Genomic DNA, 51951 nt, shown 5'->3' with positions numbered 1-51951 from the left:
GATAACTTCTTTATATAAATATAGCCTAGTAATACATAATGGAGGCTGGCCTACAAGCCGAACGGTATTGGGTGCCTAACATCTTCCCAAACCGTACCCAAACTCCAGACCCATAATTTGGTATGCAGACCTATGCATGTAAATGAGTAGCCCGAAAGGTCCAATATGATTCCTAGACCTAATCTAGGTGGCGTCTCCATCTTTCACCCTCTGCCATGGTCCACTCTCAGGTTAAGGCATACTCCTTTACACCTACATATAGCGCCCTTCAATGAAGGACTAATCTTACCAAAACATGTGTCTGGAGTTTAGGTATAGGGATGGAAAGGTGCTAGGAAACCAACCTACCTGGCCCATGGGTCGACTTCCACTCATTGTGTTTAACACACACTTTAGATTTATCCAAACACTCTAGATCTATAGGCTATTCCTCCCCCCCCCCCCCCCCCCCCCCCACACACACACACACTCTAGATCTATTTTAACATGCATCTAGCAGACAACCTAGCATTCATTTATCATGGCATCTCATATCATATATGTATCTCATCGTACACAAACATATTGGCATTAACACATGTCCTAACATATATCTAGGCATGTTTCATATCCTCATCCCACCATAACCTCACATCTCGTCAAAGTAGTAAACATGTCATCACGTGGTAGTAACACCAACAAGGCAGCAAGCATCTCATCATATTATCCAAAGTAGCAGGCATGCATCATTATATATAGAGTTAACCAAACATATTCATCATCAAGTTCAACAAGCATGTCATATTCCACAAAAAAACAAGCTTGCATATTCATGTTATTATGCATCACTTAACTCGCTACATCTCAGTATCCATGCATTTATGCATGTTCATGTTCTTCATCCAAGCTAATAATGTGATTTAACTAATAAAGTGAGTAAAACATATTATACTATTATCCTAGGACTTAATCCTAGGACTTAATCACGCATACTTTAACTCAAATAGAACCTAATCATGTATTTAAACTAAGCAAAACAAAAAGAAAATAGGAGAATAAAAAATTCTAGGTTTCTGGGTTAATTATGTGTGCATATGCATAAGCATGTGTACGCAGGGTCATGGAGATTTGTATGCATGCACGAGTGTGCGTACGTATCCCTACCTAGAAACACAACATGCAATACTTCAAAAAACTACACCTAAACTAACCTAGTATGCTTCTAAACCAAAGAGCAATAAACCTTGATATTGCACGGAATCAGTAGGTTGAACGCTCCGGCTTCGGTGGGCTACTGGTGACTGTGGAAGGCCTACAAAAGTGAACACGCAATCAAAAGGGAGACCGGAGTAGACCGGCCAAAAACCTTCCGATGGCAAAGTTAGTCTCTCACAAGAATAGAGTTCCAACTTTTTGGGAGTAAAGTCTCAGAATGTTCTTACCCTCGTTTGGTTCAGAACGGCCCCTTATATAGAGACCCTGGGGACGGTTACTTATCCAATAACTTCCCCAAGATTCGTGGAAGCCAATGAGTCCAGACATAACTTCCTCAACGGCTACAGAAGTTGTAACCGCTAATAGAAGTTAACTTATTCTAGGAATTCATGGCGATAATTATGGGTTTAGTAGCCGTTCCAAAGTGTTGAAAGCTTCCTCAGTGTTACGCGTTCGTCCATCCATTGTATGGACGATTTGGTTGTCCCTGGACATCTGATCATCGTCCACGAACGACCACCATGGACAACCTAGTTATCGTCCATGGGAGACTTCTTTGTTCATAAGCAATATTATCATCCATGAGCATCTTTTCTTGTTCCTGGGTGATTCCTGATCTTGCTTGCTCTATTGACCCTGGACGATCCTTATGGACGAACTGGAGATTGGACTGATTTTTCACTATCCCATCAGTTGCCCCTTTGTTCAAAGGGTCGTCCAGGATATTGTCGTGATTTAACGTGTGTTTATATGATTTTAACCAAGTTTTACTCTTTTGTGAGCCACTTGTCGCGAAGCTGTTGGTTGGCCAGTCGTGTCGATCTCGTTTCCCAAAAGAACCGCCACGTGTCAATTTTTGAATGGCGTGCGTCATTTCACTGTCCCTGTTTCTGGGGCCTATAAATAGTGCATTCTCTTTCATGCCCCTCATTTTCCTTTCTGCCATCTCGTCCAAGAGCCTCGTCTAGCTCTCCTCCTAGTTCTATCAGGTATTTCCTCTTTCTTTTTAGGCTTTCATCTTAATCTTTCTTCATTTCAACCATGTCTTCATGTAGTAGTTTAGAGAAGGAGATAGACGAGTACTAGGACGATTCTTCTAGGAGTGAGGGTAGTGATGAGAGTAGTGTAGGTAGCTCGTCCTATAGCGATTCTTCAGATGAGCATTATTCGTTTGGGGTTCCTAGCATTCCCTTGAGGAATTTCAAGAACTACAACGTAGGATGGCTTCTGGATCTAGGGCTATCTCATCCAGATAGCCACCTAGCCCTCCTTAAGATGAGGAAGAGGACGAGGAGGATGTCATTTATAGTTGTGCCCCAAAGGTAGCATCCACCTTAGACGCTGCCAAGTTAAAAACTCTTGTAGATAGATACCAGATTCCTAGGGAGCTTAATCCTTGTCTACCCAAGGCTGGAGAATGGTGTTGTTCTCCTTCCTCTGGTTTAGAGGCATACACTTCCTACCTTTTAGCTGGCCTTAGGTTTCCTCTAAATTCCTTCTGCAGAGACCTCTTCCATAGGTTGGGTATTGGACCTAACCAGCTCAACCCCAATGGTTGGAGGACGATAGCCGCCATGCAAATGCTATGGTGTAAGGCACTGGAAGGGAACTATCCAATTACGGTGGACGAGTTCCTTTACTGTTATAAGCCCTCGAAGATAAAGAAGTCTGCTAGTTTTTACCAGTTCTCATCTAGGGGCTCTTATTACAGTTTTATAAAGGGCCATAGCTCATCTGACAGACTCTGGAAAAAAGAATTTTTTATTATTTTTGGAAATTGGGCTAGGGACCCAGCTGATGTGGGTAATCCCCCCTTCCCACCTTTTACTAGCCCTCTAGGTCGTCTTAGTCCTGAGGGTATGTTTCCTTTCCATTTTATTTTGTTTCTATTCATATGTCTTCTATCTTTCAATCGTCTAACCCTTCCCTTTGGTGTTGCAATTGTTGTTCGTCCACACTTGGACAAATTTTACTTGGATCGGATTGACGAAGTTCGTACCTTCCCTGGGAGTACTTTTCACGATCTGGTTACTCTCAGTCGTCTAGGAGCTTGGGGGCTTGGCCCAGTACCTACTGCTAAAAATCTCAGTCATGAAGAGACTACCCGTCGAAGTAAGTATCGTTCACTCTATTTCATTTCTCTTCTTTTTCTTTTTTCTTTTTTTTTTTAATTTGATTTTCCTTGTCACAGGGATAACTACAATGAGGGAAAACAAAGAAAAAACCATAACTAGTGGGGACGAAGATGTTACTGCACCACCAGTTGTCCAAGTGACTTCCGTCTAATCAGGGAAAAGAAGGTCTAAGTCGATATCCAGTGCCATGGACCTGGACGACCTTCCAAGTCGTCGAGGTCCCAAGAAGCAAAAGCCTAGTAAGACTTCTCTTCCCAAGGTTCCCAAGTTTACACCCCCGACGGTGAACCTGAACAACCCTCCAGTTGATGTGGAGCCTGTCTAAACAGTCCATCTCGTCCAGACTGATCCTTCTCCCCCTCCAGTCAAAGCTTCTCGCAAGCCTAATTCATCAGAGCCATCTAATCGTCCTTCTAACCTGGTGCTGGACAAGAGCTACGCATGGATGACGTTCAAAGGAATGTCATTGAGCATGAAGTCAATGAATGCTACAAATGTCAGTGAAAGAATTTGAACGCTCTGTCATCCATGACCTCTTTAAGGTCAGTGTTTCACTCGTCCTTGTGTGTCTACATTCAAAATTTTTTTTTTTTTTTTTTTTTTTTTTTTTTTTGAATAGGATGTCTAACTCCCCTTCGTCCATACACAGGCTATGTAAAAATTTTATACAGCAACCTGCCAGGCTAAGGAACTCACTACAGAGGCTAAGACTGCTAAGGACAAAGCTAAGGAGCTGAACAATGAAATTCTGCTAATAAAGGGGAAGGTGCTTAGGTTGATTGAAGATTTTAATCGTCTGCAAGGAAGTGAGACGAAGTTGAAAAACGAGATGGAAGAGCTTAAACCTGATAATATAGAGAAAGATACTCGAATCGTCTATCTTGAAGGACAAGTCTCTGAGTTTGTCTCGTCCTTAAAGAAAGAGCGTAGGGAAGCCATAGCAACCTTCAAGAAGTCTGACAAGTACAAGAATCGTCTAGACAGCCACTATGCAGCTGGCTATGAAGACTTTCGTGCTGATGCTAAGGAAATATATCCTGACTTGGACTTTGATTCTTTCAAGCTTCCACTTGCTAATGAAAGCTCCTTGCTGCAGATGAGTTTTGAGGACGTCAACATAATGGACGATGCCAACAATGAAGTGACTCAAGATGACCGCAAGACTAGCTTACCCAAGTGATTATATTTTACTTTTATTTGGAAGTGCCCGTTGTTTTGGGCTTTGTTTTTGCTTCTTTTATTCAAGTTTATTTAAGTACAATTATCTCGTCTAAGGTTATGGACAAGCCTTATATACAATCAATTATATTTAAATAACTTTTACGGGTTTTTTGGACGTGGGTCATCCACCCTTCTTTAAATTCTATGAATGAATGAATGTTTTCCATTTTCACCTTTCATTGTGTTTGAATACATTCACAGCTTTATGTATGAACTTTATTTACATCGTCCATACTATTTCTATGGCTATATGGTTCGTCCACTTAGGAAATCATTTTATCGCGTCTTGAGTATATGGGTGAATTTCTTATTACATCACCAAAATAGAGCAAAATGAATCCTTTAACCATGGAGTGCAGCTTGTCTATGAATGACGTTCCTCTTTGCTAGCTTTATTCATTATTCAAATTTAGGGACGATCATATTTCCGTCCTTGGTAAAATTGTTCCTAGCAATTGCTCGTCCATGTATTGGATTGTTATGCTGGTTAGGTTCGTCTATGAGCTCGTGCTTTTACATGATCTTTATTCATCCATGGTTTGGACGATCATTCCTTAGGTTTCATCTCGTCTTATGCTTTAGACGGATGTACATTAGGTTTATTCTTTGTTTTATTTTTCCTTTAAGGAAAGCTTATGGACGATACATCCTTACGTCCAAGGATTTTATTCATCCTTGCTTGTTTCACCTCTCGTGGATCATTCTGAATGAATTTACAAAAACAAAGGATTCCCATACAATTATGTATATACTTAAAAATACATCATATATATATTTGGAAATCTGAACTTACGCAAACATTCGTCCATAGACATGGCACATGCTTGAGAGCTAGTGCCTATAGGGAATTAAAAATATTTACACACAAATTCGTCCATGAATAGTACAAAAGTGAAACACTAATGTACTTTCTAGGGGATTATTGAAATATTCAAAACACATAGTAGTAGTAAACAAACAAACATGAGAATATTAAATTCCACTCATCTAGGTATCTTGTCCGTGGCCACTTTCGTCCAGAGTCAGCATTCATTGATAGTATTTCCTTAGGTGCTCAACATTCTAAGGGTGTTCTAGCCTCTGTCCATCCAAAACTTCCAAATAGTAGGATCCTTGCCTCTTGCAGTTGATAACCCTATAAGGTCCTTCCCAATTTGGCCCCAATTTCCCGTAGGTCGGGTTTCTTGTTGCTAAGGTAACCCTCTTTAGGACAAGATCCCCAATATTGAAGCGCCTAGGCTTCACCATGGCATCATATTGTCTTGCCATAAGATTTTTGTACCTTGTTGTTCTCTGTTCTACATCCATCCTCACCTCGTCCATAAGGTCAAGGTTAAGACGGAGTTGTTCTTCGTTTTCTTCAGCTTGATACTTCTTCACCCTGTGGCTGGCCATATGTACTTCTGCAGGTATAATCGCCTCACTTCCATAGGCTAGCTTAAAAGGAGTTCTCATTGTTGTTCTGTAAGCCCATAAAACACCTGGTAACTCATCCGGCCATACTCCCTTTGCCCCTTCAAGCCGAGTCTTGATGATCTTCAACAAGGATCGGCTTGCTACTTCTGCCTGGCCATGGGCCTGTGGGTGGGAAGGTGAGGAGTAATGGTTCTTGATTCCAAGTTGTTCACAAAATTCCCTGAAAGGTGTATTGTCGAACTGTCATCCATTGTCAGACACTAGTACCCTAGGTACCCCGAATCTGCATAAAATGTTCTTCCAGACGAAGTTCTTGACATTTTGTTGTGTAATTTTTGCCAAGGGTTCGACTTCCACCCATTTATTGAAATAATCTATTCCTACCACCAAAAACTTCATTTGCCTAGTTCTAGTTGGAAAGGGCCCCAAAATATCCAATCCTCATTGTGCGAAAGGCCAAGGGGTCATCATTGGCGTAAGATACTCTGCTGGCTATCTAGGAATGTTACTGAAGCACTAACATTGATCTCACATACCTTAACATATTCCTTAGCATCAGCTTGGATGGTTGGCCAATAGTATCCGCTACGGATGACTTTATGGACGAGTGATCTGGCTCCTGAATGGTTACCACATGCTCCTTCATGAACCTCCCTCAACATGTAATTCACCTCGTCTAGAGCTAAACACCTTAGGAGAGGCTGGGAAAAACCTCTTTTGTATAACACTTCATCCATAAGGATGTACCTAGCTGATTTAACCCTGAGCTTCCTGGCTTCGTCCTTCTCCTCTAGAAGCCTTCCGTCCTTCAAGTATGACACTATTGGAGTCATCCAATTTTCATCACCCTCTATCTGCAACATTTCTGGGAGGTCTATACTTGGCATGTATTGTACTTCATCCAACTCGTCCATTGCTTCATTCGTGGAGGCTTCCTTTGCCAAAGTATCTGCTTCCACATTCTCTTCCCTTGGGATTTGAATGAAATCAGCTTCTTTGAATTTCTTCACAAGGCATACTACCTTCTTTAAATGTCTCTTCATTCTGTCTTCCTTGGCTTCACATGTCCCATTCACAAGTATGATTAACTGAGAGTCTCCCAAGACAAATATTGAGTCTGCTTCTACAGATTTAGCCAACTCCAACCCCTTTAAAAGGGCTTCATATTCCACTTCATTATTAGTGGTTTGGTATTGCAAACGAACCTTGTGCTTTAATTTGTCTCCTTTTGGTGACTGCAAAACAACTCCTATACCTCCAACATGCAATGTAGACGATCCATCTACATGGACGACCCATTTTTTATTGTCCTCTCTTCCGCCTAAATCCTCATAACTTAGAGTGAACTCTGCAATGAAATCTGCCAGGGCTTGGGCCTTTATTGCATTTCTCGGTTGGTACCGAATGTCAAATTCACTAAGTTTGACTGCCCATTGAATCAGTCGTCCTGCAGCTTGCAGCTTGTTCATTGCCTTCTTAAGCGGATGGTCCGTCATGACATTGATGACATGAACTTGGAAGTAATGTCTTAACTTTCTAGTAGCTGTTATTAGTGCAAAAGCCAACTTCTTTATCAGTGAGTACCTTCCTTCTGCTCCTCTGAGTGCTCGGCTAGTGTAATACACGGGTTTTTGCACCTTTCCTTCCTACCTGATTAGTGCTGAACTCACAGCATGTGGTGACACCACTAAGTACAGATACAATTCCTTTCCTTGCACGCACGGACTTAATCATGGAGTCGTAGTGAGATAATCCTTCAGATCTTGGAAGGCCTTTTGACATTCGTCCGTCCATTCAAACGCCTTCCTGAGGACTTTAAAGAAGGGTAAACATTTGTCTGTGGCTTTTGAAACAAATCTGTTCAAAGCAACAACTCGCCCAGTGAGGGATTGGACTTCCTTGATATTCTTTGGTGGTTCCATGTTCAATATGACTTGGATCTTGTCTGGATTCGCTTCAATTCCTCTTTGCGAAACCATGAACCCCAGAAACTTTCCCGACGATACTCCGAATGCACATTTACTTGGGTTCAGTTTCATCTTATATCGCCTAAGTGTTTCAAAGGTTTCCTATAGATCGTCCAAATGGCTTCCCTCGTCTAGGCTCTTCATGAGCATGTCATCGACATAGACCTCTACGTTCCATCCTATCTGTGGATGGAACATGTGATTAACCAACCTTTGATAAGTTGCCCCTGCGCTTTTTAGACCAAAGGGCATCACCTTATAGCAAAACAAACCTTGACTGGTAATAAAGGAGGTCTTTTCCTGGTCAACCTCATCCATCTTTATCTGATTATATCCTAAGAAAGCGTCCATGAAACTCAACAACTGATGGCCAGCTGTAGAATCCACCAATTGATCAATGCGTGGCAAAGGATAACTATCCTTAGGGCAAGCCTTGTTCAAATCAATGAAGTCTATGCACATTCTCCACTTACCATTTGCTTTCTTCACCATCACCACATTGGCTAACCAATCCGGGTAATAGACTTCCTTAATAAACTGTGTTGTGGTTAGTTTTTTAACCTCTTCCTTGATTGCCTTATCTCGCTCAGGAGCAAAAACCCTCTTCTTCTGACGAACAGGCTTAGAAAAGGGGTACACATTTAATCGATGAGTGATTACACTTGGATCGATTCTTGGCATGTCGTCATGACTCCATGCAAAAACATCGATACTCTTTCTCAAGAATTGGATGAAGTCTTTTCTTGCCTTCTCCTTTATACTTGTTCCAATTCTGGTGAATTTCTCGGGATCATCTTCTTGCAAAAGAACATCTTCCAGCATTTCAGTGGGCTCTACAACAACCCTTCTTTCCTCAATACTCATTGTCTGCACCTGCTCGTCCAAAGCCATCATGGTTAAATAACATTCTCTAGCTACCAACTGATTTCCTTGTGCTTGTCCTATTCCATACTTCGTAGGGAATTTGACTGATAGATGGTAGGTAGATGTTATCGCCTTCCAGCTGTTCAAAGTTGGTCTTCCAATAATAGTATTGTATGAGGATGAACAATTCACCACGAGGAAATTGACTTCCTTAGTTATCTGTTGCGGGTATGATCCCACCACTACAGGTAATGTAATGGTGCTTATGGGTTGTACCTTCATTCCTCCAAACCCTATCAATGGTGAGCACACTGGACGAAGTTGATCCCGCCCAAGCCTCATATGTTGGAAGGTAAGGTAGTACAATATATCTGCTGACCTTCCATTATCTATCAACACTCTCCTGGTTGTATAATCTGCAATGAGCAGAGTAATGACAATTGCATCGACATGCGGGTGATGGATCCTTTCAACCTCTTTGTTGGTGAATGAAATAGACGGCTTGTCCATTGATCTCGTCCTTGATGATCATCCAGAGAGTTGGACGTTTTGCACCACTTTGAGATATGTCTTCTTTGACTTGGAAGACTGCCCCGTCAAAGTCCCTCCTATGATAACCCTTATCTCTCCTAGTGGGGACCAGGATGATTCTTCCATATTTCCCTTCAACTTCTCATCTTTATGATCCCTTCTAACAAAGTACCTCAACTTTCCTTATTTAATGAGAATCTCGATTTGCTGCTTCAGGTCATAACACTCGTCCGTGTCATGCCCATGGTCCCTATGGAAGCGACAATATTTATTCTTATTGCGCTTATTGGGATCTCCTTTCATCTTCTCTGGCCACTTTAAAGAAGGGTCATCTTTGATTTGCATGAGCAACTGATCAAGTGGAGCGTTTAGGGGCGTGTAGTTCTGACTTCTTCCTGAGGGACCCGTCTTCCTATTATCTCATTCCTTCTTATCTTCCATTCATCCCTTCTTTGGATGAGGACCTTGTTCCAAGTGGCGTGCAGGGTGCGCTTCCATCCTTTCAGCTCTTTTCCTCTTCTTGGCTATGATCGCATCTTCTGCATTCATAAAGTTCTGGGTCAAATGGACGAGTTCAGCCATGGATTGAGGCTCCTTCTCATATAGCTTATGGATAAATAAATCAGAATTAACCCCATTGTGAAAGGCCGCCAAGAGTAGCTTGTCATCCACCTCGTCCACGGTTAAGGCTTCCCTATTAAAACGAGTGATGAAGGAACGCAGGATTTCATTCTCTCCTTGTTCTATGGTTAACAAACTAGACGAAGAGCGTTTGTGCCTCTGCCCTCCGATGAAATTATTGACAAACAACTTACTCAATTCTTCAAATGAACTCACTGTGTTCAGGGGTATTTTGCTAAACCACACTCGCGCCGGTCCTTTAAGAGTGGTAGGGAAGGCTCTGCACATAATCTTGTTCGGGACTCCTTGGAGGTGCATGGTAGTCTTGAAAGTTGCTATGTGATCAAATGGGTCACATGCTCCATCGTATGAATCCAATGAAGGCATCTTGAACTTTGGGAGTAAGGGGTGACCGTTGATGGAAGCCGTGAAAGGGGAATCTCTTCGGTGGACTAGATCCTCCACTGGATTTTCCCTTCTTATGTTCTCCCCCATCTCCGCCATAACCTTTCTCATCTGATCCATTTCCCTCTCCAGTTATGGCACCCTCCTAGATGTGGTACCCCTTGACTGGCTTCCTGGTTCAGCATTTTCCCTATCTTCCTAATTCTGTGTTTGTCCTCCTCCTTCACATTCTTCACATGTCTGCCTTTTCAGATTAATCTCCATTCTTAACTCTTGGTTTTGGCGAGTCAACTCCGCCATTGTGGCCTCCATAGATTGCACATGTTGGACAAATGATGTCTACATGACCGGTGCAGATTGGCAATCGCGATGAGGGTTGCTTGAAGCGTCTCTGCTTCCCTGATGGCCTGGGCTAGTAGCCCTCGATCTAGTCCGAACCATCAACCTTTTGTTATGGAAAAGAAAATTGCAAAACAATCTTCCTTCCCACAGACGGCGTCAACTGATATCACACGAAATCAGTAGGTTGAACGCTCCGGCTTCGGTGGGCTACTGGTGACTGTGGAAGGCCTAAAAAAGTGAACACGCAATCAAAAGGAAGACCAGAGTAGACCAGCCAAAAACCCTCCGATGGCAAAGTTAGTCTCTCACAGGAATAGAGTTCCAATTTTTTGGGAGTAAAGTCTCAGAATGTTCTTACCCTCGTTTGGTTTAGACCAGCCCCTTATATAAAGACCCTAGGGATGGTTACTTATCCAATAACTTCCCCAAGATTTGTGGAAGCCAATGAGTCCAGACATAACTTCCTCAACGGCTACAGAAGTTAACTTATTCTAGGAATTCATGGCGATAATTATGGGTTTAGTAACCGTTCCAAAGTGTTGAAAGCTTCCTAAGTGTTGTGCGTTCATCCGTCCATTGTATGGACGATTTGGTCATCCCTGGACATCTGATCATCATCCACAGACGACCACCATGGACAACCTAGTTATCGTCCATGGGAGACTTCTTTGTTCATGAGCGATATTATCATCCATGAGCATCTTTTCTTGTCCTTGGGTGATTCCTGATCTTGCTTGCTCTATTGACCCTGGACGATCCTTATGGACGAATTGGAGATTGGACTAATTTTTCACTATCCCATCAAACCTAAACTATACAAAAGACAATTAAAGCAGTAAAAATAGGAATAAAACACAAAAAGGAAAGAGATTAGGTTAGACCTTCACCTCAAACACAAGATCTCTTGGAGCTTGATTTTGACCATTCCCCGCGGTCAATCTACAAAAAAAAAAAAAAAAAAAAAAAAAAAAGCAGAGTTAGTAAGCTTAACTAGAGGGCTTGGACTCGAAATAGTTCCCAACCAAGAAACTTTAGTTTATGATAATTTTTGAATTAAAAAAAAAAAAAAAAAAAAATTCTCTTGAATCACTTTTTTGGAGTAGATTTTGTGTGTTTTGGGAAAAAGGTTGTGGGGCCTTTTATAGTGTTTAGAGAGGAGCAAAGCTTTTCCTAGACTATGTAGGATCAACTCTATCACACTTTCTATTAAAACCTTTCCTTACATGGCTCTTTGAAACCCTTATGCGTACACATGCTTGAAGTTGTGTATGCATGCTTAGGGTTTATGCATGGTTTTCTCTTCCTAAAACATCCTTCAACTAAAGAGTTCCTTTGGGTAAAACCTAGATCAGTCATAATTTTTCTATTGCCATCATCATTGGGGAATGGGAGCTCGAGTTTTAAAGGTATAAAATGAGGTGTCAACAGTTGGCCCTCTTTTGATATGTTAGCTTTGCTAATGGGATCAAAAGTAAAAAGAGAGAAATCATTTTGTTTTGACGTATGACTTAGGCACACCCTGCACACAACAAACAACATGCATACACAAGGTAGGTGTGACTTTAGAGAGTTACGTGGGATTCATATGTTCGAATTTTCATAGGTGCTGCTCGTGAAACGAGTAGTGACAAGCACACTATCCAGAGCCCGGTTTGCCAATTGCCAAGCAAAATGTGAGTGACTCACTATCCTAGAGTCACTAAAAAGAAAAACAAACATGGCTAATGACCTTAAGATGGGGAGGTCACTCCACCACCTACAAAAATCACACAAGTCATACAAGTGTGATCTTACGAGCTAAAAATGGAACTTATTTGGGGTGTTAGTTTGTGGCTCTTACTTCAAAAATTTATGGGTGGCTCTTGTCTTTATCTCAATCATATATGTGGTCTAGGTGGCTCTTGCATCTATCTCAATCATATCTTTGTTTTGGGTGGCTCTCACCTTTGTCTTAATCTCATTTATGTATTTTTGTGGTACTTTAAAGGCCTCTGAGGATTTTTGTGAACATGTTCAATTCCGGGAGGGATATGTGCACAACATTTTATCTCTCTTTGCAATCATGGTGAAAATCTCACTCTTAAGGGGCTTTCCTAGGGTCCCATGGTTTATCTAAGAAATCCAAACTTGGAAGGGGTAAAGCTAGGATGAATCCAATATTGTAAGGACCAATATGCAAACTTTGAGGTATCTTGTAAAAATTGCTCTAAAAGGGACCAAATTACAAATCTGGGGTAAAATGATCATGATCCACTCTAAAGAGATCAAACAAATGTTTCTGAGGGAAAGGGTGCTTCGCTGGGAGTTGAACTTATGAATTCTTAGGATTGTCCACTCTAGAGGGACCAAATTGCAAATCTTGATGAAACATTTGCTAGATGAGTTAAATCCAAGAAGATGTGCTCCACTTAGGATTAAATTTGAGAGTGTCCACTATAAAGGGACCATACAGACTGGGGAACTATATCATCAGGGACTTTTGAACAGAGAAATTTATGTTCTAAGGACTAAACTGCAAAGTTGAGATTTGTCCATTGTACTTATCGTTGGATTTTATCCAACCAGATATTGGTATTGGTATTGGTATTGGTATTGGTATTGGTGGTGACAAATTCGTTGATAAAGGTAGAGACAAAGTGTGAATAAATTCAATCAACAACTAACATTTGTATTAGTTGTGACAAAATGTATGCAAGATTGTGTGTCTAGCATTTTGCGTGTCTCTAAGTAAATTCACTCATTCATATCATTCTTCTTCTTTTTTATTTAAAAATAATACTATTTAGTTATGTTACTTAGTAATACATGATTGGAAAATTGTTTGGACTACAACTCTTTTTATTGGCCTTTAAATGTTGGTTTGTTTTGCAGTTTATAGATATATATATATATATATATATATATTGATAGAGATGTTTTTGTCTAGGCCTACGGGATGGACGAGCCCCACCCCCAATGGACCCTAGAAGACCATAAGCTCATCGGGTTGGGATGAGGTGTGTCACCTGGAGCGCTGGACCCATCGGGTTACATAAAGAGGTATCCGACGAACTAGCTAACCTTAACCCATACCAACGGATGGAAGTGGGATCATGCCAATGGGTTCAAGAAGGCATGTGAACAAGGAAATCGACGAATGGAGTATGACTCCGACGGGTGATCCATGGGTCCCACACGACCCTTGAGTGTTCATCACTCATAAATCCTTCTATGGAGATAACTTGCAGGCTATATCTAAAGACCCTATTCCACGCCAATGCACATCCAATAAGGAAATTAAAGAACTAGATCCTAGGGCATTAAACTCTGCATTAGGGGTGAGTAGAAAGTCACCGACACCGATCCAACCGACCGGCGCCAATCATCCCGCACCGCCATTGCAACCGACTAACGAAGCCGATGCTGGTGATCGGAGCGCGAAGGGAATCCCGATGCCGGCGCGATGCGGTCACTGGAGCTGGAAATCCGAAACTGATACATGCCGAACTGAACCGATACCTGCATGTATATCGTTCCCCACTTCTTGGCTTCTCTAGTTCTTCTGATCTAAGTCCAGTTCTAATAAAGACGATGATGCTATGAATCTATGATTCTTATTTCCTAATATATGACTTAATGAAACAGAACATTTCAGTTTAATAGGGCTATTTAAAAAATAAATAAATAAAAAAATTTTAAAAAAAAAACGAAGTAGTTTTACTTCAGGGTTACAAATTTTAACAAGTATATAAATGGTTCTTTTCACATAACCTACCTCAGAACTCTCTCTTTCTCTCTCGCCTCTCTGCTGCTGCTCAATGCTCACCCCCTGCCAGTCCGCTGCAACACCGCCAGTGAGTTTCATAGTCACAAACAATTAACCTTTCTTCTCTCTCTCTATACTCTAAGTCCACGAGAACTGACATCTTTTTTTTTTTTCCTAGCAATTTGATTTGAGGGAGACTGAGGGAGCTATCACTCTTCAATCATTCACTGAGAAAGATTTTGAGCAATAATCACTAATGATTCAAAATATTTCTTAGTATTTTCAATATTTTTTTTCAGTATTTTTGTATTTTTATTTTTATATTTTTTGACTTGGGGATTTTGAGCTACTTAGTGTAACTATTGTGGTCTTGCCATACTACCTATTAGGCATGGGCTTTAGTTTAATTGTTGTAGGATATATTCATGGCAAAGCATTTCTTTGGTCAAAAAATTTATTTATTTATTTTTACATGGAAGTCGATATTAATTTTATTTGCATTACATTCTGATTGTAGTTGTTTAGGTTATATATATTGAGATTGAGTAATGTATATTGTTAGTGTCTGATTGAGTAATGAGTAATTATGGTATAAGTATGAGTTGGAATATGCTTTTGTGTGTTGGCTGGATGTAGAAAACTATTATTTAGCATTTTTACTTTTTTTTTTTTTTTAAATTTGACTTTTCTTTTGCTTCTGTTTTATGTGTGACTAGATTTTTGATGGCTTGCTAAATAAAAAAAATAGTTTGCATTTACTTGAAATCTTGAACAGGTTGACATATTGATATTGGGTTTGAAAGCCCTTTTTTTTAATTAGAAAAAAAAACACTTTTTTTAAATATTTCAAACCGACCGCGAAAAACCATACCGCTATAGGTCGAAAAACCGACCCTAGGCAGTGTGCATCGATTCCAATTATGAAAAAACCGATCTCTATCGATTCAGTAATAAATTTGGAAAAAAACCGCCCCTAACGAACTACGCACACCCCTACTCTGCATCTCCCACATAAGGAAAAACTCTACATTCACAGGATCTAGGTCGGCCCTCTGCCACTATAAAAGTACCAAGTCTCCTATAACTAAGGTATGCAAAAAAATCCCTAGCTCTCAAACTAGTGACTTTTACTTCACTAACTTAACCTTTGAAGGGTCTTTGGCCGGCACCCCATTGGTGCTCTCTGTTGGTTCTCGGTTTTCTTGTTCTTCCAGTACCCACTGCAGTGTTCAAGGACAGTCAGCTCACTAACAATTTTTGTGCATCATATATATATATAGGTATTCAATTCGTTTTTTCTCATTATTTTGTAGTCATTAAACAGAAACAAAGAGTGTAATGTGTACAATTAGGTATTTAACAATGGGATACAGTTCGACAACAATGCATTCAGAGATTTTTGCCAACAATTGGGGATAAAAAAAACCACTACTTTTCGCTTACCCACCCACAGGTCAATGGACAGGTCGAGGTTACAAACTGATCTTTGCTCAAGATAATCAAGACTCGGCTTGAGGGGGCAAAGGGTATTTAGCTAGACAAACTCCCAAGAGTTTTGTGGGCATATAGGACTATGGCTTGAACATCTACTAGAAAGACGCCCTTCCGCCTTGCATTCGGAAGCGAAGCCGTCATTCTAGTAGAAGTTGGATTAATGAGCCATAGGGTAGCATAGCGTAATGAAGAAAAGAATGAAGAAGGCATACGACTACAATTGGATCTCCTGGATGAAGTCAGAGCAATAGCTGAACAGTGGATCGCACGCTACCAAAACCTCATGGCTAGGCATTACAATGTCAAAATCGGGCCCCAACACTTCGAAATTGAAGACCTTGTCTTGAGGAAGGTAACAACAGCTACAAAAGACCCCATATATGGCAAGCTGGGGCCCTGTTGGGAGGGACCCTACAAGATAGTTGGATGCTATAGAAGGGACACTTACCCCCTGGAGATGCTCAACGGACAAAAGCTACACCACCCATGGAATGCCGAGCACCTAAGGAAATACTACCACTAGTGCAAATAACTACGAACTATGTTATTGCTTTCCTTTTTAAGTTATACAGACTATTAAGTTTTCAAGTTTTTAGTAGAGCTCCTAAAGGCCCGACGGGCAAGGTTGTCAACATTTTTGTGTTCAAGTTATTTTTAATAAAGAAACTACTCTTAAGAAATCATATCCACAAACAAGAAATTGACAGAAAATCAAGTCCTACTGACGACCAAGGATAGCGACGGGTGCCTAGTCACCTAAAATATTCTAAGTCCCACTCAAAGGGAAGACTAATGATTAAGGATGCCGAAGGGTGCCTAGTCTAAAATATTTCAAGTCTCACCTAAAGGGAAGACTAATGATTAAGGATGCCAATGGGTGCCTAGTCAATTAAAACATTCTAGGTCTCACCCCAAGGGAAACCAACGACCAAGGGCGTCGACGGGTGCTTGGCCTCTTAGAATGTAATAAGTTTAACCCAAAGGGAAACCAAGAGTGTCGACAATCAAAACAATTATGCAATTTGATCAATGGTTGCAAAACATCAAGAATATATATATATTGAAATTCAAGCACATAAAACCAACAGAGGCATCAAATATGATAAATAAAGTGTCTCACCACATTGCTGGGCCAAAAACAAGGTACCTTAATTGTTTTCCCAAAAAAAAAACAAAAAACAAACAAACAAACAAAGGAAACTATTTAGATATGGGCATTGTCTGGATCATTTGGTTGAGTTGGCTTGTCGATTTCCTCCTCCACATGACCATCAATCCCATCAACCATAGGAGGACTAAAAAGGAAAGAAAGAAGAGACCCTCGCTTCTGCCGCCTGCACGACTATGTACAACATCCCACCGCAGAATGCTGGGCGCTCCGTAGACTGGTGCACCGTAGGATTAAAGAAGGGACACTAGAGTTAACCCAGCAGGAGGTCCAAAGAAACCCACTCCCGAATCACAAGGGGAAGGGTTTAGCAGCAGTGGTAATATGCGCAGACCCAAGGGAGGACAAGGAGGAGAACCCAACCTTGCTTGCCACAACAATTACCACCCTCCAGCAAAGCACCAGATTCTAAAATTTGTTTGACCAGTTGGGACTCACAGCAAAGGAAAGAAAGGTTGCCACAGAGGCTTTGGTAAGTATCGCCTCTGGGGCAGGAGTAGAATGTTTATCAGCAAAAATTCCAGATGACAGAGCCCTCTTACAAGAATCAACAGAGATCACTTTTAGCAACGAGGATATGGAGGTGGGACACCCAGATCACAGGAGGCCTCTCTATTTGGCAGCATCCATAAACCAAATCCCCATCAAGAGGGCCTTGGTCGATACAGGTGCTTCCATAAACCTCATTCCGTTGAACGCCTTGCAAGCAGCAGGAATTTCAGAAAGAAAGATCCAAGGATGTCCAATGAAAGTAACAGGATTCGGTGGAAGGGGCAAGTGCACCGCAGGCCACATCCAGTTGTGGTTGAAAGTAGGTCCTATAGCTTCTTTAGCTCATTTCCATGTGGTCAAAACGGAAGTATCCTATCATGTGCTTTTGGGAAGACCCTGGTTGCACAAACACCGATTGGTCCTGTCCATTTATCACCAGTGTGTGAAAGGGAGATTGAATGGCAAGATGATACGTATAGCTGCAAAACCCTCGCCATTCGAGCAATCAGAAGCTCACCTAGTGAAAAACATGTTTTACGACCAATGGGCTCCATCTGGTGAAAGCTCAGTTTCAAAGCCACAGGGTACCTTCGTACCTAAGTGGGAAGACGTCCAAAGTGACCCAGAACCTGATCTAAGAGAGTTGCTGGCACGAAGGAAGAAAATAAAAGAAGCGTCTGCCGCAAAATCAGATAACACACCCAATGCATCAGGGTCCAAAGCCTTGATGGCAAGATTGTATATAAGTTATGAAGGCGCGTGGGGCCCACAAGTGAGATGCAAGTGGGCCCTACCCAAGAATGGCAGCACAGGAGTTTGACGTGTTGTGTCACTTAAGAAAGTTTGGGAAAAGAAGAAGAAAAGGATAGGGAAGTTGTGGCAGAAAAAGATGCACAAGTTGTGGTGGAAGAAGAATTGGAAGAAGTTGACCTAAGGTCTGGTTCACAAGAACCAAGGCCTATCTCAATTAGTGCAAGTTTGACAGAAAAGGAGAAGTCAGAACTGATACTACTGTTGAAAGAGTTCAAAGACGCTTTTGTCTGGGACTACAGTGAAATGCCAGGATTAGACCTTAGGCTAGTTGCACATACATTAAATGTAGACCCAGAGGCAAAGCCAGTGACCCAGCCTGCCAGGATATTTCACACAGAAATAGAAGGGCAGATAGTTAAAGAAGTACAGAAATTGCTAGCCACAAGATTCATCAAGCCTATTCAACATCCTCGCTAGCTATCCAACATAGTGCCAGTAAAGAAGAAGAACGGCCAGATAAGATATTGTGTAGATTTCAGAAATCTCAATAAAGCCTGTCCAAAGGACGAGTTCCCATTGCCAAACATGGATTTACTAATAGATTCTGCGGCAGGAAGCGCCATGTTTTCGTTCATGGATAGGTTCAGCTGATACAATCAGATCAGGATGGCACCAAAAGATGCGGAGAAAACTGCTTTCAGAACACCTATGGGCAATTTCTACTACACTGTGATGCCCTTCGGGTTAAAAAATGCAGGCACAACTTATCAACGAGCAATGAAGACCATATTTCATGACATGATGCACCAGGAACTAGAGGACTATATGGATGACATAGTGGTTAAATCAAAGAGGAGAGAAGAGCACTTCTACGTGTTGAAAAGGGTATTCGAAAGATGCAGAGCCTTTAAGTTAAGAATGAACCCCCTCAAGTGCGCATTTGGGGTGTCCTCTGGGAAATTCTTAGGTTTCCTGGTTCACAGTAGAGGGATAGATGTGGACCCGGCCAAAGTCACGACTATAGCAACTATGAGACCTCCGGTCACGGTAAAAGAGTTAAAGAGTTTCTTAGGAAAAGTCTCATATATCCGGAGATTCATCCCTAGGTTGGCATCAATCACTTCTTCTTTCACCAAGTTGCTCAAGAAGGGACAAAGTTTTGAGTGGGGGGAAGCGCAGCAAACGGCCTTCAAGAGGCTACAGCAAATAATGATGAACCTCCCCACGGTGCAGGCCTATCCATAAAAAGCCATTGCTACTTTACTTGGCCACCAACTCGTATGCCATTGGTGCATTAATCGCCCAAGAGGATAAAGGTGGCGTTGAGCAGCTAGTGTACTACATCAATCGGGCCTTAAAAGATGCAAAAACTCGTTATCCAAGGGTGGAGAGGGCATGCCTGGCCATTGTGTATGCTTCGCAGAGGTTGCGTCATTATTTCTTGGCCTACGAAGTATGGCTGATGACCAATTACCATGCTATCAAAGCTTTGTTACAACAACCGATCCTCTCTAGCAGAATATCCCAATGGTTGTTACAACTGTCGCAGTACGACTTGAGAACGGGGACACCTAGGGCGGTGAAAGGCTAGGCTATAGTGGATCTATTGGCACAGTTTCCAGGAGAAGAAGAACTCCCGCTGGATGATGAAGTTCCAGGGGAAGTAGCTATGGCAGAAAAAGTTAGAGAACAATGGGTAATGAAATTTGATGGGTCTTCTACTATCCAGTCTGGAGAAGTGGGAGTAGTTTTGTACCATGAAGAAGACAAGGCAGTGGCGCTATCGTTCAAACTAGAATTCCCATGTTCAAACAACACAGCAGAATACGAAGCCTACCTAACCGGGCTGGCCACGGCTCTCGAAATGGGAGTCAAACATTTGAGAGTATTGGGAGATTCGAACCTGGTCGTCTGCCAAACCAAAGGAAGCTTCTCCTTAAAAGAGCCCAGCCTAGCCCCATATAGAGCAATGGTATAGAGGATGGAAGAAAAATTTTCAACTTTCGAAATAGAGCATGCTCCAAGGAACGAAAACCGGTTTACGGACGCATTAGCTGCATTGGGGTCACAAATAATTTTCAAAGGGGATAACACCAGGATAGAAGTTAGCAAAAGGGGAGAATCCACCATTGAGGTGTTGAAAGAAAGGTTTCGGGAGGAATAGTGCGAAGGGGATTGGCAGATCCCTATAAAAGAAGTCTTGATGAGGGGAGAAGATGTCGCAGAATTAAAAATACTAAAAGACTACGCCCTGGTAAGAGAGGAGTTGTATCGCAGGATGCTAGGTGGGGTCTTGTCCAGATGCGTGGGGTAGGAGGAGGCCCAGAGAAAATTGAAAGAAGTACACGACAAGACTTGCGGATCCTGCGGGGAGGTCAGCCTTTACCGCAGACTTCAAAGGACAGGCTTCTACTGGCCAAGTATAGGTAAAGATGCAAATCAAGTCCAAACCCAATGTGGGACCTACCAGCTTGTAGCAGACAGAAAGGAAAGTTACGCTGTGTTCATCAGCGAAGACTGGAGAAGCCCTTTCATACAGTACCTAACAAAAGGCATCCTGCCACAAAAGCACAGTGAACGATACAAGCTTAAGAGGTTGGCAACACGTTACTTTTTGCATAACATGGTCCTTTTCAAAAAAGGGTACGATGGGGACCCTTTGAGGTGTTTAGGCCCTGAAGAAGCAAAAGAAATGATAAAAAGAAGTACATTCAAGAGAATTTGGGGAACACCAGGGGAAAAAAAAGCTCTACAGATGCCTGCTACAGATGGGCTACTACTGGCCTACCATGAAAAGAGATACAGCAGAATTTGTGAAAAAAGTGCCACAGTTGTCAAGTACAAGCCAACTTGATTGACACCCATCCGCAGAATTTACATAGCATGGTCACCCCATGGATGGGTGACGCATCTGCCAAACGCTCTTTGGGCTTATAGAAATTTACCAAAGTCAACCACAGGCTTCTCACCTTTTTCCTTAGTCTACGGAATTAAGGTAGTAAGCCCAGCAGAAATAATGACTTCGTCCCTGAGAGTCATGCAGATGCAAGAAAAAGAAAAGGAAGGAGAAGTCTTTGTGGCAAAAAGGTGTGAAGACTTAGAAGGACTTGATGAAAAGAGAGAAAAAGCCCAAGAGAAGCCGCAGATATAGACAAAAGATGACTGAAGCCTATGGTAGGATGACCAAGGAGAAAGTGTTCGCAAAAGGACAACTTGTGTTAAAGGCAGTAGACTATGTCAAGCGAAGCATGACAGGACCATCTAAGTTTACACCGAAGTGGGAAGGACCCCTTATGATAAGGGAAGCGCATCAAAGTGGATATTACTGTCTGACTGAAATGGATGGCAGAGACTTAAGTTATGTAGTTGTCCCTTTCTTTTGTCTTGCTTTTATGTTTCCTTTACCTTTTTCTTTCCTTCAAGTGACTATGTCACAAGACAAAATTGTAACGTGGTTTCATGAATATGTAATGAAAAAGTACGAAGTATTAGCACTCTATGCCATAGCAATAGCAAAAAGTAGTTGCAAAGTGTAGCATCATAATTACAAACCCAAACTGTGGCAAACACACGCCAAATAAGTGTTATAGGAAACATATAAGTGTTTTGGATGAAGTAATAAGAGAAGGAAAACAAAAAAAGAAAGAAGGGAACTACATCATCATCAACGGAGTCCGGAAATGAGAGTCTGATCTCCAAAATGGCTAGGCCCACCAATGCTAGAAAGAAGGCACTCGCGACGGCCCTCCAAGTCTGCCACCTCCTTCTTCAGAATCTTGATCTGGACATCAATAGCATCAACAGCTGGCTGAACTCTAGAACAAACCCCACAGTGAAACCCACACTGATAAGCTCTTGAATCGCAGCTCTCCACTATAGGATCCTTTCGATGGAGACTGTGTCAACGAAGCTGTGCTCAATGTCGTTCATCACGCTCCCCAACATCTTCAAGAAGTTCTCCCTGGCAGAACGGCCAAGACGGAATCCTTGCATAAAATCACCACGGCTGTTGTAGACCATCACCAAGTGGGAAACACAATCCTCAGGGACTCAGAAGCCATGAAATTCCACGTAAGGAGGCCCAGAAGCCCAGAAGTCTGTGGGCCATGGTCATTAACCTCAGGCTGATCAAAGCGGGCAAAGAAGGCTGTAGCTTCATTTGCAAGGTCTGGGATGGTGGCAAAACTGCTGCCCACCTCAACCTAGGAAGGGGCAATAGGAAATGGACCTATTAAGAATATACAAGGCAAAATGAGAAGCCATGATCTAGGAAGAAAAGACTCACAAAGAAAAATGAAGGAGAAGGTAAAGGGGAAAGGAAACTTACCAGGGCCAGCAAGAATGGGGGCTATGGGTACGGCAGAAACAAGCACTATGGGTACGGCAGAAACAGGTGTAGAAGGTACGGCAGGAATGGGTGCTACGAGTATGGCGGGAGCGGGCATCTCTACGTCTGCTGCAATTCCTAGCCCCTCAAAAGTCTCTGCAAACGAGGAGATAAACATACAGATGAAAGGGAGCAACAAGCAACGCAAATACACATAAGAAGAAAAAAAAAGAAAAAAAAAAGTGAACTTAGTAGAAAAGAAGGGAAGATACATACCCATAAACTCAGACTCGGGTGGAGCACTCTTCTTTTTGTCAGAATCAAAAATCCTCTTCTTCAGGATAGGCGCATCATCAGGATCCTCAAGAACATTATTGGACCCCTTAGAGGATAAGTCTGTGTCAGGACCACGTGTAGCGGAACTGGGAATGGAGGAAGGAGTAACAACCAAAGAAGAACCGTCCTTCGTAGCCTGGGAGAGAGCCACGAAGGGTCACTGGTGGAAATGACAAGTGGTAGAACAGGGGAAGCAGTCTTGGTTTGAACGGCAGCAAGAGAAATGGCTCTCTCTAGAGGAGCAGGTGTCTCAGGAGAAAGAGGTGTGGTCTCACCAACCCCCTCAGTGTGAGTACCCTTTTCTCTGGGTATCGGTTTGGTGGGAGGGGTAGGAGTTTTGGCAGGAACTTCATGCGCAGTGGTAGGAGTAGGTGTTGCAAATGCTACATCAGCCCCATCGAAAAAGCCCTTCATAGGTACACTCGTGAAGGCAGAGATCTCCTCGGCAGTAGGACGATATACGGAGAGAGGTTCGGGCTCCTCCTAAAAAATATATATATATATATATATATTTATATATATATACATATAAAAACATATGTGAAGACCAAAGGAATTGTTAACTACATGAGGCAACACAAAAGACATGTGGCAGAGGAAGCACGTGCGAAGAGAAGAAAAAAGATGTACCTCAAACTCGAGCTCATCAAGTAGAATGGGACGGGTGACTAACAAGTCCTCCTTGTGCTTAGACTAAAAAACAAAAGGAAGTCAGCAAGGTTAGCTGCAAGAAAGCCAAAAGGTATTTTAAAGATAACTTACTCTCCGCTCAGCAGTAAACGCAGGATGAGGAGTTGTCTTCCTTTTGTTGCCTCGAGTTCTGCTGGCAAGGGGAGCACATGTGGGTGGCAGTGGAGTAACAGGCTTGGATTTACTGGCAGATTTAAGCTTGACAGGGGCTTTCTTACTTGGTGCAGAAATGTTTATCACTTTAACCTTTTTCTCCCAACCGAGAGGATAATTGCCAGTGTGCCAATACCACCCCTCTTTCTCCTTATCCCATTCGAAGATGGCTGACCGATTCTATTTCCTAGCATATGCCAACACAGACTTGGAAGGCAGGAGCAATCGAGGGTTAACCGAAATGACCATACTGAGCCCATCGGGGGGAATAAAAGAGAAACCACAGCTACCCACCAGCTCTTTCTTGAATGAAGTCATCACCGCTTGCCAATACCCATGCATGGGAGGAGTGCAAAGGCCCTCCCTCAGTGAACCAGCAACTATAACTGCACTGAAACGCTGCCTCCAGAATTCAAAGGCAGTATGCCGCAGAAAGGGACAAACCGAAGTAGGAGACTCCATAAGGAAGGAAATATCATCAGGAATGTCCTGATCTAACCCAAACTGTCTTCTTACTCGGTTAGCAGGATAATGAATGAACCTGATGCCTTCATCAGTTAAGTAAGGCAACCATCTGGCATTAGTGGCGGCCAAATAAGTAATCCTTGTCTCGTCAAAACCAGCCAAAGGAGTAGTAGTCCCAACAGTATCGACAAACAAACCCATGGCAGAATCTATGCATGTATAATTTGCACCCAAATTTCTATAAGCCCTCCAAGAAAAACCAACACCTTCATCAAAAGATTCAACAACAGAATAACCAATAGGCTTCAAGCTAGACCAACGGAAAGCCAGCGGAAAATCAGACTCAAACCTGCCTCAGAAATCAATAATTGTCCTCGGGCATGAGTGGTACTTCTCTCTAGCAAAGCGAGCAGGTCTACACTTTGCCAAATATTGGGCACAATGCTCGAATAACAACTGCTGCAGAATAGTGCAGTGGACGGAAGAGGTAACTATGTGATAGGATCTCGCCTGACTCTCTTCACTCAGCAAGATGTCTAACTAGACATATAGATGCCCCAAGAACATAGGGGCCAAAGGCAGGCTCACCCCGGCAGATATTTTGATCGCTAAACGAAAGTATAAGGGCTTTATGGCATAGTGGGGGTGGGACCTAAAACCAAATTTAGAAAGCCAAAACGCAACAAAAGTCGCACAGTGAGCAGCTACATAAAATTTAGAAGAAGAACTAACCCAATATGATAGTTTGGCATTCCCAGCCATCCTCTTCTTCAATTCAATCTCAATAGCCTCTTCTTCCGAAGAAAATTCTAGAGTGGCAGGATCCACGTCGCCAAGGATAGGTAGGAGTAACTAATTGGCCACATCTTCAAGGATAACAATGAGTTCGCTGCAGGAGAAAAAAAAGGTATGGGTGGTGGTACACCACCATCGGACTAAGTGGCGAAGGTTGTAGAGGTCTTAGAAGTTGGAAAAGCAGCGAGTTGAAACGATGGCTTTCAAAACACTGGCTCGTTGCAACAACCCCATGAAACCCACATCAGATAACTCATTATCTACCCATTCTCTCCAACCTAAGGCAGTACCTAACCCAAATTCGAAATGGATGGGCACGGGAAGTGAAATGCCTTGGCGAATGGCTAGATCGGGGATCAAGGAGGCCAACGGGACCCAAGAGACATTAGGGTTTCACCGGCAAAGGACGAGCCACACGCGACCTAGCGGCAACAGCGCTTAGTCGCCAGGAATCTTTGGGAAATGAAGGTGGACTTCGTACCATGGACCGATCAGAGGGGTGCATTCACTATCGGGGTCGCGCTATGTCTCTTCCCCAACGGAGTGCTCTAACTCAGAATACTCTACCTTCTTGCCTATGTCAGGTACAGTGGGAAGGTCGGAAGCGACTTCTTTCCCTTTACGGCGGGAAGAGCCTTGGCTTTTCACCAGCGCCATAGTAGGAGGGCTTGATTGGAGTAGATGGGTGTGAGTGTTTGAGAAGAAAAAGACGGTGAAGAAAGGGAGACAGAGAGAATGTGTTCTTGGAAAAAAAGAAGTTTGTGTTTAAAGTGCAGAGGGACTCCTCATTAAATACCCAGGTTATTAATAACGGCACGAAGCAAGGTGACAGTCGGCCATCAGAATGGATTGAAATTAATGAAACGACGGCTATGCTTAAAAATAACTACCAAACTGGGAAATTCGAAGAGACAACACTGTTCGTGGCAGGAAAAGAAAAAATATATATATGAGAAGGGGTCCACTGTTATAAAAGGCCCGCAAAGGAAAAGAAAGAAGAGAGGAAGAAAGGACAGAAAGGTCTTTTATTCACATATGAACCGTAGGAACGCTTCATATGTTCAGGGGGCAAAATGTTGAGGGTCATTTGTGAGAATCCAAGTAGAAAGAAGAAATCCTAACAACAAGAAATCCTAACAACAAGGGCAGCAAAGAATTGGCAAACAAATAGCAAAACCATTAGGCCCAAATAGCAGGATTAATGGATCACAAGCCCATGAAATAAACAAATGGGCCTTGAAGAGATAAGTGGGCTTAAAGAAGCCTAGAAAGAGAAAAATAGCATACCCATGGGCAGTATATGATGTAGAAAAGTGAGAAATGGCCACCACAGGCCCAAAGTAATGCAAACAAAGAAAATAAGGGGTTAATGGCAAGCCCATGAACCCCAAGGATGAGAATAAGGTAATTGGGTCAGGGAAGTCCAATGAAGTTAGTAAAAACCCATGAGAATGCAGAGTTAGTAAAAAGGCCAAGGAAACCCAAAGAAAGCAAGTGGGCCAAGGATGCCTAAGAGAGAGACAAAAGGGACACGGGAGCCCATAAGAAGGAAAACCAATGGCCATACCAAGCCACTGGGGGAAAGAATAAACGGCTGGCCTAAAAAGGCCCAGCAGGATTGAGTCATTACAACAGGAATAACAGAGTAATATGGCAGAAAATGAAGGCAATCAAGAAGTGGGCCAAAGAAATATAAAACCCATTATCAAATAAGGCCCAACTCCTAAGAGGAGCGAGAAATCGAAAAGCAACCCACATAAAAGGTCAAAGAAAACGGACGGCAGACTATACGGGCAAGCCTCCAGACCACGACAGACGAATAAGCAGCAGACAGATTTTGGACACATATGGAAGGAAGGCACGCGCAAGGCCTAGGCACCACCAGCCTGTATCCAACCAATACAGGGCATGGTGAGGTTGTGGGTCAGAGATTCAGAAGGCATGGTTTGGTGGTGGAGAGAGGGGAAAAAACTATTTTTGAGGTTCTGGCTCAGGTTCTTTCGGGGAAATGTCATACTGGGATGACTTACTACCCAAAAGAAGTAAGCTGAGTTAGAACCACTAGGTGCATGCCATGAGGGATAGGGAGAGAGAAAGAACCTAAACCGTAGCAGGAAAGGGTGTCACGACAGACAAACAAACAAAATACCCTTCTTTGTCTGGTGATGAGGGGGTGGCACACAAACGGACTAGTGGTGGTCGGCCAGTACACCCAGACCAGACAAAGGAGGTTAAGGGCTAAAACAGTAAAATCCGATCACGGCAGGCACTATAAAAAGAGAACCTTGTCATGAACAAAAAATAAAGTAACAACGGGAACCATAATTAAGAAATAGGAATTCAAAAAGAGAGACCAGAAAATAGAAAAGAAATGAATGGGAGGGAAAGAAAGAAAACAACCAGAAAGAAAAAATAAATGGAGAATTAGAACGGTGGGCATGCACCAGTAGATTGATTCCCTTTCTCCCTCACGAAATCCTGCTCTCTGTTAAAACCAAAAAGGGGTCTCTATGCATCAACCATTCAGGTTCATTTCCCTCAAGGTAGTTAATCTCCACGGTAGGACTTTTCCTAAAAGCTTAATTGTGTAAAGAAGGAACATTCTTTCCTCTCCGGTTTTGCTCCTGCGAACCAAATTTAAGTTGATTTCTTCATCTTCTAATTAACCCATACATATTACTATTTGCTCCCTTTTGTTCTGTTCTTTTCTTTCTGTAAAAGTGATTATTATTACTGCGATTGTGCTTGGGGATCATTTGGTCATTTCCTACTAAGTAGCCAAATATATATATATATATATATATATATATATTTTATTATGTTTGTCTATCACAACTTGTCTGAAACAATTCTCCCTGCTGCAAGCATGTTCCTGGCAAACCAGGCATAGTTTGCGCAAAAGCTAGACCAAATTGAGTTCCAGCTGGACCGGTCCCAACTCCCTTATCCAGAAAACTTGGGCCTAGTGCAGCAGGAAGCAGCCCAACACTGCTAACACAGCCCACCACTTTACAAAGGTTTCATGTGGTAAGACCCAAGTATGATTAATTTCTTCAAGTAATAGCAAGTTAGCGACGTTTTTTCTATAAAACAAGTTTGGTTTTTGCTAAACAGATGTTTTCAAAAAGTTTAAAGACGAAGATGGTCAATTCAAGGAAAGCTTGACCAGTAACGTTAAAGGTCTATGAAGCTAAACATCTGAGGATGCATGGAAAAGACATTCTTGATGAGGCCTTTAAGTTCACTACCACTCACCTTAAGTCCATAGCATCCTTTATAGGCAATCCGTTGGCAACACAAATAACTTGTGCCCTAAAGCAGCCCTTGCACAAGGTCATACCACGACTAGAGGCTCGGCGATATATTTCTTTCTATGAACAAAATGCTTCACATAACAAAGTTTTTCTCAAGCTATCAATATTAGATTTCGATCTAGTGCAGTCATTGCACAAAGTGGAACTTAGTTATATCACAAGGTAATCTATATATATATATATAAAACTGAAGCTTTTGAAGCTTCCACAATTTTCCACGTCAGCACATCATTAAAAAAAAAAAAAAAAAACAATTACCAAATAATAAAACAAAAAAACAATCACCAATTACACGAATAGCTTTCCCGATAGTGGACCTTCACACACGAATAGCTTTCCCTTTCACCTGACCGGACCTGGCTTCTCCGATCCTCTGCCCCTCCACACATGAATAGCTTTCCCTTTCACCTGACCGGACCTGGCTTCTCCGATCACGAATACCTTTCCCTTTCACCTGACCGAACCTGGCTTCTCCGATTCTCTGCCCCTCCACACACGAATAGCTTTCCCTTTCACCATACCGGACCCTGGCTTCTCCGATTCTCTGCCCCTCCACACACGAATAGCTTTCCCTTTCACCTGACCGGACCTGGGTTCTCTGATTCTCTGCCCCTCCACACACGAATAGCTTTCCCTTTCACCATACCGGACCCTGGCTTCTCCGATTCTCTGCCATTTCTTTTCCACGGCAAGACCCACGGCAAGACCTAACGATCCTTTCACGATACCGGACATGCCTTCTCCGATTATCTGTCATTTTTTTTCCACGGCAAGACCCACCGATCCGACCCAACAGACCGATCCTCTGCCTCTCCCTTTCCACGGCAACACCCAACAGCCCGATACCGATCCGACCCAACAGACCCAAATCCAATTCGCTCAATTTCCACTCTTCCCCAGCCCATCGCTCAATGCAACCGACCCAGCCCGTCGAGACCGGCCCAAAGGTATTGTCTTATAAACCTATAATATATATATTTTTTTTTTCTGAATCCGAATTCTATATAGATTAGGACTCTATAACTCTATATATATAAAACTTTCACGATGCTTTTTTTTTTCACGGCTATTCAATTTGTAGGTATGTTTTATATTTTTTTTTCACGGCTATTCAATTTGTGTGGAAACTGAGCTAATTATAGAATTGTAGTTTTTGGGATGTTTTAATTTGTAGGTATGTTTTAGAAACACATTGATTTGTGTAGGCAAATTTTAGTCTTTGAAATTGTTCAATTTGATTTTTCTGAAGATTTTTAGTTATATGTTTTTGATGAGTATGAGTTCAATGTTGTTACTGCTATTTGGTTGCTTAGAAATTGGTGAAAATACAGATGGGAATCAGTTCAAATATTTTTTTTTTTTTTGGGGTTTATGGACTTTTTGGGATGTTCAGCTGTTTTTCTAATGTGGGTGTGGTTTGTCACTGATGGGTATGAGTTCAATGCTATTTATGCTGTTTGGTTGCTTAGAAATTGTTGGGAAAAAAAGATGGGCATAAGTTCAGTTTTTAATTTTTATGTGTTCATGGACTTTTTGGGATGTTCAGTTGTTTTTCTGATGTGGGTGTGGTTTGTCTCTGATGGGTATGAGTTCAATGTTGTTATTGTTTGGTTGCCGAGAAATTGGTTGGAAAAAATATGGGCATAAGTTCAATTTTTGTTTTTTAATGTGTTTATGGACTTTTGGGATGTTCAGTTGTTCCTTTAGAATCATTAAGAATATTTTGGTAATTAATTCAGTTTGAATCTGGGAGAGTTCATACTTGCGCACATAATAAAGACGAAAAGGTTTAGAACTTTCTTATACATGATCTTTCATTTAAGGTTAAAAAGAAAAATTAACTAGGATGTTTTTTATGTTGTTAGGCATAAAGGAACTTAGGCATATTATAGCTGTTGGGAAAAAAAGATGGGCATAAGTTCAGTTTTTAATTTTTATGTGTTCATGGACTTTTTGGGATGTTCAGTTGTTTTTCTGATGTGGGTGTGGTTTGTCTCTGATGGGTGTGAGTTCAATGTTGTTATTGTTTGGTTGCCGAGAAATTGGTTGGAAAAAATATGGGCATAAGTTCAATTTTTGTTTTTTAATGTGTTTATGGACTTTTGGGATGTTCAGTTGTTCCTTTAGAATCATTAAGAATATTTTGGTAATTAATTCAGTTTGAATCTGGGAGAGTTCATATTTGCGCACATAATAAAGACAAAAAGGTTTAGAACTTTCTTATACATGATCTTTCATTTAAGGTTAAAAAGAAAAATTAACTAGGATGTTTTTTATGTTGTTAGGCATAAAGGAACTTAGGCATATTATAGCTTTCTCATAAGAGTTAGTAATATCAGTTGAGTTTTAAGGTTCTGTTGGCCTTTATAAGTTCTTCCAGAGATGGTGGGTTCTTATATTATTTTTATTGTTTTTAATATATATATTGGGATCTGAAAATAGAAAAATAGAATGTAGTTGAAAAAAAAAAAAAAATTTTCAGGTCAGGGTGTTTTGATGAAATTTGATTTTGATGAAGGAATCTGGGTAAGAATGCTTTAGTTTGGGGTATTCAAGTTAAATTAGGGAGTGGGTTTTTATATTTTTTTCAATAAAAAGAAAACAAACCGCTTGAAATACACGGCAAAGGCTTGCAATACTCCCCCAAAAAAAAAAAAAAAAAAAAAAAAAAAAAAAAACTTGTGTTATAGAGAAAAAAAATAAAAAAATAAATAAAAACAAAAAAAAAAAAAAAAAAAATTACCACACAGATATAGAACCGCAAGCACATAGAGAAAGAAAATCTGCCACCATCAGATTGTTGGAACCAGCACCGGTATTTTTATTTTTAATTTTTTCCAGATTTGGGGATGCAATGTTACTTTTTATTGAGTTTTTTGTTGTTGTATAGGTATAGATTTGATTTTGGCTTTCATTCGTTTTTGTTTCGGGTTTTTGAGTTCTCCATGAAATTTTCATTGGGATCAAATAAGTATAGAATTGAATATTATGCTGATATTTCTTTTTTCTTTTTCAATCTTATTTTAGGTTTTTTTATCAGAACCACATGCACACAGAGATATAGTTTGGAAGGCACAAAGAGAGAGGCCGCATACCCATTACCCCATAATCGGTAAAGTTATTGCTTTTTTATTTATTTATTTATTTTTTGATTGAATATGATTTAGGTTTTAATTTCTTGGTTGGATTGATTTAGATTTGGCTGTTCTGCCATGTAGGAAAAAAAACACCCTTAAAAAACAAACATGCATAAAAAACAAACTTGAAACGCCACACTCAAAGAAAATCGATGCATCTATTCGGACCCAAAGAAAAACGATGTATCTGTTGTTATTTCTGTGATGTATGTCCATGGGCTGTATTTCTGCTGCTACATATTTTGTTTTCTGCAGAACAAGTTCAGGATTTTCTGCATAATCTGTGCTTACAGGCGGGTTGAGTGTAATATCTGTTGCTATTTCTGTGATGTATGTCCATGGGCTGTATTTTTGCTGCTGCATTTTCTGCTTTCTGCAGAACAAGTTCAGGATCTTTTGCATAATCTGTGCTTATAGTGGGGCTGAGTGTAATATCTGTTGTTGTTTCTTTGATGTATGTCCATAGGCTGTATTTCTGTTGCTGCATATTTTGTTTTCTACAGAACAGGTTCAGGATTTTCTGCATAATCTGTGCTTACAGAGGGGTAATTGTAATATCTGTTACTGTTTCTGTTCCTGTATTGTATGTCCATGGGCTGTATTGATTTTGTTGCATTTTTTTTTTCTGCAGAACAGGTCTTTGTTCCCTTGTATTTATGCTTACAGGGTTGTTATGTGTTTGTACATGTATTTCCCTTTTATCAAATATTTACTTTAAAGCATGTGTATCCAATTACAAAAATGATATGGGTATTTTTTGTTCCTTGATTTTGAGCTCCACTAGGCTTTTATTTTATTTTATTTTTATGAGTGCCTCTTCTTGCATGTATGGCAGTAGGAAATGATTTTGTAATGAGTCTCCCATCATTTGTCCTGTAGATCATACAAACATGTATATTCATGTCCCCATGTTAATTCTCTAAAATCATATTTTAGAAGTGATACAAATTCTATTTTCATGTTTTTTAAAAAGGTCATAATTGGATATATTTGTAATTAAAGGAATAAAGTAAACATACTGTAATGATGCAGCAAGTGAATTTCACTGATTAGAGACATAGGGAGAAGAGTGATATTCAAAAATATTGCAAAAATCATTCTCAACTTACATCCTTATTGGTATAGTTTTTTACTCAACTCTATAGCCCTGCCTCTAAAAGGCTTCAATTCTTCCTACTAAAATTGATTTATTTTTTTAAAAAAAAACTATTAATATACATCACAATATCAAACTCTGTTGCTGCATATTTCTAAGTTCAATTTCTAACTATTAATATACATCACAATACCAATTTCTAAGTTCAATTTTTTGTTTTTTAATGTGTTTATGGACTTTTGGGATGTTCAGTTGTTTTTCTAATGTGGGTGTACTTCGTCTCTGATAAGTATAAGTTCAATGTTGTTTCTACTGTTTGGTTGCTGAGAAATTGGTGGGAAAACAAAAGATGATGATGTGTTGGGTATTGGGTTCTGAGAAAAAATTTGGAAAATTAAACTAATTTAAATTCCCAAGTCTTCAACTTTATGTGTGAGACAGCTGAGTTCAATTCAAAATATATCTAGCACAAATGTTTCATTGTTTAGCTCAGCTTAACGGTTTAAGTTTCAATTTTTCAATTTTTAGTTCCAAGTATTCAGCTTTATGTGACTTTGGAGTTGAGAAAACTGAATTTTATTCAAATTTTATCTAATATAATTGTTTGGCTCGGTTCAAGTGATTAAGTTTCAATTTTTATATAAAATATGGGCATAAGTTCAATTTTTGTTTTTCACTTCAACGTTTTTTAAATATAATGAATGCATTCAATATTTAGTGGAAGATATCAAATAAATGAAATTGAAAATTAAGAATGTGCTACCAGAGAATCAATGCTAAATTCCAAAACCTAATGTCACATCATTTGGAAAAAATTCGTAGCTTTCCCGTGCATCGCACGGGTTAGCGACTAGTTAGTTCTAAAACCGTGATCCAAAAAGACAAAGTACGAATATTTTTGGAAATAATGAAGATAATACTACAGATTTTACTATATAAACCTTGCAAAATAACATGTTACAAATAATAATATATAAAAAAGAAAGGTCAAATTACAATTTACCTACTTGTAGTTTGGTTAAAATTTAAGTTACCTACCTATGGTTTAAAATTTGACACTTTACCCACCTAAGGTTTAACAAAAATTTAAGTTGCCTACCTGTGGTTTAAAATCCCATGATATAATTGTTCCACGAGATTTTTTTTTTAATACATTTTTTGATATTGTATTTTTATGTTTTTTGTGGTTTTGGAGGAAAGAAACATAAAAGTGAAGCAAAATCACATATTTAGCCATGTTTTTAAAAGAAATGGTTAAGAAAATCTAACCAAACTAACCTCAGGTAGGTAAAGTGTCAAATTTCAAAGCACAGGTAGGCAACTTAAATTTCGGCCAAAACATAGGTGTGGTGTGTAAGTTGTAATTTACCCAAAATATTAATTCTAAATTCATTTATTATATTGTTGAAGTGGTATATAGTAGTAATCATATTCTTAATACAACAATTTATTAGTTTTTTGTAGTAAAATTTATAGCAACCCTAACATTTTGCTTTAAATATTTGGTTACTTACAATCAATTAATATTAATTGTTATATTCAAATTGTAGGTGGTGGAAAGATTTAGATTTTGCAAAGAAGCTACCTTTTGCAAGAGATAGGATTGTCAAATGCTACTTTTGGATAGTCTCAGTCTACTTTGAGCCCCAATATTCACTTGCAAGAAAAATACTGACCAAAGTTATTTCCATGTCATCTATTCTAGATGATATATATGATGCTTATGGCACACTTGAAGAACTCGAATCCTTCACAGAAGCAATTGAGAGGTTCATAAATTGAATTAATTAATATATATATGTTAAGACTATGATGTATAATGTCAATCTAACTTTTATAATTGGTACATGATATTTTCAGGTGTGATATTAGTTGCATAGATCAACTTCCAGAATACATGCAAATATGTTGTCGTGCACTCTTTGATGTATTTGAAGCAATTGAAAATGAGTTGGCCAAGAAAGAAAGATCATACCGTGTTAGCTATGCAAAAGATGCTGTAAGCGTCAAGCAACTTAACTTTTCGTGTTTTTTGGTCTACTGTTTCATGCTATGTACTTATTTCATTCATGTTGTTTAAACCTTAGATGAAACGTTTGGTTCAGGCCTACTTTGATCAAGCCAAATGGTTCTACCAAAATTACATCCCAACAATGGAGGAGTATATGCATGTTGCATTTAAAAGCTCTGGTTTACCTATGCTCACAACTATCTCTTTCCTTGGCATGGGTGACATCGTTACAAAAGAGTCATTTGATTGGACCTTCAGCAACCCCAAGATTATTACAGCTTCTTCCGTAATTGGTAGACTCATAAATGACATGAAGTCACATAAGGTATGCAATCAAAAAATCTTATCAAGTTTCACAAGCTAGTGTGAGAGGTCTATTTCATGTGTTTCCAACTTTCTACTTACCCTTTTGAAAAACTTTGTATGTAGTTTGAGCAAGAGAAAGGGCATTCTCCCTCAGTAGTCGAATGCTACATGAAGCAACATGGTGTCTCAGAGCAAGTAGTCCATGATGAATTCAACAGGCAAGTTGCTGATGCATGGAAGGACATTAATGAAGAGCCTATAAGACCTACTGTTGTTCCCATGCCTCTACTTATGCGTTGTCTTAATCTTACACGAGTAATAGATGTCATTTACAAGGAAAGGGATAACTACACTCACGTTGGAAAAGATATGAAAGATAATGTTGCATCAGTGCTTATGGACCCAATTCCAATATAAATGGGGTGACAAAATAAGTATATGCATAAAGAATAAAGGACTTGTTTGTCAAAAAATAAATAAAATAAAGGACTTGAATAGGATCCAAGTCTGTTGATGTTCTAATATATACAAGGTCCATTTATATTGAAGATAAAAGGAAAATCTTTGGTTTTTTTTTTTTATAAACTACTAGTTTCTTATTTAATAATGTAGCACTATGTTTATAATAATGATGGGATTTACTGTTGGTATATTTCTGTGGGAGATTATAATTATTGTGCCATTCTAGTTTGGGGGTGGGTACATAAAGTTTATCTTAATATTTATCAAGTAGTTATCTTTTGCTTCCCTACACTACCATTTATTATATACTGTGAGGGAGTGAGGATAACTGAGAGGTTAAGGAAGCTCTTTGTAAACACAATTAGCACCGTTTGGTATAATAGAACCTCTAATGAAATAACAATAACTATACTTTATGAATAACCAACCCTTGTATAGTTGCCTTTTTATTACAAAGAATCATTTTTTTTTTCTTCTGATAAATAATTATTATTTAAAATAAAAAATAATTAATTCTTATTAAAAAAATCCTTAACTAATAGTTATTCTCTAATCTATATAACAACTTCAACAAATAAAATTCAAATAATCCTTTTAAAATAGTGTGCTACAACATATCAAAAATAAAATTGCGTACAACCATTATCCTCTTGGGTTTTGTTTATGCCATCGAGGCATCTACGAATGGAACCATCTTCTTTTCTTTAGAATCATCAACGGATGGATCTTGATAATGAAAACGTTGATTTTTTTTTTTTTCCTCGGGGCTTTGTCATTAACAATCTCTCTCTCTTGAACATTGAATTTTTTTTTCCCCTTTTTTTCCTTGTGTTGTGTTTATGCCATACAAGTTACCTCATATACATAGTCAAGGAAATCATGGTAATCTTGACTTTTATTTTCTATTGAATATCACTGGATTGATTTTGTTTACAGTGAGGATTTTTTTTTTTAATATTTGTTGAATTAAAAAGCGTAATCGTGTTGGTGTTGGAGTGGTGATAGCCTTAGTCTAAGATGACATTGATCTTGTACTGGGCTTTTTTATTGGTATTTGGTTTGAGCCTTGTTAGTGGTTTTATTATATTTTTTTTTTTCCAGATTTTCGTTCAAGGTTTTTTTTTTTTTTTTTTTTTTTTGGATTTTTTCCATGGTTTCATAAACTAGTACAATAAAAGAACCGAAAAAGGGACTGGTTACTGGTTTTTTGGTTGAACCGGTGACGTCATAAATAATATAATTAATAAAATTTTAAATAATATAAATAAAAATATAATAAGTTTATTACTAACAATATGATAGCAAAATGTAAAAACATAATATTTAGTGACACTTTTCGTGTAAATTTAATCAAATTTCCTTAGAAAGGACAATCACATGTTTAATTATAATAATAAAAATGAAAAGTTTATTATTATTATTATTATTATGAATTAATTGATGTTATATAAAAATTAAGTAACTTTTTAAGTTTATTCACTTAATTAACTAAAACTACTATTTTTTTAATCAAAATTGTCGGAAAAAGAAAAAAGACAAGTAGTTGTACAATGAAGAAAAAGCTAAACTTACATGACTTTGACCAGTTAGTTGTATAATATATATTATAATGTTTTTGAGGAAAAGTAGTCGTACAATGACAGTGTGTCAGGTAAAGCAAAAACTAAAAGTAAAATCGTAATATAGGCTTAAAAGAATATAAAAGCATGTGGTTCTTTTTGCTTGAAAGACTCTAATATATTATTAAGTTACTCAAATTATGGACCAAAATTTATTGGCATAAAAAAAAAATTCAGGGTGTTCCCAAAATTTTTTTTAAAGGTAGATAAATATAAAATTTTAAATTATTGTGTATAAAAATTTTTATTTTTCAGGTTAGGGTGGTCTTGGGACCACTCTGGCCATAAGGTGGCGCTACCCCTACATGTAGGAGGAGGACATGAACATGGTCATGGTGGTGGACATCACCAACATTAGGGAGATGCTGCCTTAACAAGGGTAGTACCATCATAATATTAGCAAATAACTTGCTCTTTGGTTTACTCTGGCCATAAGGTGGCGCTACCCCTACATGTAGGAGGAGGACATGAACATGGTCATGGTGGTGGACATCACCAACATTAGGGAGATGCTGCCTTGCCAAGGGTAGTACCATCATAATATTAGCAAATAACTTGCTCTTTGCTTTGTAAACCAAAGAGCAAAAACTACCCTGTGTGTTTGTGAAAAAAAAAAATGGAATCTAGATGAGTGTGGTTTAGATATGTTGCAGAAATTGATGCTTATGTAATAATTCTGAAATTTGTAATGATTCCGTATCATGTCATGATACGGAATCATGAGATCTACTTTCGCACCTTCACCAGATCTACTTTCTAAGTGTGTTACAATGTGAATTACCAATGAAATCTTGCCTTTATCACTACGATTTTCGCACCTTCGCCAGATCTACTTTCCCTTTTATTCTACTCCACCACGACATCATATTGGTCATGTTTACTCTATGTTCTGGTGTGTTCTAAGATGGTCCATAGATAAGATTAATATTCAGCACATATAAAAATATAATAAAAGATTAAGCTGATTATTTTTCTTTTAAATGAATAAATATATAAAATTAATGTTGATGCTGCTTCCTGTGGAACCCTGTTGAAGAATGTCCTTCAAGCCCGACCCACGCAAAAAAATTTTGGGCCTCTGAACAGGCTAAAAATTATGAGATACTGGATGTAGGAATTGGGCTTGGTTCCAACGCGGCCTATTGACCCGTTTCCACAACCAGTCTGTGCACAAAACTGGTCCAAGAGAAATGCAACAATGCAGGGAAAAGCAACAAAATCCTTTTAAAAGGTTAGACGTCCAAAACATACAAAAATCCTTTTAAAAGGGAAAATCCACAAAGCCCATTTGTCTTAAAATTCAGACTTAAGTGGCCTTTGTAGGCCACAAGATCTTCAGATGCTATCGGAGCAGCACCTACCACCTAGAGACACTCGACAGAAAAAAGCTACACCACCCATTGAATACCGAGCACCTAAGGACATACTACCAGTAGTGCAAAAAACTACGAACTATGTTATTGCTTTCCCTTTTAAGTTATGTAGACTGTTAAGTTTTCAAGTTTTCAGTAGGGCTCCTAAAGGCCCTATGGGCAAGGTTGTCAACATTTTTATGTTCAAGTTATTTTTAATAAAGAAACTATTCTCAAGAAACCATATCTACAAACAAGAAATTGGTGAAAAATCAAGTCCTACTGACAACCAAGGACATTGACAAGTGCTTGGTCACCTAAAATATTCTAAGTCTCACCCAAAGGGAAGACTTACAACCAAGGACACCGATGGGTGCTCAGTCGCCTAAAATATTCTAAGTCTCACCCAAAGGGAAGACTTACAACTAAGGACACCAATGGGTGCCTAGTCGCTTAAAATATTCTAAGTCCCACCCAAAGGAAAGACTAATGATTAAGGATGCCGACGGGTGCCTAGCCTCTCAGAATGTTTTAAGTTTAACCCAAAGGGAAACCAACAGTGTCGACAATCAAAACAATTACACAATTTGACCAATGATTTCAAAATATCAAGAAAATATATATATATATATATATATTGAAATTCAAGCACATAAAACCGACAGAGGCATCAAATATGATAAATAAAGTGTCTCATCACATTGCTAGGCCAAAAACAAGGCACCTTAATTGTTTTCTAAAAAAAAAAATATATATATATATATATATAGTCCAAAAAAAAGATAAAAACAAAGGAAACTATTTAGATCTGGGCATCGTCTGGATCGTTCAATTGAGTTGGCTCGTCGATTTCCTCCTTCACATAACTGTCGGTCCCATCAACCACAAGAGGGCTAACCTCCATCCCTCTGAGAATGGCGTCCCCTTCATTATAGGCATCTCTACTGTGGGGCGTCATGGGGATAAGGGACTCTATCTAGACTTGGGAGAAATCCACCTTGGAAAAGAGAAGGGTCACTTGTTTGTGGAAGTCCTCGAAACAGTTGTCGTATTAGATCCCCAGCTCATCAAAGTAAGGTTGGGACAACTGGAATTCAATAACGGCATCGGCCTTTATCTGGTCTGTTTACTTACGAAGGGCTTCCAACTCTGTCACCAAATTGGTGTTCTCTTTTTCTAACTCCTCAGCCTGACGAGCGTTGCCTCTAATTGGCTTAGTTTCTCCCTCAGCTCTTTAACTTTAGCACCAAGGGTTTGCATGCCATCCTTATAAGTCTTCAGCTTCGCCTCCTCATCAGCCAAGCAGTTCCTCAGCCTCTTGACCAATGCCTTCTTGGCAATGCACCTTATCTAGAGTGCCCTCATCCTCACCAGGCCCTGGACATAGACAAATGATCAGGTGGGGCAGGAATTTATAGGAAAATTACTAAGTTAAAGGGAACAATTGCTCACCTTCACCATATCAAAAAGGCCTAAATCCCCTAAAGCTTCAATTTTATGTTCCGAGCACTCGTCGATGTCAAGGTCACGAACAAGAGACCAAGTCGTCTCAACTGCTAACTCTTGGCTCCTCACCAACAAAGGGACAGGGGGACCTAGGGAGATCATCAAGCCCTTTCCCACGTCGTGCCAATGGGGTTCAGGGACGGGAGAAGTGGAATCCAAAGCGACGGAGGGAGCCGACGAGTCGTGAGCCCTTTTTGCTCTCGGACCACCCTCCAAGGATGACTTCCTTTTTTGGTTGATGGACGATGAGAGGTGGACGTTGATTGCCTACTTGATACGAAGGGCGACGGCCTTCTTGACCTGCGCCTGCTTGTTCTTAATAGGTTCCATTTCTGAAAAGGTCAAAGAAGTTAAAGACTGCCCAATTTGAAACAAAAGCGACGAGAACAATTTGAAACAAAAGCGACGAGAAAGATTTGAAACACAAGCGACGGGAATACAAAAATACTTACGAATTCTAGTAATTTTATCAAGTCATCGGGCATTTAGGGTCGGAACGGGCCCACCACAATAGGTGTGCAGAGTGTCAAGGGTGACAAGTCTCTTCCAAGACCTTTGCGCAAAATGGATGTCCAACACCCGTGTAAGAAAATCCTCCTGTTTGGGAGTAATCACGGGCAAGTCCTTCGCTGGAAAAAAAAACATGTAAATAGTTAGCCTAACAAGGAAAATAAAACCGACGGATGACCTACCAGACTCGTTCAAAACTCCCCAAGCATCGTCATAAAAATCACTGATGGTGTCCTACTCATCGAGTTTGCACACCCAATTGGCCCCCCGGACAAAGAAAAACCTACTCTTCCATGTACGGTTGGAGTCAAGCATTCCAGACACCAACCTCAAATTGGCCCAACGGCACATAAAATTATAAAAACCCAAAGACACGGCTATCTCCTATAGTTTATAGCAATAGAAAAATTCCTCAAGCATCAAGGAACGGTTACCTCCACTTAGTTGACCCCACTTCAGCACCTATAAAGATCCTCCAAGCGTTAGGGGCTATCTCATAGATAGATATGCCCAAGTAATCCACCAACCGACGGTGGAGGTGGCTTAGAGGCAACCTCAAACCCACAATAAAGGCCGCCTCACAAAAACCAATCTCGTACGAACAACCAGTGTAGCACTTCTCCCCCTTGGTACCTTTCCTCATAGGAACATCGTCAAAAATCTAAAAGCGAGGCCTAAGCCTACCATAAACATCCTTCGTCATACTCACTAGGAAGTCATTAACTGACAAAATGTCAGGGAGAATGATTTTTCTACTGGATTTGCCCAATAGGTTAATTTCATCCTCCTCTTAAGGATAATCAACCGATGGCTCCCTCTCGAAGACAAATGGCTCCTCAAACACATACTGACATCCCGATGAATAAGACTTCACATCGCCCAGCTCCATACTGGCAAACACAGAACGTTCACTCGTCACTCCACTATTTTTTTACATTCTTTCGCCTACAGGCGACGAATGAAAACTAAGAATCTACTCACTCTAACCCATAAAACAATGGACCAACAGATGTTTAATGAAACAAAATAAAGAGTAAAAAGAAAAAGGGAGAGAAGAGAACTTACGTGAAACCAGCAGGGAGCTTGAGTTGAATACGATCGACAGGAGTAGAGAGAAGCGACGAAGAGCTGGGAGGAGACGGAAAGGAATCTCTAAGAAAAACACCCTCAAGTCAATTTTATTTGATTGAGACCTTTTTTGCCCTCAATTCTTTTAGTTTAACATTGCTAATCACTTTCTTATTGGTTTGTGAATAGATTTGACTGAAGGAAACAGTAAAAAATCAAGCCTAGGAGCTTTTTTCTTTAAGGTATTCTTTCTAGCTTTCTTTTTATTTTCTGCCTTTCTTTTCTTGTTTTAATCTTGTTTTTGGTTTGATTTATGTTTATGCATGTTTGCCTAAGGTAGTATATAGTTCTGTTTATGTTCTGAGCATGCTAGGTTGTTAGAATTAGGTTTTTCTTGCTTGTGCTTTGTTTTTTGCGTTTTTTAGGTTTTCTGGGCAAGGACTTGCGTACGCATAATCTTGCCTACGCAAGTGGGCTTGATATGAGCACGCAGGCCTATTCTAGCATGAGTGATGTCGTTGCCCAAAAACCCTAAATTTTTGTTTGTTTGTTTGTTTTGTTTCTACTTCCACATGTTTGTTTGTTTAGTCTCTTTTCTATGCCTTTATGCTTTCAATGCCCATATTTCACATGTTTAATTGCTTGGTTTGCTATCACATATTAGAGTTAGGGTTTGTTTAGTGTTTTCCTTGTTTTGATGACATGAACATGCATTCACATGCTCACGCATTAATGCCATAGGTGCTGAGTTGCTACAAGGTAAGTCAAAGGTAAGTCAAAGGTAAGTCATGCATTGGAAATGTTTATGCATTTTTCATATGATCTTGTTTTGGTGCTAGAGATGAATGTGAATGCTTGGATGAATCACATGTTACTTGATCTTTCCTAATGCTTCTGCCTTGAATATGCTTTGATGCCATGTTAGATGAATGATAGGGTTGTATATGTGTGGGTTGGTTTCTTATGCTTTAAGGATGGATATGTATGTGTTTTGGGATGATGATGCCATGTTGTATGCTAGATGCATGTTAGTGTGTGTAAGAGTCTAGTACATAAGTGTTGAGCTAGTTTTTAATAGGGTTAAGGTGTAAGACACGATGATGGGAGGCCAACCTTAGGGTTGGGCAATCTTGGGTGCCTAACACCTTCCCAAGAGCGTACCTAAATTCTGAACCCATACTTTGGTAGTAAGATCAAAAGGTCTTTCCTTGAAGGGATACTATATATATGGTTCCTAGACCACTGCAAAAACTAGAAGGCAACTCCCCCCTTGTGTCTACACCAATGCCTATCCAATAAGGAAAGCAAAGCCCTAGATCCCGGGGCATTCAACTCCACATCTCCCACATAGGGAAAAACCCTATGTTCACAGGATCTAGGTCGGCCCTTTGCCACTTTAAAAGCACCAAGCCTCCTCACAACTAAGGTATGTAGAAAACCCCTAGCTCTCACATTATTGAATTCTTGGTGATTTTTCTTTCACTAACTTAACCTTCGGAGAGTCTTTGACTAGCACCCTACCGGTGGTCTCTGTTGGTTCTCAGTTTTCTTGTTCTTCAGGTACTCATTGGAGCGTTCAAGGACAATCAGCTCACTAACGATTTTTGTGCATCATATATATATATATATATATATATATATATGGGTATTCAATTCATTTTTTTCTCATTATTTTGCAGTCATTAAAGAGAAACAAAGAATGTAATGTGTATAATTAGGTATTTATACTACGCATCGTGAAAAGAAAAAAAATATATTATGCTAAACTATAACTAATTATGATATTTAGATCTAGCAATGTTAAATAATTATCTATACTACTATTTAACGAGCTTTCCCAATTCGGGATCCTCATTTTTTTTGTTCAAAAATACCCCTACACCCTTATGCTTAAGTAGAGACAAAACTAAAGGATAATTAAGTAAAAATACAACTTTAACTCCCATTAAAACATTGCCTAAAATATAGGGTCACTCTTTTGTTAATTTTTAAATTGTTTTATCCACTTATAAATTAGATTCTCAAAATAAAAAATATATATCTATACTATTATTTAAGGGGTTTTTCTGTTTGGATTCCTCAATTTCGATGTCCAAAATACTCTCAAATTTACCAGTTTGTAAAACTTAAATAGTAGGGTTATATATGTAAATGTGCTAATTTAAAAACTCCTAAATTTTAGCAAAATTAAAAAAAGCCCTTTACAAACTATTTGCTCCTTGAATAACTAACTCCCACTCTTCAAACACCATACATAACCATCCCACTAACTTCCCACTAAATCAAAATCTTCTAGGATCAGTTACTACTTTTATATCTCTATCTCCCCCACTTTTACTTGCTCGTCTACTCATTTTTCAATTCCAAATAATCCCATTCTACTCCTATTTTAGATTCAGTTTTCACCTTGCACACGTTACTCCATTACTCTAGAGAAAAATTAGAATGAATTATAGGGCTGATGACTCACCAATCTATCCTTCCATCAAACAATTTTAAAGAATTTTCTTCAACTCTTGCCTTTTCAACCAAAGCCCATGATGATGGTGAGCAATTCCTAAGATCCCCTGAATTGCATATTTCCAATTGTTTGGATTTTTCCTAAGTTAATTTCATCAATTCAACTACATTTATAAATGAAAACTAAAACTTTGAAAACATGCAATAGGAATCGACGGAGAAATGCATACAAAGGTTAGTAATGCAGAACTTGATTTAACTATTACGTATTTGTTTTTATGTTGATGTGTTATTGGTTCTTTTCCATGTAGCATTTTCAAATTGAATAGAAATGACCTGCTCTTAATGAAAAATGCCAGAAATTATGATACTATTTCAACAAAAGAGAAATTCATTCGTGCTAAGATATTCCTCTAACAAATTTAGTTTCTAGCTTTGGGTACATGCCAATAAAAAATGGCATATAAAATTACAATCTCATGTAAAGGTGAATAAAAAGTTATCTTCAAATGATTTTTTTTTCTTTTTTTAATAAAAGAGTGTCATTGGAATTATAGTGAACTACATATTCGTGATTATGTCATATGTTTGTTTCTGCTACTCGATTGTTTATATTGGCAGGTGTTAAGTCTTTCAATTGTTCTATGTCTATGTCTATTGGAACGGAAATCTCAAGCGCAAAGAAAAGAAGTTATGACTGGAGTTTGTTAAGGACATATTTTTATGTAATTGGCATATCCTTTGACAAAACGCATTTTACTTGTATTTGGGTAAATCTAAGTAGGTTCAAGATGATCATTACAAGTGATTAAATTGAAGACATGAAGATTACTCAAGAACTACTCAAGAAAAGTGCAATCTACAAGTCTCGATACCTCCTTAACAGAAGCTCTATCTGTCGAGATTCATTAAAGCTCAACACATGTCTCAATCTATCGAGCTTACGGGATTCAGACTATAGCCAGCAACGTTTTTACTCTAAAAGGCTATTTGTTTATGGGTTTGTATAATCCTCATAGGACTAGGAAAACCCAAGATTTGTAAATTTGTATAATCCTTATTGGACTAGGAAAGCTCAAGGTTTGTGTAAACCTATTTGAAATAGGAGAGCCCATTAAGCTTCTATTTAAAGGAAGTGGAAAAAGAAAAACCTAACCCTAGAGAGTTTCAAAATGTTTTCTTTTTGAAACCCTAGCCTCCTTCTATAGACGAAAGAGTTCTTGCTACGTTCTTGTATGTCTTTAGGTTCTATAACCCCAAGCAAAGTCTCTTACACCAACATTAAAGATCTTATTGGTGTTTCTATGTGAAACTGCTGCAAATCAACTATAACAATCAAAGGGTTGCTGTGGAGTTAGTCATGTACTTGGATTCGTGCAATGGAATAAGCCGCGTACTGGAATCTGCGCATCAGATTGGTTAGTCATGTACTGGGAACCGTGCAAAATGAGAGATTGTCACTACAGAACAAGTCCAATTGGGTATTGGTGTAAAAGTTCAACTGTAGGTTAATATAAGGTACTGGGATTCCTTTACTTGTAACCGCTTGTTGTGATAATAGTGAATTCTCGGAATGGTGACCTTAAAATCACTCAGTGGGGTTTTTGCCGCGTTAGTTTTCCCCATTCGTAAACAAATCACCCGTGTCAAATTTATTTTATGCTGCATTTAACTTAGTTGGTGATTTGTTTGTGCTACCACGCGTATTGCATGTTAATTAACTTAATTAATTCACTTGGCTAATTAATTGGTTAATTCATCACAAGGGGTCAATTCGTTTTTGGCCTATCAGAGTTGAGTCATGCTGTACATATTTTTTCCAGAAATGCTATGTCTACAACATTTTTACAACAAATCCTAAATGCCACCTATGATTTGTTGTGAAAATGTTGTGGACATAACACTTCTCTTTTGTCAGTAGTAGGGTGAAACATTTATTCCATAAATTTTAGTTTTTCTTAGTAAGAATTTGTTCCATAAATCTACATACGAACATATGTTTTTAATGCTATATCGGTGTTCATTTTTTGGAGTGAATCTCATGACACTTTTGGTCATATTAGTAGTTTAAAATGCATAAATATTAACTAGCTTCTAAGCACGCGTGTAAGAGACTCTTCTAATTTTTGGTAAAAGTTAATAATTTGCATTTATTATAAATTAGGATTACTACATTTTTTATCACAAAAATATCTAGGAGTGTGATGAGCATTTGTACCAAATATTAAAATTATTAACCTTTCTCAATGCATAACACTCATCACACTCGTAGGTATATTTTTGTGATTAAAAAATGTAGTAATCTCAATTTATAATAGATGCAAATTATTAACTTTTACCAAAAAGTAGAAGAGCCTTTGAGCTCGCCCTCATGCGTATGCTCAAAGGCTAGTATAACATTGCTTCATTTCTATGTGATGAGATCTAAAGATTCAAGTCTATATATATATATATATATATATAGATCAAACAAGTCTAGGTCTGTGTCATTTGGGATGGAGCATTTTTTAGATCGAAAGTAATAGCCTTATTTGACACAAGAGTAGCACCAACAATTCTCCATCCCAAGATTTTACCTGTAAAATTTTGGCTACCCCATAACCAAATGTTTAGAGCGGGAAATGGAGAAACATTCCTCATCACTCTGAAAAGTAAGTCTCTTTTCATCAGAATCTTTCCAACCCTTACCATTAAACACCAAGTCCTTGGATCCCCTCTCATAGGTAGAGATCTTCTCATAGGATTTGATCTTCTTCATCAAATACCTAACCTCATATGGTCTTCAAAAGGACTATTGCACAAACAACACCTTCTCACCTGGACCCAAGTACCCCATCTATTCACGGTTGACCCCTTTGACTCTTTGAGACTCCAAATTATCAGTGATTGTTGTGTAAACAGCCAGTCTGAGTTTCTTCTTAAAAATCCAAATCCTTTATGGAAAAACCCAAAATTTTTCATATACCTTCCCTTCAAGAAAAATGAAGATGTCAACCCCACAAAAGCCAGCCATAGAGGAATGAATCCAAACCATTTAGCCTTGGCCAAGTAAGAACTAACTACCCTCTTTTCAGAAGGCCTCATTGAACCTACAACCTCTCCATGAGCATGTGAAGTTTTCTATGTTAACAAGCATTCTGAGCAAGTCCAAGGAAAACTCAAATTAGTAATCAATTACCAGGATCTTAACCATTTTCTTGCAGATGATAAGTTTCCCTTGCCAAACAAGAGTGCTCTCTTTCAACATCTTTCAAATGCGAAAGTATTCTCAAAGTTTAACCTTAAAGCAGGATTTTGGCAATTAGGAATCCATCTAGAAGAGAGATACAAGACAGCTTTTTGCATCCCAGACCACCATTACCAATGGACTGTTATGCCTTTTAGTCTAAAAAATGCTCCATCCCAATTCCAGAAAGCAATGGTAATGTTGTTCCAGCCACTCTTGACCAATGCATTAATTTATGTTGATGACATCCTCTTGTTCTCAAAAGATGAAGAATCCCATGCCAAGTTGCTCATTGAATTTTATAATTTAGTGAAATCTCAAGGGATAATACTTTCAGAAAAGAAAATGGTCATAGGACAGTCTTCTATAGACTTTTTGGGAGTAAACATTTCAGATGGAAGGTATACTTTGTAGCCTCACATAGCTGCCTCTCTTGGTGAATTTCTAGACAAACTTACAAGTGCCAAACAAATATAACAGTTTCTTGGAATTGTAAATTACATGTCAGATTTTATTCCAAAAATTTCCAAATATATATATATATAGACTCGAATCTTTAGATCTCATCACACGTAAACGAAGCAATGTTATACTAGCCTCTGGTTTTCTTGTTCTTTAGGTACCCACTAGAGCATTCAAGGACAATCAACTCCCTGATGATTTTTGTGCATCATATATATATATATATATATATATATATATATAGGTATTCAATTCGTTTTTTCTCATTATTTTGTAGTCATTAAAGAGAAACAAAGATTGTAATGTGTACAATTAGGTATTTATACTACGCATCGTGGAAAAAAAAATATTTATTATACTAAACAATAACTAATAATATTTAGAGCTAGCAATATTAAATAATTATCTATACTACTATTTAAGAGGCTTCCTCTATTTGGGATCCTCATTTTTTTTTTTTTTTTTTTTTTTTGTTCAAAAATGTCCCTACACCCTTAAATACCTTATGTTTAAGTAGAGACAAAACTAAAGAACAATCAAGTAAAAATACAACTTTAACTCTCACTAAAATATTACCTAAAATATAAAGTCACTTTTTTATTAATTTTTAAATTACTTTATCCATTTATAAAATAAATTCTTAAAATAAAAATTATATATATAACATTGCCTCGATTCCGTGCGATGAGATCTAAAGATTCGAGTCTATCTCTTACCGTTGATGAAACAACCAAAAAAAACGATATACATATCTTTGAATGCCCTGTGGCGAAACGATAGTGAAGCCACGAAGGTCGAGTCGCGACAGGAGACTTTTTTAAAATTGTAATAATGCTATCCTACACCAAAAGTCCAAAACCAAATTAATTGCAGACAAAACCATGTGGTTGAGGGTGAAATTGACCCCACCTCCCATCTTATATAATACACCTATTATCCGCTTATTAGAACACAATAATTCATCACAAACTACTTTATCTCTGATCTTATCCTCAATTCAATAGTCTGAATTTCTAAGAAAAGCTTAGGATAATGTCTCATCAGGGTCCTCACGACCACCCACCTCACGGAGGTCCTGGTCCTCAAGGACCTGGGCACCATGGAGGTCCTGGTCCTCAAGGACCTGGGCATCATGGAGGCCCCGGCCCCGGCGGTCATGGTCATGGAGAGGGACATAAAGATGGGCATGGTCATGGTCAGGGTCCTCAAGGACCTGGGCAACATGGAGGCCCTGGTCATGAAGGTGGACATGGTCATGGGCATGGTCAAGGAGGAGGAGGAGGAGGAGGAGGTGGAGGAGGAGGACATGAACATGGTCATGGTGGTGGACATCACCAACATTAGGGAGATGCTGCCTTGCCAAGGGTAGTACCATCATAATATTAGCAAATAACTTGCTCTTTGCTTTGTAAACCAAAGAGCAAAAACTACCCTGTGTGTTTTTTTTTTTTTTTTTTTGCTGAAACTACCCTGTGTGTTTGTGAAAAGAAAATTTGGAATCTAGATGAGTGTGGTTTAGATATGTTGCAGAAATTGATGCTTATGTAATGATTCCGTATCATGTATTTTGTTCTCATCTATGGGATCTATGAGTGTTACAATGTGAATTACTAATGAAATCTTGCCTTTATCACTACGATTTTCGCACCTTCACCAGATCTACTTTCCCATTTATTCAATTCCACCCCATCATCATATTGGTCATGTTTACTCTATGTTCTGTTGTGTTCTAAGATGGTCCATAGATAAGATTAATATTCAGCACATATAAAAATATAATAAAAGATTAAGCTGATTATTTTTCTCTTAAATGAATAAAAATATATAAAATTAATGCTGATGCTGCTTCCTGTGGAACCCTGTTGAAGAATGTCCTTCAAGTCCGACCCACGCAAAAACTTGTGGGCCTTTGAACGGGCTAAAAATTATGAGATACTGGGTGTAGGAATTGGGCTTATTTCCAACGCGGCCTATTGGCCCGTTTCCACAACCAATCTGTGCGCAAAGCTGGTCCAAGAGAAATGCAACAATGCAGGGAAAAGCAACAAAATCCTTTTAAAAGGCCAAAATGGCCCATTAGCATTAATTTTTGAAATATTTAGCAACAGAGCACTGTTTCGGAAATAATTAGGAAAATACCACTTTTTCTGGTACTCGAGCTTGGTGAGCTCCAGTACCATGTTTTTTTAATCCACCGTCGTCCCATATTCAATGAGCCCTATAGTGGCGTTTTTAAGCCCTATAGTGACGTTTTCGGGCCCTATAGCGGCGTTTTTAAGCCCCCATACCAGGTTAAGGGGCCCTATAGCGACGTTTTCGGGCCCTATAGCGGCGTTTTCCTGCAAAAAATTTTTTAGTCCCCATAACAGGTTCAAGGGGCCCTATAGTGGCGTTTTTAAGCCCTATAGTGACGTTTTTGGGCCCTATAGCGGCGTTTTCCTGCAAAAAATTTTTTATAAGTCCCCATAACAGGTTCAAGGGGCCCTATAGTGGCGTTTTTAAGCCCTATAGTGACGTTTTCGGGCCCTATTGCGGCGTTTTTTTTTTTTTTGAGAAGATGTTTGACCAATGAAAAGATGGTACTCGAGCTCACCATGCTCGAGTACCACAAAAAGTGGTAGATCCCAAATTATTTCCGAAACAGTGCTCTGTTGCTAAAAATTTCAAAAAAACATGGCATTGGGCCATTTTGGCCCTTTTAAAAGGGAAAATCCACAAAGCCCAATAGTCTTAAAATTCAGACTTAAGTGGCTTGGTAGGCCACAAGACTTGTGAAGTTTGAATCTTTGGATCAATATGGAACCCTAAGATACTATAAAAGAGGATCTTTTACAATATTCTTTTCTATGGACTCACCTTAGCTCTCTTCTCTTTTCTAAGAAAATATCTTCTGGGTTTTGCTTGCTAATTTACTTTTATTTCTCTCTGGCTTCTAGCTTGCTTGTTTTGTTAACATATATTCCTTTCTATTAAATCTAAAAATATTAAAAAGTAAAAAAAAAAATTAAGTGAAATATATTAGAATATAAAAAATTAAATAAATATTAATTTTATTAATATTTGGATATAATTTATAAAAAATAAAAAATAAATAAAAAAAAGCCTTATTTGAGGGTTACCTTTAGGCCCAAAAATGTATGAAGCTAGCCCTGTTTGATAAATACAAGGAGACTGCACCATGATTAATGTTCTTTAATTTAGGCAAGATTCAAATTTATGGTTGAATTCAAAAAAAAAAATTTATGTGTTTTTATTGGATGATAAGAAACTTTAGGATAAATGACATGTCATCGTGCTGACATGTTTTTATCTTTGGCCAAATCATTAAATGATGCAATTTTGCCCAAAAGTCAAAACACAAAACTCAGCTATTACATCATATCGTTTCACCCTAATAAAAACTATTACCAAATTCCTAACTCATGAACCCCAACTTCTAATAGCAGACCCCACAAACCCATTCAAGCTCATCCCAGTTTGTATACTTATGGATATACTTAGTTTTTTAATGCCTAAATATAGATATGCAAACACCGTATTTCGTCCGCTCTCGATTTGCGTGTTGGACCCCGAAAATGTAAAAAATATGAACTTTTCTCCAAGGGGCATGGAAACATCCAGATTAAGGTGACACAACCCATTTGGGCATCAAGCACTCAAAGTACCCTTTTAGGTCAAATTGACCTAAATGCCCCTGGTCAACCTTGGATTAACCGAAAGTCAAAGTTGGTCAAAATCATCCCAAAATAACATTTTTCATGTTTCTACATTAAACCCAAGCTATTCAGAGATTTTCGTCAACTTTGACCAAGATTGACCCGGAGTTAACTCTCAAGGGTCTTAGAAACCCTAATTTTGATCCGAACGTCGGAACGGGTTAAAACCAGCATCATCACAAAGATTATTGAATTCCATTTCCAAAAACTATTCACGGGTCGAAATCGAAGTCAAAACGGTTGAGATATCTCGAAAAACGTGTAAGGTGGGTCAGCTCACTTCCCAAGGCCAAGCCATAACTTTTGATACATCCGTTGAATTTTCAATTTCTTTAATGTTCTGGAAACTAGACATCTAGGGCTTTCCAAGGACACCAAGATCAGCTCAATCGGAGTTCGGAAAGGCCTTTAAATATGCGATCGAAGTTAGAACCGAAAAGCTAGAGGAAAAAAACACGATTGCTAATGTCAGTAGACCCAACCCGGTGGCCACTAAAGGGCTGCTGGCCTAACTTGGCACACCCCTCAGGAAGCATGCCAAAAGTTTATTTAACCCCCGCAAACCCCTAGATTTCAAAAGCAAAAAGGTTTT

At 39.1% G+C, this 51951-nt stretch overlaps 1 long non-coding RNA gene and 1 pseudogene across 1 annotated transcript; both read left to right on the top strand.

Annotated features, from left to right (window-relative positions):
• Window positions 1-26764: 26764 nt before the first annotated feature.
• Window positions 26765-35395, top strand: LOC126721717 (sesquiterpene synthase 2-like; annotated as a pseudogene).
• Window positions 28665-31545, top strand: LOC126721106 (uncharacterized). Its single transcript, XR_007653820.1, has 2 exons — window positions 28665-29375; window positions 31456-31545. It is a non-coding gene; the product is annotated as an uncharacterized LOC126721106 (long non-coding RNA).
• Window positions 35396-51951: the final 16556 nt, after the last annotated feature.

The sequence above is a fragment of the Quercus robur genome, chromosome 4, assembly GCF_932294415.1.
Source record: "Quercus robur chromosome 4, dhQueRobu3.1, whole genome shotgun sequence".
Taxonomy (NCBI): domain Eukaryota; kingdom Viridiplantae; phylum Streptophyta; class Magnoliopsida; order Fagales; family Fagaceae; genus Quercus; species Quercus robur.
Note: the sequence above shows the minus strand (reverse complement) of the source record. Positions and strands in the feature narration are given on the sequence as shown.